General features: G+C 29.2%; 3 protein-coding genes across 3 annotated transcripts in view; 2 read left to right on the plus strand and 1 right to left on the minus strand.

Annotated features, from left to right (window-relative positions):
* The first annotated feature begins 4,608 nt into the window (after positions 1-4,608).
* On the plus strand, positions 4,609-21,409 carry LOC113556367 (peroxisome biogenesis factor 1). Its single transcript, XM_026961258.1, has 19 exons — positions 4,609-4,860; positions 4,924-5,154; positions 5,925-6,039; positions 6,107-6,711; positions 6,772-7,103; positions 7,559-7,668; positions 7,728-7,835; positions 7,903-8,059; positions 8,632-8,797; positions 8,884-9,043; positions 9,111-9,286; positions 9,352-9,486; positions 9,992-10,056; positions 10,127-10,186; positions 10,277-10,463; positions 10,744-10,906; positions 14,800-14,825; positions 21,051-21,157; positions 21,235-21,409. The coding sequence occupies exons 1-19, from the start codon at positions 4,750-4,752 to the stop codon at positions 21,326-21,328; spliced, it is 3,108 nt and encodes a 1,035-aa protein (XP_026817059.1). The 5' UTR covers positions 4,609-4,749; the 3' UTR covers positions 21,329-21,409.
* Positions 21,410-26,020: 4,611 nt separating this feature from the next.
* Positions 26,021-28,783, plus strand: LOC113558111 (tryptase-like). Its single transcript, XM_026963623.1, has 4 exons — positions 26,021-26,311; positions 26,413-26,520; positions 27,256-27,694; positions 28,674-28,783. The coding sequence occupies exons 1-4, from the start codon at positions 26,021-26,023 to the stop codon at positions 28,781-28,783; spliced, it is 948 nt and encodes a 315-aa protein (XP_026819424.1).
* A 31,957-nt stretch (positions 28,784-60,740) lies between these two features.
* LOC113559446 (transcription factor SOX-5-like) overlaps positions 60,741-72,089 on the minus strand; it is a 13,453-nt gene continuing 2,104 nt past the window's right edge. Inside the window, exon 2 of the mRNA XM_026965279.1 lies at positions 60,741-61,509. Within this exon, the coding sequence (XP_026821080.1) occupies positions 60,741-61,509 (769 nt within the window). The remainder of the gene's footprint in view (positions 61,510-72,089) is intronic.

The raw sequence follows: 72,089 nt of genomic DNA on the forward strand, positions 1-72,089 counted from the left end.
CTTACCGTGAGTCAATTCTGTTAGAGAACTAAGGATTTTATTTCAAAGTAATATGTCTTTCTCATTAAATATAAATTCGTTTACAAATAAATCTTTTAAGATTTTAGATTTTATCTATATGAGTACTAAAAATTTCAAAAATATTGACACTGAAACTATATTGTACTTCACACTTGTTTGGCTCAACAGTTTGATCCCCAAATTATACTGTTTACATAAATCAGGCTTAAATGTTAAGTTAAAGTTTCGGAAATTAATTTGTATCAAGATTAATAAAATTAGTATATTGATAGAAAATTGTATAATCTGCAAGTTAGCAATTTAGGAATGACTTTTTATGCGAATCAAGAAGAAAGTTGCTGATTTAATGATCTTATACGATTTATTAAATGGATTCAACCGAACTGCTTACAATGGTTGGATTTAGTTTCTATGATTACTTACGAAGTCAAAAGTTTGTTTAATATTCCATTTAATTATAGTAATAATATATTTCCACAACATTTTTTTCCCAAAGTTTTTGTTCAGTTAACATAATTGTTTATTGTGATGATTTCTATTTCATATCAAGGGACATTTTCAAACACAATGTCATCTATATAATATAGTTAATGATTACCTACTTTTTATAACTTTTATAAAAATTGATCGTTCAATATTCAATTCTTAAATAAGTATTCTACCCTAGATTAAGCAATTAAGAATATAAGTTGCCAATTATTTAAATTAATGATTATAATAATTTGATACTTTGATTTCATCAAATAGCATATGCAAATAAAACAAAAGAACAATAACAAAAAAAATGCTAGAAGTATGTTGACATTTTAAAAATAGAAAATTTTAGAATTCACTGTCAGCCTGTAAATGACTTTGTGACTTTAAACATAGGTAGTCCTAGTCTTAAAATAATCAAACTTATTAAAATAACTGGAAAAATAGCCTGATAAAATAATCTTTTTTTTTTAATTAATTAAATAAAAAGGTTGTTGTATTTTCTTTGTTCATATTTGTCTTTAGAATTTCCATTTGTTATTATTAAGATCAATTATTTATTATTAACAAGTTGAAGATAATTATATGCGAATTCGGTGTAGTATTTCACTAAGGCTGATGATTTTTTGTTAGGACAAAAAGTATACATATTTTATATATATACAATTATACAATCACGTTAGTTAATTTTACTTTAAATTTTATCTATCATTGCATTTAATAGAATTTAAGTTTAAATGTGTACCTTATTATAGGTTATTAGTTATTACTAAGGAACAGATTTATATGTAATAAAAATACAAAAACGTCAAAAATATGTACATAAATATGGAAATATAGTTTATAAAATATGTGCTAACAGTGTCCAAATATGTGGGAAAATCTTTTTTTGTTTCTGTAGTACAATGCATCTATGGAAAAAATACACCAAATAAAATTATAAAAATATCAAAATGATGTGTTGTATTGAATAGTTACAATTTCTTTTAATTTATTGAATATTTATGTATGTCGCCCATTAGGTCTCAAAATATTTTTAAGACAGCTAAACGATCATTCCACATCAGCCGATGTAATTGGAGCATATTTATTGATAGGTACCTATCGCTTATTATCGATTGTCAATCGTAAAATAGATATATACTATATTAAATACAAAATTAAGGCCGTAAAAACATAAGCAAGATAAATATAAATCACGATAATATAATACCGATAAATGGCTGTTTTCGTTCACTGTAACATCGCTTAAAAAGGTATGGATGATGAAATGATAAAATATGTTTGAAAATATTTGGTGTAATTTTAATAAGAATAATTTAAATCGTGAACATTATTTCTAAGTTCTATGACAATTGGTAATATTAGCTTTTTTATTGATATAAATTAATTTAAACTATAATAACTTAAACTAACCAACGATATTTAGATACGTAAATACGCTATAGATATTACTGTTTTGTGTATTTAATTTATTCTGGTATTAATTGCTTTTCATTACCTACTAATAGAATGATAAATATATTATACTGTAATATCTAATAATTAGAGCACATAAATTATAAATACAATTACTAGAGTCACTTCCAGTAAAGGCCGAGTGAAACTAGTTTGAGAACAACAGTAATTATTATCAATAAATTACTAGATTTTGCAGTAATATTTATCATAATCAAATTAAATTATTTTATTCGCATACAACACACCAGTAAATAAATAGTTATCGTTATTATTACTCAGTTACATAAAAATAAAAATGTACAGACCTTGTAATTTTAAGTTATGAAAACATACCTCAGAGGCTCAGACTCCCCTTAACCACTCTATCAAAATGTGGGTGGATAATAGTGACATCTCACTATAAGGCCATTCCCATTTCATTTTATATATATATATATATATATATATAGCTCAATTACCAGTGTAATACAAATTATGGTGTTAGTCATAGAATTTCTAACGAATGATGTAGTCAATGTTGAATGTTGCATAGGTACCAAAATCTACTGATTTTTTTTATATAAAGTGGGTCGTGTTAGGCTAGGTGTTATTTACATTTATTATTATTTTTTTAATTCAATTATATAGTTTTGTTTTTTTTTAGAATAGAATTAAGTTGTACATGTCCTGTGGGTTTGGTCCAAGTGCTTGACAGATTAGTTCAAATATGTGAAATCGATTGCGATCTGGTTGTATTTGTGGGATTCGGTGATGATGTGGTTGACCGTTAAGGACGCTACATGTCCTACCATTTTTTAGATTTCGTGAAGATAATTTAAAATAATTTAAGTTTAATTATTTTGCTGTAAGCCTAATTCAAAAATATTAATGATGAGTACTTGAAACGTTTTTGTATATTATTATATTTTACACAATAACATTTTTAAATACTAATGAAAATGCTAAGGAATTGTTATCGAATTATTTATACTGGTTTTCGGTAAGTGTATCTATTTACTTAAAATGTATGAATACAATTTGAAATAAATATATACTATTTAGTACTTCACTATAATATCAATGTTTTCGGCTAACATTAATTCTACCCACCGAATTACTAGTAGTAAAACACATTAATATTATAATACCAATTAATATTTATATATATAATAAAATATACTATTAGTAACACAGATCATCTCTGCTCAGAATCGTTTTTCGTATGCAATAATAGTTTATTAACAAATTTAAATTTAATCCATTTATTATAATATATATGACATTCTGAATGTCAAAGTATACTCGACAGTTGACACTATAGATGTACTATATGTACCTACAACAAATCTACTTGTCATTTTTTGTTTCTATACAATTAATATTTGAAAAATATTTTTGATTTTTAAAGTGTGTAAGAATTTAAAAAAAAAATGGAAGTCGTTTTCAAATAAACTATTTATAACAAATTGACAAATAAAAATTTGTTTACAGAATTCTTATCGAATTAATAGGATAGTTTGTTATATGTTTATACAATAAGCATAAAATATTTTGGTAGAAAACTCAAAACACAACCGATATCGAGTGTAATACCTAAACCTAAGTAATAATAATACGTGATCATTAGTGTTAGTGATTATGTAAAAGAAATAGATGAGTTCTCCAAATCGTGTACTTATAAGTCACCATCACAGCTTCGCGCGCTTGATCAGTAAGTAATGCAGTAATATATTAATTAAAGTTGGTATTAATTATTTGTGTAATAAGTATTATACATTTATACCTAGGTTGTATGTACTTTTGATCAATTCTATCGACGGACCTAATAATGCGAAAAAATTTCTGAAAAACAGACTTCAAATCGTTAATATGCCTATCTGCTTAGGATCGATCAGGACAAATTTTAAGATTTTTGATTTCAATGTAAAATAGTTACAGTGGCGGCACGAGGATTTTTTTTTTAAGTAGCACCAATGGGAGGCCAAAAATTATAAGGTAGGGTCACAAAAAATTAAAAATGAGTATATTTTAATGTCTAAGATTAGGCTAGTGGTAGGGCCACTGGTAGTGCCAGGCATTTTCAAGTTGGGCCATGGGCTCATGGCCCTACTTTGCCTGTCATTGGTGCCGCCACTGAATAGGTGAATGGTCAACATTTAAATTTTTAAACATTTTAAATAAAGATACCTACTTACCCATTTAAAATACTTATCTTTGAAATAACCAATAGGCATTAGTGCTTGTGTAAAACTGGCTGATCCGTCTCAATAATAAACTCATAACAACTTTTAAACTTGTAATCATATTATTAAGACAAAATATGTATGATTGACAAACCACCGATACCTACTTACCTTAATTTTGGTTGAAATCTTGAAAAAACACCGTTTGTAGTCCATAGATAGTGTTTTACGATTTTTTATCCCAAACATTAATTTTAAATTAAAATTATCGTTATTAAAATTATTACAACCGTCAGATTAGGAGGTACTCAGATTAAACTTAGAAATTAGAATAAAAACAATTCTTTTGGAGGCATAAGTATGGTACAAAAAATTATTACGTTGCTGTTGTTATTTACCTCCGTCGTAGATTAAATCTACCTCCACCCGTTATCAACTTACAATTATCAGTATTTTACGTTTTGTATGTTTGGAAATTCAAAATGTTTATTGTTTACTTTTTAACATACCTAATACATAACACAATATCTAAATCTTGTGATCAAAAATTAATAACAAACTTCATTTTAATGTAATTAAATGCAAATCATTTTATTACTCACACCCGCAATTTAACTTAGAAACTTGTAAAATGAAAGACCGGATGCTGCGAGTGAACATTATACCAGTAGAAGATAGTTTTGTGCATTTATCTTCAAAATTGATTCGGGAACTCAACGACTTGAGACACAACAAACAAACAGTACATCTTCTGTATATACATTTCCTGTAGAAACTAATCCAATAAATTTGTGTTTTAAAATAGGTTTGTCTTAAAGTAACAGCCATCGATGGTGTGCAACAAGAGTTTTATGCGTCCTATTGTCAAACTCCATGCAATTCAAATGGAGCTGATGCATTTAATATCAGTTATGAGCTATCTACAACAATAGGACTTAATGCATCACAGTATGTGTTGATTTCATTAATTGATCAAATTTATCCATTAGAACGAGTCTTTGTTACCCCAGTCACTAATGAAGATTGGGACTTATTAGTAAGTAACATAATAAGTAATAGCTTGTTGACTATCAAATTTGTAAAATTGAATTGATTATTATACAAATATTATCAAATGTATAACAATATTTCTGATGATAATCGTAAATAGTAAAGATACCTTTTTGTTTTGTTAGCTTAAATATTAGTGTGAAGTGACCTATTATCAAACTACAGAGATAAAATCATTATCTATATTCTCTCGTTTGCTTTCTGTAATATTTTAATATATAATTAAATTATATGTATGTAAAATAATGTTTGAAAGCTCTAATATTTCACTTAACAATTAAAATATTGATCATAATAAGATGAAAATAACACATGTAGTTACAACATCTCTTTATGTATAATCATTGATATCATATCAACATTTTCAACAGCTTCTCCCTTATCCAGTATTTTAGAGATCTAAGGGTTCCCTCTTTTAGCAAAAGTTCATCATCACTCAAAAACTATTTCAGTAATTATCATGGCTCGGGACGCTCGGTTGTAAACCACTAAATTTATCTGTAAATAGTGTAAATATATCTAATTCGAATACCCTTATAAAGCAAAACTATTTTACCTAACATTACAAAATATGTTTTAATTATTATAACATGATATAATACACATTTAGGTTATTTTTTCAAAATATAAAGTTATATATATATATGAAGATATTAATTTCCTTTGATGTTTTATAATAAATGGTATAACGTGTAAAATGTTAAATATATTAAAATAATGGAATGTCAAAATGAAATTTATCTATTTATTTTTAAGGTGCTAAATAATTATTCGCTTCAAGATAGAATATTACAACAACTACAAATAGTTCATAAAAATCAAATTTTTCCGATATGGGTTTCAAAGTTTGTACATTTAAACATTTGTATAGGTAATAATATTTTCAAAATTCATGAACATAATGCTTTTTATAATATTGTACATTTTATTTTTTTCAGATGATTTAGAAAATGGTTTACAAGTTGGATCATTAAAAGAATCAACTGAAATAGTTGTAAAACCTAATGTAAAGACTTCAGACAGAAACATTAATATCAATCAAAATGTATATAGTGTTCAAACAGATGCTGTTAATCAAAATTATTGTATTCCTATAACAAAATATCATAATCGTTTTATTTATCGCACTATTTTAGTTGAAAAAACATTATTAGAATCTGATTATATATATGATTATTGTGCTCTTATTTCTAAAGAACATATGTCAATAATATTTAAAAATAATGATGCCTATTCTACTGAGAATTGTTTTGTTAAAATATCACTCATTCATGAATTTGATAGAAACAAATCAGAAGACTCAGAAAACAAATCAAAAATTAATAACCCATCTATAATTATACGTTTATGTCCACTGGACCCATTTATGAATAATATTGAGAAAATGGAAGTTATTACTTGGCCAACTATTTATGTTACTAATATCTTAAGCAAAATGTTGGGTCTAAAAATGAATTCAAAGGTTATATTGGAACCGATAAGCCGAATTGAAAATGAAATTTGTGATGTTCGGAATATTCACATTTCCCCTTCAAATAACATAGTAAGTTAACATTTTAACTACAGTAAAACGTTTATCATTACTTATTATTTTTTATTTTAGAAAATAGTTGAGGAAGAAACACTTATTGAATGCACAATAAAAAGATTAAAAGATGAAATCATACTTCGAGAAATTTTGGTTTTAAATAATTCAACTTTACTACGAGTGGTATACAATAAAATATCAGCAATAGATGTATTAGTGACATTTTCTCCATCAAATATTCCTTTTGTTTTTCTCAATGAATTTAATTTTGGAATGCTCTCATTTACAAGTGAAACTGATAAAAACTATCACAATAATCATGGGAATTCCATAAAAAACGCTGATCTTAAGCAGATAATAGAAAGTATAATATCTAACATTTCAAAGCCAGAACATTATGAATTAAAGTATGTTTCACAAAATCAAGTATACATGCCAAAATTATATTATTTAATATTAGTAATTATATTTTTAAGTGCTAAATAATTTAAAGTGTTTATTTAATTAAGTACAAACTAAAAGTATTTTGATAGAAACATTTCAATACAACTACTTTAATCATGAAAAATTAATTAAAACTTCATTATTGGAATTTTAAATATAAGCTATTATTAGATTTATATTTAGAATATTATCTTGTGATTTCAGAATAAACTTTATTGAAATATTCAGAATTTCCATAGTTTTAATTTTAAAGACAATAAAACTTTTTTGTTGCTTAAAATCAAGAGGATTTAATTGATACATTTGAATAATTATGTGTATAATTTTATTTTATTTTAATTTTATTAATTTATTATTATTGAATTGAATGTTTCATATTTAATGCAAATGATTAATAAAATATAAAAAATTTTTTTAGATGTTTTAAAGAAATGTATAAAACTGGATCTCTGTGCTTAAAACCTGGTTTACAATGTTACACATCTTTACCACAAACATTTTTTGCATTTGATAATTTATTGATAACAGGTAAATACAAATTAAAATATTATTTATCTATAATACTTAATTTAAAAATTTTATTTAAGGAGCGATTGCATCTGGAAAAACATCAGCAGCTAAATTATTTTGCAATAAGCTTTCTAAGTGTCCATATTTTGTAAAAATTATTTGGATTAACGGGAGGTTTCTAGCAGGTTGGTTTTACATATAAATCAATATTGCTGTTTATAAATCACTAATAACGATTTAATATTTTTATAGGTAAATTATGGGAAACAGTCCAAAAACAAATAAATAGTGATTTTCAAGAATGTTTGTATTATCAGCCAGCTATTATTGTTATTGATGATTTTGATGATTTATGTCATTTAAATTCTGAACCTAATGAGCATGCTGATATGTCTAAAATTTATATGCGGTAATAAATTCTTTTTAACAAATTTTAATGAAAACATTAATTAAAATTAGTTAAGAAAACTCTTAATTATTCTTAGGTTTTTGTCACTGTCTAATAAATGTAAAACAGCAAAAACTATTTTGTGTGGAAAAGAACCAAGAAGTTTACAGTCATAAACTCATAACTAAAAAACAAAATTTTCACCACATGAAAAGTATTGTTGTAAAATATCATTTTTATTATTTTTACTACAAAAAAAGTTATTGAAGTTCAAAAATAATAGATTTTGAAACAATAAGAAATTTTTTGTATAAGTTCCTATATTAAGAAAACAAAATCAATATTTCACAGATAATTTTCTCAACTATAATTGTATGTTGATTTGGAGTTTTAACTATCACTACAACTTGAGTGGTTCTATCCCATACAAAACACTTGCTATGTTTTATATTTGTAAGACGAAGGCAACACATGCGGGTGCAGTGGCCTCTTAATATTATTTGAAAATTTGTATCATTTTTATATCACGTTTGTAAGAAAAAAGTAGTTTTATCAAATAATATTAATATTTAATATACAATTTATTATTTTAGACCTCTTCATTTGTTAATGCGATTGATTGAAAACTACACTAATAATCAGTATTGTATCAGAGTTGTTTGTACTGCTAAACCATTAAATCAAGAAAATGAAAATTTATTTTCAAAACAGTTTAAACATGTCTTTAAAACTGTGATACATGTACCATTAATTGACAAGGTATTAAATAAACCTGTTTATGATAATGGTATGATTATTTTACCTATTTTGTTAAACTATTAAACAATATTTACTGAAATTTACAGGAGAACAGGAAAATAATTATTTCAAAACGACTTAATAAAATTAAATTTAATAATGATGTAGATGATGATTTTTTAATGACTATTTGTGACAAAATGGATAACTATGTAATTCAGGATATTATTGATTATTGTGATAAAGTTTTATTTGAAATATTTAAGGGTAAATATAAAATCATTTTATTTGATAGTATCTAATATTATTGTAATATTATTGTTTATTTTAATAGGTGGGTGTGATAAAACATTGAATAAAACTATTTTAACTGACGTTTTTGAAAAAACTGTTCCACTTTCATTACATAATGTGAAATTATTCAAAGAAAAAAATGTCAATTTTTCATCAGTGGGTGGTCTAAAAGAAGCCAAACAATCAATTACTGAAACAATTATTTGGCCATCATTAGTAAGTTTAAATTGTAATCTTCTTTTATAATTGTGTAGAAATTTTATTTATTTACTATATTTTAGTACTCTGATGTATTTAGCAAGTGTCCGCTTAAACTACAGTCAGGAGTTTTATTATATGGTGCGCCGGGTACAGGCAAAACATTGTTGGCAAGAGCAATTGTTGGAGAGAGTAACTTAAACTTTATTTCAGTCAATGTAAGAAAAAATGTTTGATTAAGAGGAGGTCATATCTGCATATGTTGTCTCTAACTTATAAACGTACATCATAACTAATTTGTGTTCAGTAGAATACATTCTGTGATGTTAGCTTTAATTTTAAAGTAAATTTACTTATTTTCAAATTTAAAAGTAAGAATATTATCTAGAAAATGACATATGCTTTTATTGATATTATCATTTTAAAGTGAGACAAGTGAGTTATGTAAAATATTACAACTTTAAAATGTTCATAACTCACTTTAAAATGATATCAATAAAAGCATATGTAATTTTCTAGATAATGTTCTTACCTTTAAACTTGATAATAGATAAATTTATTCTGACATAAAAGCTAACATCACAATATTTGCTCTGTGAAGTGTTGAACACAAATGTGTTATGATGTACATTAGTAAGACAGACAACACATGCGAGTACGACGTCCTCTTAAGTATAGTTTGTTAATAATAATAATAAAAAAAATATAATGTTTATATTTTAGGGTCCTGAATTACTTTCTAAATATGTTGGTGAAAGTGAAGAAAGTGTTAGAAAAGTATTTCAAAGGTAAATTATCCAAACAATTTTTAAAATATGTGTTATTATATGGATTTTTATCTTATGATAATGTTGACAGAGCTCAGAACGCAAAGCCATGTATTATATTTTTTGACGAGTTTGAAAGTATTGCACCCAAGTCAGTTTATTAATTAAAATATTTTAATAATGTAAATTATTTTATATATTTATTATTTTGTTTGCAAATATTATGCAATGGACTTTGTAGTCGAGGTTCAGATCAAACGGGAGTAACAGACAGAGTGGTTAATCAATTCCTAACCCAGTTAGACGGTGTTGACACATTTGAAGGCGTATGGGTGATTGCAGCCACTTCTCGTCCAGATCTTGTTGATCAGGCATTGTTAAGACCTGGTCGAATTGGTGTTAAATTACATTGTCCAATTCCGACAATGGTAAGATTATTTTCTATTTCACTAGGTTTATATCCAAAACTGACTATTTCATGATATAAAGCATTTAAATTGTTGTTGAACTATAAATGTATAACTGCATTGACTGCATTATCCAAATTTAATAGATTTTTCCTGTATATAATTTTGGTTGCTCACTGTTATCCTTAAACGTATCTATGATAATGTAATGATTATTCTGTAAAAATTGTTTACTATTTTCGTAAAATTAAATTATTTATCAAGTCCATAATGGAACAAAATTATATATTTTTTTTCCTAGGATGATAGAGAAGATATATTACGAGTACTTTGTAATAAAGTTACTTTGTCTTCAGACATTAACTTACATATTGTTGCTACTGAAACAATCAACTATACAGGTGCAGATTTAAATGGACTATTATACTCAACACTTTCAATTGCAGAAAAAAGACTACTGAGAGGTATGTAAAGTATATTTATTACTATATAATATATTATATAAAAATAATACAACTAGTAATAAAAAAAATATCAAACAAGTAGTTATTTCGTTAGTCCAGATTTCACCACATCTATAACCTACTAGTATATATGTATAAATATTTTTTAAAGCAAACATTATTATTTATAAATATTTATAAAATCTTACTTTTTCATTTTTAATGTATTGCAATATGCTTTGTTTTTTATTTAATTTAGAATTATCATTTAAATATTAATTTTTTTTTGTTTTGCAATTAGTTCAAGTATAATATAAAGTATATATAATATAACCATGGCTTAATATACTAAGACACTAGTATTTTAAACATAGTACAGATTACGAAGCTAATAGCCGCAAAATATATTAAATTACAAAATCCGTTGTCTCCATCTTGCATATTATTATATGTAACATAGCAAATTTGTATTCAGTAGAACTCATTATGATTATCATTAATGACATTATAACAACACATTGTATTGTTGACTGTAATATTATTAGAGTGAATTTACCTCTTATTAAAGTTAAAGGTTAGAACATTAGCAGTGAAGTAGCTTTAATTTTTTTCGATTTTTAAATTTTTAAGCCAAAATAATATATAAACTATTACAAATTAAAATTGCTCATATCTAACATAAAAATTAAAATATTTGAAAAAAAACTAACACTACAACACTGATAATGTTAGAACCTTTAATTTTGATATGTAGTGGATATTTTAACTAATTGTTTTGCTTATTTAATACTAAAATGTTCTTTTTTTAGGCTTTTATATTTATATTGATTTTGATTATGGCGTGTTATAACGTGTAATTTTTTTTAGTGTTGCCTAATTCCTTAAAATATCAACAGCTCTTAAAAAGATTGCTTGCAAAAATTTTTAAAAGAGTTAAATTTTAACATTTTTCTAAGTGCATGCGTGCTACCGTGCTGGTCTTGTAAGTATGTGCATAGTAAGAGATCAATGATATAATTAGTGTGGCGTGACTATAGTATATAGCGCTCCCACACGCGCACTTACAAGTTACCTACACGGCATCTCGTGCATGGACATTATTAGGTATATATTATGTTAATTAATATGTACTTTTTATCAATCGTTCCGATGGACCTTATGATATGATAAGATTTCTGAAAACTGATTTGAATTCTTTAATATATGTCTATTTTAACTAATTTTAAGATTTTTGATTTAAATTTCGAATAATCAACATTAAAAAATTATGAAAATTTAAATATTTGAACCAAAACTATAGGAGTTTGATGAAATGACCTTGATCGATCTCTATTTAGACCACATAAACGATGTATACCTATCAGTTTTCAAAAGTATAATCACGTAGTTAGATCCATCAGTATGATTGACAAAAATATTGGTACATTTTAGTCAAAATAACTAACCTTGGCATTCCCCAAAGAGATACTTTTAAGTATCTACTATCTACAAGATAACTACAAATTGTATTGAGTACATTGATTATGTGTAATATGTAAAAAGTATTAAGTAGTGTACTATAACACTTGAAAAATGTTTTGCCATTTTAAAGTAATAATAAAAACAAAATAATAAAAACACGCTTCAACTAATAAAAAATAAACCAGCATAGTACGCGTACCATTGTCGGTATGTATTGCTTAAAGTCCAGCGTTTTTCAACCAGGGAGTCGCGATCGCCTTGACCTGTAGGGGGTCGCGTAGGTCCAAAATAATAAAACACTGATCTACAAAATGAACCTTTTCATTGAAAATTTTTTATTTTTCATTCAAAATCGTTTTATAACACAAAAATAATCAGTCGATTAAATGTGGATTGTGGATATCTCATCAATAAATACGGGCACTCCACTTCTAATGGTTTCCCAACGAAATAATACTTTTATTGTTCAAATTTATACATAATATAGATATGGAGGGAGGGTCGCAAAGTGATATTGAACATATTTTATACTTTTTTGGAAGGTCGCGTGATTAAAAAAGTTAAGAAACGATGGCTTATACAGTTATACTACAAATATAAAACTGGTATTTTCCCAGTTGACTATCAATAATCAATGAGGTATAATATGCAGTAAAACCTCTAATACAATTTCGGTGTCCGAGAGTGTCCATTATTTAAAAGTTTCAAAATATATATTATAATATGGATAATGAGAAACATCTTTTTTTTTAATTAAACCAACAAACTGCTGAAAATATAAAAAAAATATTTTATAGACGGTACCTATACGCATATATTATTACCGTGTCAGACGATTATTTTTTTATTATGGTGGAATTGCGTGTATATGCCAGAAATGATGGAAAGTAGTTGGTATCTCTTCATTTACTCTCCATCCTCTCGATATTTATTAATCATATTATTACAAAATATTAAAAGTTTTATATATAGAGCCACTAGTCACTATAATACAATCAAAAATTATTTTATAAAAAACTATTATAGTATATTGTATATTATTAAAATACTTACCATTTATAAGTAATGTATTTATTACATATAATTATAGAACCGACAAATATTACTTGTTTTTACTTAATATTTTATATTTTTTCACAAACTGCGAGCATGGAATATTTGTTAACTGATGGTCATTTTAGAAATTAAGCTCTAAATCAATATTATTGTAATCGTATTTTATCAGTACAATAGTAAATAATTTATAGCAATTTATTATTTTATACTTTTAAGTGGAAAAAAGACTATTATGATAAGATATTTCAAATCAACCCTCAGGATACACGATTAAGTAGGCAATTAATAATTATATAATAGTTCATTTAGTAAATATTTTTGCATTGTTAATTGTTAAATTTGATCTGTTTGATTCTCTAATATTGTAAGTCTCAACGATTACAAGTATATTATGTTAAAGTTTTAGGGGAAATTCAATTAAATGCATTATACATTTCTAATTCTATTTAAATAAACTGTGACTATCGTTATAACTTTATGTAGTGTTTTGACAGACGACAGTAAAATAAGTTTCATAGTACTATTTATCAGTTTCCATTCAATATATTATTTGTGAGATTATTATTTTGTATAAAAGAGGGTTCTAACAAATGTCATTTTACTTTTTTGACACCGGAATCTGATACGAGGCATTTTCTTTAGTATTTTAATGGTATCCTTCATATTCGACGAATAATAGGAAAATGTTTGACTTGTCAAAGGAAAAAAAACATTTACATAAAATACACATTCAGTGATATTTTTATCGAACTATCGGAGGACAGAGACCAATAGCGGTCTGTGTTACTTTTCATTCATACTCGATTTTAAATCTAAAGTGCTTAATATACAATATACTATTGTCATAGTATATACATTATCGTTGAGTATAAATTATAACGTTATTTATCAATTACAATGTTTTTGTATTATCCCTAACAAACTAAATTTAATTTAACTATATTTTTATTATCTAATTTAAAGTTGAGAACAACTTTATCTGCTGTATAATTAGATTTTCACGATAATTCTATTTTTAAGCAAGATAATATGAGTATGTATAAAATTACACTTTAAAAATTCTCATAATTTATTTGAAAATTAAAACACAGTATAAAACTTGTAAGAGAATACAAACAATGTCCTTTTGGAAAGGGCCTTTCCCTTAAGTTGCTAACAAATAAATTTACACTAATATTTAATTTTATTAGTTATATTCTTATATCTCACACAATTAGAATTGATGTACAAATTTGATATTTTGCACGTTCGTAAAACGGCGAAAACACACATGCAAAAGAAGTGACCTTTTAAAACTTTTTTTTTTTTTATTATTTTTATTTAAAATAATGTATACAAAACAAAAAATATACAAATATACATCCATTGATGATTAATTTAAATATAATTTTTTTCAGATCAAGACAGTGCGTCGTCTTTAAATGTGAGTATCTAAAATTTCTAAAATATATTAATAATATTATTAATATAATAACGCCACATCCATATTTGTTGTCCTTGTCTTACAAGTACGTATCATATCAAACGTATGTTTAGCAGTTCACGTTTAGTTATGTTACTTTATTATAAGTGCAAGTTAAATTTAACCTACATGGTTATATTCTAACTTAACTTAACGTTAAAATCTTTATGTGTGTTTGTTTGTCGGTTTTATTTGATATTTTCATTTTTTAAATATGAACTGTCGAATGTATATATTTATCGTGTTCCATATTTGTAAGAATGAGACAAAAAATCAGATGTGTTTTCCTCTCACAATATGTTTATGCTTATTTTATTATACACTTTTCTAATTAAATTGCGAAAATAACACTAAACATAAGGGTATGTTTTATTAGTAAATATAGTTATATAATATTATATATTTATATTAAGTATACTTGTCAAAGTTTATTATCACTGATCAATTGTATAATCTTATAAATATTAAGTTATTTTATATACACTATAATGTATAAACATGATGAGTTTTTTTTCGTTTTCAGTTATTGTTTTCTGACTTAAAATTGATATATTTTAAAAAAAATAGGGGGGGGGTATTTGAATAACCCTCTACTCTAATGACTTTGGAGAATGTCACGTTTGTTATAATATTTTTATACCTTTAATACGTAATAAATACAAAAGTATATAACATATAAATACAATACAATTATTATTTATCTTATTTGTTTCATTATATTGACATTGACGTCAGCACCAGTTGTCGGATTAATTGCTCTAAAGAATTGTTTTTCGATTTACTATTATAAGTTTCGTGCTTTTTTTTCAAAATTGTTTATGCTTGCCTAGTACTTTGCCTATATAGACCACAGTATTCTCATAGAAACAAGTCTAGAGAGCAGGAACCATTCCACCCGAAGGACGAAAGATAATAATATAATATTATTATATTATACACATAATCGTATTATAAGTCGACGATATCGGCGTAATGGTGTTGAACGCGGTTTGTTTATATATATAGTAGCATGTGCAATACATATCTGTATTATTAAACCGAGTAAACAAATGAGGCAATCAAGTGGGGTATTATCCGTGAACACAGCGTATAATATACAATAACAGTGTATAAAAGAAATGTGTCACCGCCCTGCAAGCGTTCCCCCAATTCGGATTCGGCAAGCAAATAAAAATAAGATAACCTCGACGTGTGTGCGTGTGTACGCGCGTGCTCTAGGGGGGGAATCTTCTTTATATATATTTTTTTATTATTTGAATTATTCATTTGCGGCGCGCATGTGTATGCCGTCGGTTAATAACAACTCTATTCTCTCACCCTAAAAAAATCCGTCCACTGACGTTGTATTATAATAATATTAAAAAAACAAATGTGTATATATATGTATATAATTTACAAAACTAATCATATTTTATTTTTGGAAAATTTTAAGGCTATTCACTTCGATGTACCAACACATTTTTATAAGTCATATTATTTATTTTTTAATAGAAACGATTATAAAACTAATGATGATATTGAATGCTTTATTTACTTATATGTAGGTAACTTGATAGCAAATCTATCTTAGAATTCTGCCATTTACACTATATGTACTCCTATACCCATGACTAAATAATAATAATAATAATAACCACCTTATTATAGTATTTTAATAAACATATTCTTATATATTTATATTATACCACTTATACACAAATATAATATATATATATATTTTTAGTTTATATTATAAACTCGTCACTTAAGTGTGCATTTAACATGACTTTATTACCGTTATGGTCGCCGAGAGATTTTTAATTACGAAAAATTATTTATATGTTACGGTAGATGACACAAATTGGTAAATTACGTCATTTGGAGTCAATAACCTCATTTGCAAAAATGATTCAATCATGCAGGTAAATGTTGTTAAGACCACGTTTTAAACTCAAATGTACATCTTTTATCATTGACGTAATTTACCAAGATTTGTAATCAATGACGATAAACCTTAAATAAAACAATTGATCGTCTTACACGTAACACTACTTAATCGAATACAAAGTTAGGTTAATTGAAAGTAATAAAATAGATGAACAATATAAATTATTTATTAGTACAATTAAGATTATTATGACATTTTGAACTGCATAACATTTCCGCTGCATTGCAAGCACATTTTTTAGTATTTCAACCAGTTCACAGATGCATCAATTGCAACTGAAGCCTTTGTGATTAGCTATTTCTTGTCCTGCAGCTTCGCGTAGAATTTATTATTTCCCTATCTATTGTTTTCGTATTTCATAGTTTCATCCAGTTCTATACATTTTCATTGTATAAAGAAATTCGTGCTTTTGTATATTTGTATTTCAACACGCCATACTCTAGCTGTACCTAATTCAAACATTTGAGTACTAATTATTATTTAAAATTAAATAAATATTATAAAATTAAAATCGAATTAGATAATTTATAAATATAAATATAATTTTAACACAAAAAAAAAATACTACAAGTAAATTACGCAGAGAACCTCTAGCCCTATCAACATTTGGTATTGGGACACAGACAGTTGTACTAACTTCGAGCTTTGAGAATTTTTGCTAGTCAATATTAACATTTTTGACGCTTATTTTTGAAGACAAATATCTGATTTTTGTCGTTGGTCTTTGATTTTTTTCAATCTCTTTATCTTTAAAAAAAACAACATTTACTTTTTTGTAAATTAAATATAATTCATATTTAATAATCACCTATATTTTAAGTATTTTTTAATTCATTTTTAGTCTCCGACTTTACTTTATTGTCATGATTTTCAACACTAACTAAATCATATATTGTCACAAATTTTTTTATTTTTATATTTTTTTTTCGATTGCTACTTTAAATTGTTCTTAGTGCTCCATACTTTAATACTAAACTTAGATAAAACCACAACGCTTTAATTTAATTAAAATTTTATTTAAACAGTTCACAAATAATACAACTTATAATTACAATTAATGATCATAACATACGGGCTCATCGCACACAAAACATGCCAGAATATAAGCAAAGATACTTACTATAACTAATAAACTAATAAATCATTTCATATGATTACTTGGGTTGTCGCTAGTTAGGTCATTTATCTACTTTCGTCTTGATATTTTTAATAAACAAAACAAAACTTTGTTGCGTATACATTTATCATTGGATGTTCTTGAATGTCGTCCACACCGATATAAATTAATTTAACATCATTGACTAATAATTGTCGTCAATAACCGGAAAATGTCTACATTCAAAACATTTACCAAATTTAAACAAATTACATAGTTTATACTTATATTTTTCGGTCCATGAGAGACGCTCTAGGGTAGCAACCATAATGCGTCCAAACTCACGAATCTCCCACCACATACCTATAACGTTAGCATCGGTCAATATCAGCTGCTGTCGTCAATCTAAAAAAAACGAGTGCATCCTCCCGTAGGCCGAAGTATATTATGCATTATACATATTTTCTAATAATCAACAATTTTTCTTAAAAATTACTGTTAATTAGGAAACTTCAAAACATTCATTTTGTTTCGCCTTCCAAAAATTGCCATCCGCTAAAATAACAGTGATAGGGTAGACGATTAGTCGTCGGTCACCAAAACAAAACCGCATTTAACCCTTTGGATATTTAAAGTAAAAATATAAAAAACGCACTTTTCAGATTTACTTTTAAACAGCTGTATTTATATTTGCGTGAATATCACAAGTCGTGCGGTCGTGGATCGGAAAAAAACTTCAATTTACTTTTATCGTGTATTCGGTATTATATACATAGTTTGCTTACCCGCTTTTGGCGCTGAACTGGAATTGTTGTTTATTTCGTTTTGAATACGACGCGTATTTATTAATCCTCTGCCACCGCCGTTTATTTCCGTTTATTTTTAAGTGTATCGTTGGAATCCTCATTATTTACATTAAAAGAAAAAAAAATAAATAATAATAACGATAATAAAGATAAAAAAAAAACTACAAATATATTTATATCATCACGACCGGCTGTGGTGTTACTGCTACGAAACCAATATCCCGTTTCCAGAATCGAAACCCAACGCAAACAATACTTGACGAAAGTAAAGAAGTCATTATCGCGAACCTGTCCCTGTGTGGTAAGCCGATCCTCAAAAGGATCGATGGTGCGGCGGGGACGCCAATTCAATGGCTTTCCAATGTCCCGCAGCAATTAAATAATCCCGTTCTATTCTTGTCTATCTGTGTATGTGTGTGCATGTGCGCGCGCGCAACGCTTTGTCGCCGACGTGCATTTAACGCGCATCACTTTGTTTATATTTGCTCGATAAACATTGATTAAAAATACCGAAATTCAATCACTTTTGAGTTTAAATAATCACAATGTTCATCAGTAAAAAATTTTTTAATAAAATCGCCTTGTATTGTAGGTTTTCCGAGTCTTTGAAGAGTTTTTTTTTATTTTTAATCACGTCGAGGATTTATGCATTCTGTTTGTAAAGTCGCTGTTTTCTTTTTATAAACGTTAATACAATATGCTCAGTATTTTACTATTATATCGTATTTGTAGTATAATATGTAACCAATGACATACTACAACACACAAACAGGGAACCCTAAATTGTTTTTTTTTTCAAATTATCGATTTTTGAGATGTACAAAACGATTATAATGTTGTGGTTTCTAACACAAATAATGATAATTGTATGCTGTCCAGCTATATAACACGTTAGTTCTGCGCATTCCCGAGCCACACCATCGAGAACTTTTACTATAGCAGGATGTACCATGGGGATGCGCAGAAGTACCGATTTATTTAGAGCATGACGTGTTCTTTTGCCGAACAGTGTATATACGTATTATTTTACCTGTTATCTATATACTAACCATTGTGTATCATATACATTTTGATATGCCATGAGTTACTTCCATAGACTTAAAACAGTTTTTAAATAAAACCAAATCATAGTTCTAAAAATAATAGTTAGTAAATGATTATTTAAATTAATAATTATTATTTAGAAAATATATTCCAAAGTTATGAAAAGATCTTAAAAGAGTTTATCGGCACTAAAAACAAATCAATAATTATAGTATAGAAAATGCTGATTTAAGTAACAGTGGAATGTTTCCAGGATCTACGATCAATACTTTTTAAGTTACAATAAAAAAAACTAAAAATTGTTAATTTAGATATGCGTGAATATAATTTCGTCAAAGATTAAACATCGAACGCTACAGGAAAATATATTTATAATTACAATCATATTTTTTTATATACCTATTAAATTTTAGTTAGTAAAATCAAAATCATATAAAATTGACCCAGATAGCTAACCTATATAGTTATGTTTTCAAGCCGTTTTACTCACCGAAAAATATTTTATCTTACAAAAATTGGAAAAAATACTTAAGGGGCCGCTACACTAACATTTGTTTTCTCTGTCTATCTCCCACATAATATAGGAACAAAGATATTCCGTATTACCACGATTACGATTCCGTGGTTCAGTTTAGAGCAAAATCATCTATTATATATTTTATAAAGAAGAGTATTTCCTGTGCATTGACCGGATAGATTTTTAATATTTACAATTACAAAACATACTTATATTTATAAAAAATGTAAATATTAAAAATCTATCCGGTCAATGCACAGGAAATACTCTTCTTTATAAAATATATAATGGCTAGGTGCTTTTGCCTTAAACTGAACCACAGAGCCGTAATCGTGATAATACAGAATATCTTTGTTCCTACATTATGTGAAAGATCGAGATAACAAATACTGGTATAGCAGCCCCTTAATTTAGTTGAACAATTATAATATCTTTTAATATCCCACAAAGAGCCAAAATATAATGAAAATTATTATTCGTTAATATAATATTTTATACAAATAATTAACTACTTGCTTGAAATTTTATTTTTATGAAATTCTCGGATAATTATGCTTTGAAGTATTACATTAAAAATTATAACGATAGAAAATGGTAAAATATATTTTTGTATTGAAAAATGTTGATTTGTAATGACTTGAAAATTATGCAAAAAAAATATTTTGTATAATATTAATATTTTTTGGGAAAATTAGTGTACCTACATAAATGAATATCTATGTGCAACTGCTCTAACGTGTCTGGTGAATAGACATTCGTGTATAAAATATTTAAATCAATTTATTATTTTTTACAGCCGGATGTCGACTCTCAGATAACGATCACTAACGACGATTTTAGGGAAGCTTTAAAAACAACTAAACCGTCTTTACACCAATCCGATATCGACCGTTACGCAGAGATGTAAGTAATCGTTTAATGTTTTCCCATTTGTCTTAGTTGAAGAACGCATCATAATAACTATTTTAAACTATTTTCAGACATAGAGTATTTTCTGGGAAAAGAATCGATAGTGGAGGTTTCACAGAAGGCTATTTAGAGAGTAAAAGAAAACAAAAAACGACATACGCATGATTATCTTATACTAAAATAATAATATGTGTTGTTTTATTTTTTTATGTGGAGGTGATTTTGTTTTTTTTTATAAAAATAAAAAACTGGTTTGTTTGCTAATTGGTTTTAATTGTTTTTCCGATTGTTAGACTCTCCAACGCCGAGTACAGTAAATCCTTGAATATTCTTGTTAATTCTGCATTATAACAAGCTAAACTTACATAGTAGCGGCCGAACATTTTTAATTACTTAAAAACAGCAGGTTTTATTTAACAGTTTTCCAATATTAGTTGCATCGTGGCCTACTGAATCTTATGGTTCTAAGTATTACAATTTTGTCATTAAAAAAACAAAATCATCTTAATGTACGACTCAGCTCGGCCACGAAACAATAACAAGAATGCGATTTTCAAACTTTTCTAGACATACAGGAAAATTTGTTCGTTTCACGCATAATCTAAAATCGTGCTAATTACAAAGATACCTACAAAAATAATCGCAATATAAAATTATATTATTTGTATGCGGATGGGTACAGGGGGTATAATAATTAAATATATTATCGATATGCCTATTAAAATTATTATTTTTAAAGTCATTTATGTATTTTTATAGTTTTATATGTTATATTATTTATCATTATCGCGTAACGAGCGTCGGCGGAGGTGTTGTTGCGCGCGCCAAACCCGGTGTCGTCGTCGTCACCGTTTCGCGTATAATAATACTTGCTCGTCGCCGCCGCGCCGCTGAGACCGCGCGAAGGGTAGACCGAAGAGAGACTAGAGAGAGCCGTTCAATCACCGGCGCATTTCACGTCCAATTAAGTCACCCGGTACCCCCGCCGCCGCCACCACCCGCCGCAACCACCCGGTTCGGGTCAACAGCGGCGGACCCGTCGACGACTCGCCGCGGGCGCACCGCCGTCGCCCGCCCGCGCGCAATAATTTTCCGCCACTTTGCGCTAATCGCCCCTCCGCGTCCATCCCCCGACTCCCCGCGCCGCCCGCTACGAGTACGTTCAAGTACGTCGCGCGCGCGACGGCGGTAGTATATTATCGCATCATAATGCCGAGGCACAAAACACACCGCTCGCGATATTCTATTTTGCCGTTTTTAAATTGCTATATATTATTATTATTATGACTTTATAACTCGCTCTCGCCGCCGCCGTCTTTAACGCAGTTTTATTTATTATTATTTTTTTTTCACGTCGAGCGTCGTCCTCTCGCCCATATTAATTATTGCGAAAATATATGATTTTGTCGCCGCCGCCGCCGCCGCCGCCTCCGATCACGGTCCGACGTGCACCGTGAAATTCGTTTCACACACAGTATTACCCGCGGCGGCGTCGCACCCGTAATAACGTTTCACACGTCGTTCCTGCAATGATAATAATAAACATAGTGTGTGTGTGTGTGTGTGTGTGTGTGAGCACGTACACTGTTTTCGCTTGTTACTCGAAACGACAATCACCGAGCGCTGTTCGGCGCATTATCAATCGGGATCCAGTGTCCCGTGAAAAATATACTATATATACTATTAAAAATGTATTTAAAGCTCTCGGCGCGAACAGCAAACTAGATTAGAAACCCCTCCCCCCTCTCTCATACACACACTGTCCCGATGGTTAAATAATATTATTATATTCGAATATTGCTATTCGGTGGCGTGGCTATATATTATAGTCTGTGCTGTATATACGGCAACGGCAGAATGGTGTAAATCATTTTTTAACCTATTTTTCTCCCGGAAAAACGTGCAGAACGCTCGACACCGACATCATCGCACTATACTGAGGGAATCGTATAGTGTGGCGACGAAGACTCTTATCCCCCCTTCCTCTACCACTATCGAAAGTCATTTATTTAGAACTAAATTATTTATACTTTTTTATTTTATAACAATTTTTTTGTCAGTTTTATCGGAGGTCAAAAACCTATAATAAAACGTAATCCACCTCTTTACTTTTAATAGGTTCATCCCTATTGGTGGCTCATTGTGAGAGCTGCTGAATTTTCAAGCGATGTAAGCATATTATTATCCTATATTTTCATTAACTATGTTAAAACATTGATATTCGCATGGCTAATATCTTTAAACGTCTATGAACAGTCTATTGAATAGGTATAACCTTTTAATAATTTTACAAAAGATATATAACTTTTTTTATGATTTGTTAAGTATATCATAAAATTAAAAATGAATCACAATAATACTTACTTAAACCTTATTTGAATAAATATTTAAAAATAATTTATTATTATAACATGCACAAAATAATCACTATACCTATTAATTTATTTTTATGTATAACTAACCTAATATATCTACTTACATACACGAAATTTGATGAATTTGTACGATATTATGTGATTTTTGTACACGATGTTTGGCTATGCTTTTTGTGCGGTAATGGAAAGTGCTGTTCGAGAGAATCAAACAGTATAACTAATGTTGATAAATTAATTTGGGTGGATTAAACTTTTTTATTGACTTTTTATACACTAATTTATAAGTTAGTTCTTAATTTTTAAGCAAACCTAACATGGTCACAAATGGATGTTATAATACAATAATTTATATCTATTTAAGAGGACGTAGAACTTGCATGAGTTATCTCCGCTTTACACACGTGTAATATCATAATATTATATTATATTATATTATGTAATATTATATTGAATATTAATAATAAAAATAGTGATAATATAGTTACCTAATTTTCATTTGATTACAAATATATCTACAAGTTAAACAATTTAAAAAAAAAATAATTTATTAATAAAATACTAATAAATTTAGTAATGATTTTACTGTTGATTACTTACATATTTTATCAAACTAACTTCAAATTTAATTGTTGTAGAACAGTAGAACAACCTAGGAATTTGTTATATAATAATAGAAGTACGCTAAACACAGCAGGCAAATGAGGCGTAACCCTTTTTCGGCTAGTGCCACTTTTCGGCCAACACTTACAGTTTACCACCTGAAATTAAATTAAATTAATTTTATATCAAGCAAATAATAACTCTAGTTTATCTTTATTTCCAAAAAACCAACTATAAACGAAATTAAACTAACATTGAAGACTATAAGAACAGTCAGATTTGTCAAACAAAAATTAGTTTTTAATTTTACGAAGGTATATAATAAAATATTTTATTATACGAGTTATTTTTTTTTTATTATTTTTTCACATTTGATTTTGTCTAACAAATATCATATGATTATAATAAATAAAACTCAATCTTAATTTTTGAAATTTGATAAAGATATATTATGTGTATATATATGTTATCATAATTATATTATTATTAGAACGCGGAGTTTTATGCACTAAAAAGTATCAATATATGCCATATATATGCTGTCAAAATCGTAAAAATATGCAACAAATATATAAATACGCGGAAAATATGCAAGACAATTTTAATTATTTACATGACAATTTTTTACAATATTAATAGAATTATATTGGTACTTATATTTAAATATTGTAAAAAAGGTATTAAAAATTAAAAAATTAATATATTTTTTTATATTTTATTTATTATTATAATGAATAAACATATCGGTTTCTAATTTTTCTTTCTGTGAAGCTATAATGTTTTTAAAACATCTTTAAATACAGATGAGAACGATCATTCGACATCAACCCAAGTGGTTGGAGCATATCTATTTGAACTTTATATCAAATTATATCTAGAACTTTTTGAATTTTTCTATTTGATACAATTTTATATCATACTTTTTTTTAAATTTTACTTTAATTCAATGCAATACATTTTAAATTTCATAAAAATATGCAATAATCATTAAATATGCAGAAATATGCAAAAAAAATTGTCTAGTAACTTAATACTATTATGATTCGTAAAGATTACTGATAAAAATCCAAAAATATTTAAAGGAAAAAAATATGCAATTGCATAGAAATCTGCGCTCTAATTATTATTATATAGGTATTATAATTTCTGTTCCACTAATATAATCGAAAATATTAATTTATATTTGTAAGGCAATTTTTTTTTTACACGGTTGTATGTAATAATTTTAATAATTAAAAATCAGTAAATCACATTTATGAATATAAATTTTAATGATATTCAATTAAATATAAAAGCTACCAAGTTCAGTTTTTATAATTGTACTGGCCAAAAAGGGAAATGTACCTTCGGCCACCCATAAAATGTTATCTAAATTTATTGCGTGCAACAGAATGAAATATGAAAGAAAAAATAAGGTTGTGTGCTACTATATAACTCTGTAAAATCTGTTTAAAGTAAAATTAGTGTTTAAAAAAAATAACGCACTTATTGTAGATACCTGGAATTGTCAATTTTTTTCTGTGTGGACGAAACCGTGAAGTGGTGAACTAATTTTTTTAATTTTTCATACATAACATAACGGTATCATGATTATCCCACGTCTTTTGCGTTAAGTTAAGAACATCATGTTAGTGTTACAGTAAACTATATAATACCAAACACCACACATTTCACGTGTAACTAAATGCAATGAATTGCCTAGGTTATGATTTTAACTGTTTAAAAAAAAACTCACAAAAATAATATGTACTAATTTTTATTCAAACAATACTTTTGACGAATAATCGTTAAAAACACCATGCGAAAGGTCTTTACTTTATTTCATATAATTAGCTATGTGGCGGCAAAAACAACACCACCAACAACAACAAAAAAAACAACAATGCCTAAAACAACAATTCCTAGAACAACAATGGATAGTACACCAGCAGATGGAACAACAATGGATGACAACACAGAAGACGCAGAACATGCTACTAGACCCACAGAACCTGATGAGCCTGATCTGCCGGAATTTCGGTTTTTTGAAGGCAACAGATATCCATTCTTGGTATTTATTCATGTGAAACTTCCCAGTGGTTTAAGTGGTAATTGTGTTGGTACTTTGATAGAACCAAGTATAGTGTTGACCTCTGCACATTGCACTTTCAAAATTTCTCCAAAACATATAATGGTAATGAACACTTTTTTGCATAAATACGATAAATTAAATACACATTTATCATACCTAATATAATTTATTATAGTTCTGTTATTCTGTAATGGTTGTTTTAGGTGTACAATCATTATTTTAACAAAAAGCACATGCGACATGTCTCCCACGTATATCAACACAAATCTTATAATGATCTTAAACAAGACCATGATATTAGCATATTGAAAGTAAGTACTTATCGTAACAGTTACCTCGTCAAACTTATAGTGAATGCATATTGTAGGTACATACATTTTGCTGATTTTTTTTACTGGGTGAACTGTTTTACAGTTAGGTATGTTTTATGGTTTAAATTTTAAAATATACCTATTTAATATTTATAAATATTATAAATATTATATGTATACTCAAATATTTTGTTTTATTCATTCCATTATTCAAATCTATGCTTATTTTGATCTTATAAATTATCAATGTTATCAGTAATTATGTAAAATCAACCATTTATTTATAACAAAATATGCCTACAAAAATTAATGTATGTAAGTATGTATCTAAATTAATTATATAGAATTAAATATGTAAGAAAAATTAAACAACCAAGTATTATATTAAATACGTTGACTAATATTTAAATAGGTATACTTAATAAAAGTATCATGGACATAATCCCGATTCATTTTCACGAGTCACTGAAATACAAATTGAAAAGTTTGTCCTAATCATTCCATATTTTCAATAAGTGTTAGGTATATTTATATCTACCCTACAAAAAGATTGTTGTTATTTTTATAATTAATACAAGTAATAAAAAATCAGTATAAATAACTATTAAATATACCAAGAAAAAATTTTCTGAAAATATAATGAAAAACGAAAATCTGTTTAACTATATGTTTTTTTTAATTATTTTAAAAATGCATAAGTACTTAATCTATATTAATATTATGTTTGACATTTAGTTGAAAAATACATTCGAAGACACTCGCCATATCATAGAATTGTCTGGCTCTCCTAATGAGTTTTTAAGTTTATTTGGAACATTGAATGATTGTGTAATTGTTGGATTTAGTTTAGAATCCATTTTGCCAGAAGAACATGTAATGAGATTAGGATATTTAGGATATAACGCTACCATAGAATCAAGGTACGGTCCTGATAAGTGTCCGACTAGAACGTCGGATGGTTTATGGGAAAAATGGCTGTGTTCAAACTCCGATAAGGAAATTAAATTTTTAAGAAATCGCGGAAGTCCATTAATATGTAACGGATATCAATATGGAGTATTTAGCCACAGCTTGAACGGATTAGCCGATAAAGGTGTTGAAATGCCTGATATAGAAAATTATTATGTATTCATACACTTTTATAGAGATTGGATTAAGAAAACTATTAAGAAAAGTACAGGCAATCTAATAATACCAAATGTTAAATTGTTTATTATTTCAGTAATGATTTTTATATACAATTTCTCCCAAAAAAATTAAAAATGTTCACATATAATATATATTAAATAAAGTTGTACATTGATAGCAAGTAAATAAGTTATCTGCCTTGTTAAAATTAAAATACTTAAAAACAATAAGAGTTGATACTTAGCCCATGTTTGCCTTTTGAAAATATATTAAATAACATGGAATAACCAAATAATTTGGTAAATGTTATTATTCGTTTTTCTTAATGACTCATTGGAAAACATCACTGTTGTAAGATAATTGAATAACAATTTCTTATATTCAGGAAGTGTCAAATTTATTTTGTTTAAAAATAATGTTTCTAGACACTTGTAAAAGGTTATCGAATCTGTCAATCCGCCGTGTTTTGAAGATTTTTAATAAAATATTTACAGAAATTATTTAGAGAAATACCATGCTTTTAGGAAGTTTGTATTAATGCAAGGACGCCAAGAACCATTTTATTGTACATGGTATATACTTAGAATATAGTTATTTTTCACTGAAAAAACGTAAAATAAATGAATAAAAAAAACAATATTACAAAAATTGAATTAAGCTATGTTGGGTTAAGATTCTACTCTACACTTATAAATTCTGATGAATGTTATCCTACTAGATACAAATATTAGAATTAAGCTATCATCTTCCTTCAGATAATTAGAGGGCTCTCGAGGTTGTGTATTTAAGAGCTCGAATCAAATACACCGTATAATAAATTACATGTAAAATATATGTATAATGTAATAAATAATAATATATCATACATTTTACCTGGTTCGCAGCTGCCTATAGATGATGTTGTAGTAGAATAAAGTGACACAAATTATGCACTAAAAATACGTGAATCGGAGTAAAAAAAAACGCAATTATTATAGCTCGTAATAAAAGTTCCAGCTATCATTAACAAGATTTGGTATTCAGAGGACGAGTTATTGGAAAATTGGCTAGTGTGCATGCACTTCCAAAAAAGATGACACGATCATACCAATCAAAGGGATCTGAATCTTTATTAAAGGTTACAGAACGTCTATAGAATTAGCTTTCTCTTCGGTCTCTTAGTTAAAACCAAAGACAACAACAATTAATGATGATATCCTCATTAAAAACCTGACCGTAGTATTTAACTTGGCATTTTTTAAACAGTTAACATGGATTTAATAATACTTATGTATTATGTTCATGGTTGATTTAAAATTAAAATTACAATAATTCAAACTAAAAGTCATTGATGGCGGTACTAATTTCAATTTGCTTTAATTCGATCTGTATTTTATATATTATATTAAAAACCATACCATTAATTTCGTAATGGTGCATGTATATTGTATACATATACTGTACTATTGCTCTAGAAGTTTGCCTGTAGACATGCCTATGTCAGTATATACGTAGAACTATAAGTGTCGTTTGAGCTTTATTTTACAATGATTGCGGCGCTACGTTAAGTTTGAAACCGGAAGTAACATATATTATTATCACGATTGAAATACTTGTGTTTATTAAATAAATACCGTTATAATAATTATTTAACACCTCAGTTACTCGATCATTAAATATTAATTGGTTTGTGGCTTATAATTTCCCGTTTGTAATCCATGCGTTGGTGTTAATAGTTTTACTGATAATTTTACACCTTTAGCTACAAAATATACAGTATATTAATTTCCCTCATTCACTCATAATATAGCAAATACAGCCCTAGATATATTAAAAGAGCACTTAGCACTTGTATTAAAGCTTTATTTAATGTACTAAAAATATTGTTAAAAAATGTACATTAAAGTCATACATGACTTTAGTAGGTAAAACAGATTTTGTGTTCTAAAGTTTGATTGTTTAATATTAGAGGAAATCAAACTTAAATTTAAGAATATTACCTGGTTTTTTTTGTTGGTTTTTTAAATGTTTTAATTTTTAAACAAGTTAGGAATGTATATTATTAAAATTTAAAAATTTTCATTACTCACTTAAAAATTAATATTAAAGTCAGTTTAAAAACACAAATAATGTTTTAAGTGTTCTAACTCTTAAGTTATCACATCGTTAAATTTAGATCTAATATTAAAACTATCAACGCGAAATAATTTTTGTTAAACTAAAATTTGCTAAGTTGTTCGTGTGTATATTTTATATATAGACGGAGTCGCTGGGACAAAATATGGGTGCCCGTTTATTGAACTATAAAATTGTATCCTTATTTTTACTTCCGTAATAAACATTAATAAATTGAAACAATTTAACCAAACAATTTAAAAACAAAAAGTTAATATTTATTCTAAAAAAAAAACACTTTTATAACCAAGTTACTACGTAAGAAGATATCACACCACTTAATTTAATAATAAGTATTATATAATATATTTATAATACAGATAACTGTTAAGAATGATTAAGTAATAATAAAATATTGTCTTAAGCTATGAATATTAATTACATATTATGACCAAAGGCGTAAACTAAATACTTGTACAACTAAGTTTATTATCATTCAAATTTATTTTCACGTGGCAAACTAGATACTATAGCATTTTACATTACTTATTAATTGTTATACATAACTATAACTACATGACAATTATCAAGTGATGAATCAGTAAAAAAATACAGCACCGTCTAAAAAAATTATATCCTTATGTAACAAGCGAATACAACTAGGAAACACAGGAGAGCGCACCACAAGAGCCAATCTGCAGACTATCTAATAAAGATTATAATATGTATTAGTGTAATAGTGCATTACGTACTATATTAATTACTTAGAAATATCCTTAAATTTACTAGTTACTATAATATTATTATTATTATTATTATTATTATTACTAATGGACTATGATAAACAAAAGTTTAGGAAATTTTTATAATTAAATTATTATTCTTAACACACAACAATAATTTTTAATAAATTATACATTTAAGACATTGTCAACTTAAAGCATTACTGACATTGCCTAGGAAATGTAGTTATTTCTTGAATTAATATCATTTCTGATAATATAGACTATAGAATATAGGTAAAAATACATAGATCTATAATTATATATTAGGTACATTATACAATTTCTTAATAATTCAATAACATATGTCTTATTCATTAATATAGTTTCTATTTTAAAACAAATAATCATACTTGCCTACCAGTTTTCAGAAACTATAATAGTAGAAATCGAGTATTTCAGTATACAAGCCACAAAGTGATTTTTTTAAGCATGATCACCCCATTATTATGCTTAAATTATGCATGTATTCAAAGTCTGATTTTTACATAGTTTCAAGTTGTTAAAAAACAATGTTTTTATTAAAAAAATATATTTTTAAATATTTTTTGTCCTTATATTTTTTTAAGTTTTTTATTTTTTTGAATGACAACATAAAATTTTAATTTCATATTCCAAAGCAGAATATTTTTCTGAGTATTTTGATACTTTGATACATAAAAAGAAAAATTTAGGGCGAGTAGTTTATGAGTTATAAGTATTTAAAGTTTTGATGCGCGGAGTGGAGTGATACGGGGTTACCCCACAAATGTTTGTCCACTACTCCGTTTGTCTAAACTTTAAATACGTATAACTCGTAAAGTACTTGCAACTTTTTATTTGTTGAGCATGAATCAATTCAAATAAGACTTCAAAAATATTCTAATCCATTTTCAGTATTACCGAATGCGGAATGGATTGTTTTTATAATCTTTTAAATGTAAGTCAAAAGTATTATAATATTACACTTTTATAGTTTTATCTATAAATCTATTTCGTTTTAAAAACCAACCGCGTGAACAAGAATAGCTATACTTGCAAGTCTGTAACGCGACTACATGTGCTCTGCATGTAAAATATCTCCAGACGTGTAAAAATTACAAATAAATATGTAGACCAGGCGGCATATAAAATTCCTAAAAATTTAGTTAGGTACCTACCTACTTTATGAAGTATTCAAGTATATTTCAAAAAACTCTGTATGGGTATTTTATTATTTGACATGTTGAATATATTATTATTATGTCCTCATAAAAATGTGACTTATGAATTATAATATGGGTATAAGAACACTTACACTTACACCCCTCGTCATCAGTCATCATTAAGTACATCGTAAAAGCAGTAATCTTGTAAGAGATAAATTTAAATTATTACTACCTATATAATACAACAAATAAAACAGCATTTAAAATTGAAAAAAAAAAAAAACATTATTGCATGTAGTACTGTAGTGTAGTTTTTATGACAAATATCAAAAATTAATTATTATTTAAAATTTAATTAAACAATTTAACAAAATATTTTACATATTGGGTAATTAGTTAACAATAAAACAATATTAATATTCATTAAGCATATAAAATAAATAAATTGTCGAGTATTGACGTATTGCACGATTTATTTGATAAATTAACAACTATTTGTTCTTATTTAATTAAAATTCTATAACAAATTATGTAATCCCTAAAATATTAATTTATATGCAAAATAAAATATTTTCAATACATTCTCTGCTTCATAAACCTATTACATAATTGTTCATTCTAATCAAACTGTATACACGCAATAAAAATATGTATAAACTTGTACTTATCCGGACATCATATAAGGCCATACAAATTGGTCAAAGCAAAAATATCCTACTGTTTAATTTTATCATTATTTTAATAATTATTATTCAGTTGTTTAAATAAATATTTTTCATACTTAAATTAATAATTAACGGATAGGTACTAAGTACAAATAAAATTTTATAGTGTTAAATTATTAAAATCGATTATAAAATATGCTTAGAAATAGAAATTGACACACCATGTATGCCCAGAATTTTTTGTCATATAAATTAATTATATTACACTTTGATATAAATTCTAACAATTAATAATCAGTTACTGTAAATATATCTTATAAAGTTAAACTATAATAGTAACTAATAATTATAAGATGTGCTTGCAGAGAACTTACATTTTACCCGAAAAATGTAACGTACACTTAAATAATTATTTCTGAGTTCTGACAATGACTAAGTTAATTTGTTCTATAACACATATTATTTTGTGCAATAAATAATACGTGTACTCAACTATTTCAATAAAGTCATTTAATTCTAGAATGTTCAAAGCAGTAAAACACTCTACTCGTACAATATCCTGATTCGTCGTGGTCTCATTTTTTATTATAAAAATTATTTCACAGATAGTATGTATATTATAAAATAACGATCGTATAAAAAATCTGTTTATAAAAATTACGGTAATTAGTAAGTTAAGTACCGGAAAATACAATATTATTATCATTATTATCTACATATTTTTATTAAAAATTAACCTGTTTGTGGACATGTATCACATGGCTACTATTCTTTATGTTTCAATGTTTTATCTGAAAAATTGGTACACGACGGCTAAATAATTTTGCTTTATAAATGTTAATTTAGGTACAACATACGTTTTGTGATAGTTAGTATAATCGCTATTCATTATACAACGTCATTGGAAATGAACCACATTATTCATAACATACAAATACCATGTGTCCATATCAAGAAAACTAATAAAAATCATAATACACAAAAGACAAATTAATTATCGTAAGAAAGATGTTCATATCCGTGTTCTTATCACTTGCTTTGTTATCACATTTTAACGAACTGATTTATGTGCAAATTTTAACAATGTAAACTTTTATATACAATTGTATAGGCTTCGTAGAATTATGCCTTCTAACGGAAATTTCAGTGCTTATTTTGACAGTTATTATTATACCTACTTCCTTAGTTCTTATGATGTTTACTTAAAAAATATTAGTATAATGTTTCTCAGTTCCCTTAAGGCAATTTACGTAAAAGTTGATTAAACAATTTACAACTTTCTATTGGAATCTGAGTAAAGTTTATATTCTAAATGTATTATAAAAATACAGAAGGCCGATTTCAAATAGCTATTACACAAAAGTGATATTTTCAAACTACAAAGGTTTTGCATAGTATTATGTAAGCTTCAATAAATTTAAAATATTAATTTTAGATATAAACTGTTTTTTAAATTATCACCAATCATGGGAAAATAATCACTGTTTTAATCATTACCTTTTTTAAGTTAAAAATGAGAATCGTTAAATTTTTATTAAACATTTTGATTTTATTATGATTGATTAATGTTATTATCGTATAATATATATCGATACTGCTATAATATACTAAAACTTAATAGATACTTCAATTTGGTACTTACCATAAACATAAGTATTACTGTGGATAAAACATTAATATTTTACTAATTATTTTTTTTTATAACTTATACTGTATTACTCAATCCCAATGTATAATTATAGTATTATAATGTATTACTAATAATATTTCGTATATAATAAATATTAAAAAATAAATAAGGCATTAAAAAAAAACTGATACAATGCACAAGCGAATTACAAGAATATGGATTTGAAAATGTTCATGGGAATATTCATTTACTTATTGTTGTACAAATAATATACAATATATATATATACATCACACAACGAGCACATCTAACCGTTGCCGGTGTAGCCATTCCCCATCTAAATAGTTGTTTTGAGAAGTTAATATTTCTCGTATAGCTCGTAAAGTAGGGAAGTCTCGTTTTTCTGTCATGCCGATTTGATAAAAATCAGATAAAAACTTCAAGAACTGCACGGCGATCCAAAAAGGTCAGATACGTATGTCATTTCACACATAATACTACAGTAATCATGGCCGTCATCGTGTTTTTTTTTTATTTAATTTGGATAGTTAAATTTTATGTATAAAAGTGTTTTTCGCGTACCTACCTCTAGTCGGGGATTCTTTTAATGCAAACTGTGCAACAACAATATTTATTTTAATACAACGATAGTCGACAACTGCAGGTACACACCCCGACCAAACTCAATTATGCAGCGAAACATCTCTATAATAATATAATAATACTATACGCAGACCGTACCTTCATACATTTATATGATATATATGATGGTATTATCACGGGCGTATATAAGAATATTACATAGGTATAGGTTTACGTATATACGGGACGAGGGCGACGACGCGGCGCGGACGTTCTCGAACAGCCTACCCGCGACCAGTCTTCTCGGCCCCGCGGGGTACACGGTCTCGCCCGACGAAAACTAGTTAACAAATTACATTTCGTTTGCGCCGGCGTTTTTTTTTTTTTTTTTTTCATTTACACTTTTTTTCCGCGTACGAGCCGGAGCGGCGGGTACGGTCGACAATAGCCCTTCTAATTGCGAACGGCAAACGCTATATACCGCCACCGCGCCGTTTCCCATTCGCGAAAACATTTCTCAAACAATTGCGCGTCGCGCGGCGGTATAAGTTCTTTACGCGCGCGTGGGTCAATTTGCATTTTTCGTCTTCTATTTTTTTTTTTTTTTTTTTTTTTTTTTAGTATTTTTTCTCTCCCTCCCCGTGTTTCTTCTCCGGCACTCGTTTTTCATCGTCGGTTTTCCACTTGTCCTCCGCACTCCTCGCTCCCCGTGTCCACACAGTGTGCCTTTTAAGACGCGCCCCACCCCCGTCCCGCCCACCGCAGCTCGCGGCGTTGAATGAGTCGGATAATTTTCTGTACGTGCACGCGTAATTTCTCCACCACCGCCGTCCGTGTACACGCGCGGTTATATGTATATATATATATATATATATATTTATTTATTTACATATATTATATACTTGGCCGCGTACTTGTATACGTCATGCAGAAGTCGCCCCGTCATAGTGCATAACATTATTATCATAATAACAATAATACATTACGGGCGTATACAATGGAAATAAACGATAAGAAAAACATATTAGCACAATAAATTATGTAAATAACGAGAATAAGAGCGACCAATTATTGGAGTAGGTAACTATATATATGCGCGTGATGGCAGCATCAGTAGGTAGTATACAACACTGTTACAGTTTCATCAGCTATACTATACGCGGCTCTTATTACTATGCATATTGCACACACACACATACACACACACACATATATACGTAATATTATACTATACAGCGCACATTGCATGTAAATGTATCTACAGCTCGAGAATTTTCGTAATTCGATTCGAGTAAACGCGAGCACGCGCAATTATATCAAATATATATTATATTTTTTTTATTATCATCATATTTTTCGCGTCTGATGTGAAAAACTTTCATTATATCTCCGCGGCAAATAACGCACAGTTAGTAGTTGTATTGGCTTCGTCTCCACGAAACCCGACGCATTCCACCGAGTACCAATTCGTATCGTGTGAGCGATTCGTCAATTGTCACACCGTAAAAATAAAACTTTCAACTTAACTCGTTTAAGTCGGCAGTAAATTCCACATATTATACTACCAATAGGGCACACACGATTCAAATATTTTCACTCTATCGCCAAGCAACTGCAATATGCGTCACACGCGGCAATTTAACGACTATAGAAAACATAATTGCCGAGTGCTTCTAAGTCCCTTTCCCACCGTATCTACCACATTAATATAATTCCATCGATCTTGCGATTCCATCAATCGCAAAGGTCGTTAACGACGAATACGTTTTCAATACGTTAATATTTTTAAAGGACGCGATTAAAAATAAACCTGCTTATCTATATATAAGATAACCAGTAATTATAAAATGTACCTAATTAAAAATACTAAAAAGATACGTAGATTTAATACCTATTTATCTCTGTTTTATTCACCATGCCTTCAATCAACTCCTCTGACAATCCCATAAACAAGCCTCTCTTCGTTTAGGACGCAGATCTTCCACCAACACTTCTTTGCATCAAAAGTATTTTTAATTATCCACCAGCCCTAACACTTTCAAGTCAGCGCCTTATTCTTAATTCATTGTCCATTTGTACACCTTCAAGTCATATCAACTTCAATAAAAAATTTTATAATCGTAATAAAAGTGATGGCAATTTCCATTATTTTTTTATTTTTGCTGATCGATGCATAGAATTTAGTGAAAACCACGACACAAACTCGTGCACCAAAGACCGTAATAACAGCCCGACCAAATGTGCCTTTTGTTCAAAGAGCTACACTACCAATTTCAGTGAGTATTATCCTAATACATGAAGTTGAATAAGTCAAACTCTACTCTTTACAATTTTAATTTAAAAACGTCAACATTTTCAAAAAAGATAACTGCTAAATTAAGTTATTTAAAGGAAAAATAATGGTATTCATTTTAAAAACAGAAGTTTGTATCACCTACAGACACTCCTTAAATTGATTAAAATATCTAAAATATTCTAAAAAGTTTTAGTATTAGTTTTAGTAAGTTGGTACCTTTATAATTGTTAAGTTTTTAGTTTTTTGAATGAAAGCATACATTTTTAATTTTATATTCTGAAACAAGGTATTTTTCAAAGTATTTCAATATTTACATATAAAATTCTAACGACTATTTTATAAGTTATAACTTGTAAGTAGGTATAATTTAAGTTTAGTTTAGCGGAGTAAAGTAGTAGGTATACGAGGATACCACACAAAATGTTGATTTATTTCTTATTTATATTAAAATTATTATTTTTTCGTATTTATGTTTTATTTGCCGCATTAATAAAATTCATATATTATATACTTTAAATATTTCTAAATGATATTGAAGTCATAATTTCAGAAACAAAAAATTTTAGCTAGCAATTCATAGACACGAATAGCAAAAATGCATTGAATGTTTTAAATTGGACTCGTCGTGGAATATTACGTACTACTACGTACCTGTGAAGAGTGTAAAGCATAAAAAAATTATTATGATACAGTAGGTACTTAAACAAGTCGTCACTCGAATCGCTCTTTAAGATTATATCAAACAGTATATTTTATAGGTAAGAACACAAACCCTATAAGTTTCACGACCTCCGTAGGTACGCGAGATTACACGGCTAATATAACCTACGTATACTGCATGATATCCGCCGCCATATATAGGTACTAGATTACTAGAATCGTGGTCTGATATTAATATATTATAATGCGTTATTATTATACGCGTGATATTCACCGATACCGCACGACGGATAATCATAGTGTACATTATTATATTATATTCGCGTCCGGAGCTGACTGCTACCGCAGTAATATAACTGTTGCCGAACACACGACATGGTATAATATAACATTATTAATTAAAACTTTTGATGTTAAAATGCGATATTGTTATTATAATAATATAGCGTGCGGTGTGTGCCGTGCGGAACACGTGCAGCCGTTAAGATAACGGCGATGGTTTGACTTAGAAACTGTCGCGGCGGATATTCGACGTGGGTGGGGGGAAGTGCTGCCGCGGAACCGACTTTGGCGGCGATGATCGCAATAATACATCTTCTCGCGCAGATAAACTAGCGTCTAATAAACGCGCGTTATTATAATATGATATTATTATGTATACGTATTATTATCAATTATCACTGCGACTGTTATTACTGTTGTTATTATTATTATTGCGACGCGGCAGAGGAAACGGGCGCGCGCGATAGCTGTTTGCTGCAGTGCTCGCTCGGCGGAAACGTTCAATCTTCGGATGCTGCGCGTGCCAGTTAAGAGTTTGAAAACTCGACACATTAACGCCACGGCGGGCGGGACGGAAAAAGAAACATGGACCGAAAACAAAAGTTCGGCAATTACGAGACGACGATGTTCGCGCACTGTTCCGTTCTGATATTAATATAGCAACGCGACGTGAGCGCCAACTAATTACCGGAGGCCTTTGGAGATGCCAGAGTTTTGGCGCGTTCGGTTTTCCGACGGAATCGGCGGTGGGCGCGTATGATAGCGCGTTACGAGCGCATACAGTGGGTATAGTAGAGATGAACAGCAGCTAGTGTATTGGTGCAAGGGTACGTGGGTCGGCATAAGAAAAATCTGATCAAGGGGAGGAGGGTGTCGTGCCAAAATTGCCGACTCCAAATACTATAATTACCGGTTCGGAAAAAAATATAATAACCAGAGCAATAACGACAAATGAAATTTGAAAATAACTTTTGCTAAAAAACAAATAGGTACACATATTATGTTCGCTTAGACTTAAAACTAATTTATTATATATTTGTATCATCATATATTTATCAATTAGGTGAATAAGATTTGTTGAAATAATAGTAAAAAACAAAACTAATAATTTCAATGTAATTCTACGTAGTTCTTAAATTCTATAAATGTATAAAATATATTTAAAAGCTTAATATATGAATTGATGCACATTTATTTATAATAATTAATAAAATATTACTTTAGTAAGTAAGTACTTACAGTTGGTGGATATTCTTAAAGTAAAGATTTTGGCGTTTCGAATACATTTTACGGTGCTCCAAAATGCTTTACTAAAACTCCTTTTCCACTACTTTGTACCGTGGTACACGCCACACGGTATGATTCAATGGCGTTGCAAAATCAAATACATTGAATGAAATAATGCTCAAATCTGAATTTGACAAATGTGATGCTTTTTTATACTACACAGAACATAGCTTAATGAAAGCACACAATCTAAATATAAATATTATTCGATAAGATTAAGTTATATGTATATAAAGGCTCAGCTAACAACTTTATTATAGCGGTGTCTTGCAGCGAGTGGAAATATAATACTATATTGTAAATGTCTACGTATATTATGAATTATGATATATTATTATACAGCCGTTATAATTTATAGGTCATAACTCATAGGCAAACAGGTCCATACATTTACTCTATGTTCAGAGGCTTTCTTTTACCGGTTTTTACAAAAATTTCAATAAGAAAATTGTTTGTAATTTATGGATAACTGTATAGATTGCGCGTGCTCACAAATTTTCACAGAACAAAAACAAATTGGAATTAAATATCACTGCATCAAATCACCTGATCAAAAGTCAGTCGATATAAAGAGACTGGAAAAATCTCAATTATTATTCTACGATCCTCATCAATTATCGGCTGGCATTGTGTATTGAACTTTATTGAGTACACGCTTTACTGTGTGGCCACGTTTAAAGGAATGGAAAACAAAAAATAAAACCATACACAGCGTAAAATAATTGAATGGTTATATTCTATTATTGATTATTATAAGAGCGCGCAGCCGCGCGATCAACGTATGTCGACGATCGCAGACGATGCAGTGCATATTACATAGAGACAGACTAATAATACAAATTAAAAAGAACATATATTATATGAATAATAAATATAAATATAATAAAAAATGTATTTTGTAATCGATGATAGTACAAAATTAATGTAATTTATATTAATACTTTGTCGTTGTCATGACAAAATAAATTATTATTTAATTTGATCATGGTCGTTGTATTACGTTGCGTTTTTTTGTAATAAAATTCTGGATTCATCATTTCGGTCATCGATCTTGACATCATTCTAGTTAACGGTAAGATTACGATTAGATTCGTTTAAGTATACATACTATAATACTATAATAATTAAGATTCTGAGTGAAACTAGTCATGTATTGATGCTCAGTGGCGTAAATACCTACCGGGTAGGCAAGGCGGGTAACCGCCACTGGTCCACAACTGACGAGGGGCCTTACTGCCTTAGTCTAAACAATGATACTCTATATTTTATATTAAATTCCGATGTTTCTGGCTTGCCATTTTCTCCAGGGGCGGTTCTCCTGACAGCTGCGACTGCAGGAGAAAATTACTGTCCGGTTGCCTTATTGATCGCTGGATATCCACCGTCCGGTCTCCCCAGCCCCGGCGGTTAGGTGGCCGCCCGTACTAAGTCCTGTAGCAATTGGTCTGTGGACATCCGGTCCACCTCAGCTTCCGACTGCGTTTTCTCCTGATCGCAACACACCTGTCCCAGCTTGGATATGAGGAATAACACACCAGTGCTCCGTTTCTCATCTCCGCCGCTCTTTGTGTCTGGAAAGGAAAATTATTACAATGTAATTTTATTTATTAAAATAAAATGATGTTACGGGAAAAATTGTCGTAGCTACTGTTCGTTGTGTTGAACTACAAATCTACGCGCAAGTTCAATTTTGTCCGTGTGTAGGAACTACCGATCGACACACTTTCATATAAAGTTAACAGCCTATACAAATTATAATATAGTTACGTTTTTTTTCCATCCAGGTATCCGATCAGATATAGCTTGACAAAATAGAATATTGCGAGCATTTTAATTGTGATGTAATAATATAATGATGCCTGATAGTGACGATCAACATTGGTCTTGCGGTTTCGCAATACTCTTGCTACAAGACCAAAACCAAAACAAGACCTGCAACAATGCAAAACTCTTGCAAATTTATCAGTAGATCTGATAGTTTCATTTTTACGTTACGTTTACAATAATAGTCTATATTTTATATTAAATTTCAAATTTCACAATAGAATAAAAATATAAAAATAATATTATTTTGATGTACATTTTTTTTTTGTGTATATACTGTACACTCTACAACTATGGTGCATTTTTAAATATCAGATTTCTATATAAACATTTTTTTCAATAAAAAGGTTCTTTTATTTAATTAAATATGTTTATTATTACTAATTTTAATAGTTAGCAAATAGTTTTGTAAAAATCAGAATAACTTTTAATTAGTTTAATTATTGTAACATAAGTAGGTAAATATTTTTAACATTATTATGTGTTTAAAAGTCAATTAATAAGTAGTATTATTGTAATTTGAATTCACATTATTAAAAAACAATTGTAGATTAGGATATTTCAGTCTTGGTCCTGGGCGTAATTTTAATATTTTCCGCGAACGTAAAAAATCTAAGATCCGCCTCTGCCCATATATTAAATATCTACATGCACAATTATATATATGGGGGTGCGCATTTGGACAGTTTGAATTGTGGTGGGTGGGCGATTGTGAACGACGCGTACGAGAATATAGATAAAGCTAATGTGTAAATGATACACAGTGTAAGTATACGATACGTAAGTACATCTAGCGACTAAGCTATTAAGCTATATATATAATACATTATATACATGCTATACCGTGTATAATATACTGATATATTGGCAGGAGGGTTAAGGTATTATAATATATTATGTGGTCACTCTTATATTCACGCTGTTGATAATAACATGATATAGCCGTGTGTAAAATGTATCGCCCGACGGTGGTTATATAGGTGGTAAATATTGGAAGAAAAGAGGAAAGAGAAAACGTATCGAGTGGATATACGGCGCGGTCGGCGTTGGTCAAAAAAAGGAAATTACGATTTCTATCAGCCATCGCCCGGAGGTGAACAGAATGAAGAAAAAAAAATATAACATAATATAGTGTATATAAGTGTATATGTACTATAACATAAACGCAATAGCGGGGTGATGTTATGCGCACTATAGTAATAATATTATCACATCATATAATATTATCGATAGTAATAAATAGCGATAGCGGGGCGGCGGTGAGGCGCGTAAAAAGTTTTATATTTTCCCCTTATTCCCGTCAAAGAGGATAATATATAACACAGAAAAAAAAATCTCAGATAAGTCACATCGCGTATATATATATCCATACACAGACATTCGCGGTCGCGTTGTAAATATTCGTCTTTAGTGACCGCGGTATTATAAAACGACATTATTATAATATATATATATATATATGAATATATATATATAGATTATATTATGGGTACGGGGTATCTGCAAGTGAATTATCGTCCTAGGATATGGCCGCTTCTCGGGATGGACTGCAGAGGCTGCGGAACGTTTATGATCCAAGGTCCTCGTTTAATCTTCGGCCCGGGCAAATGTCGTGGTCAGTCACGTACAATAAATTCACCGATCAGCCCCTAGCGCGTGTTCGGTTTATTATATAGGTAAGTATTATTATTATATTATAGCTGTTCGCTTACGAATATATAATATTTTTTATACACATTATTTAGTTTCTAGTATAAGTAACATGCACCGCGTTGTGTATATTATTATCGCGTTACCGTGATAATACATACCCTGTAGTCATCGTGCGGCATATTATAGAACCTCCTCGTAGTGCGCAGTCGACAGTCTTACAATAATTAAATGGCCGGAAATATCCATAGTATCCGGAATAGCACAAGTCTATACAAGACGTTTAAAAGAAGAGAGGTGCCTTAAGAGCTAGCCATCGTCCATCAGCAATATAAGATTTGCATTTTTTCTATTCTACTGTAATTTATTTATTTATTTATTCTTGTACGTGGTGGTTCAAGTACTGTAGTACATAATATGTATTATTAATTTTTACAATATTATTAAATATTTAACACAGACAATAACAACAATAATATTAATACAATAATAGAAATTGGTTAGCCGCACCAATTAATTAACACTAATTAAAAATTTAGTTATACAAGTTTGAAAAACATTCACTCCACGTTACCGTGTATAAAACTACTTATATTTAACAATAAATATTCATTGTTTATACCTGCCTACTGGAAAATGCCAAGTTCTTTACGGCAACACCGATGATTTATCTTGAATAAAAGTTTTTTAATGTACTTGCCACTTATTGACCTAATATTTGGTAGGGTTGCTGTATTAAATAGGTAAAGTTTAGTAAGTAATTTCAATTTCTAAAATCGTCTTATATCTATATAAATACTTACGTGGTTTTATAAAAATTAGAAGAAATCTGTTATGAATTGTTTTTCAAATACCAGACTTAGGTACTCTAATGAACATAGTCTATAATGATTTAAGATAATAATAATTCGAGTATAGGCCCGCCGAGAGATATTATTTTACAATTCATGCATATCATTATAATACTGATACTAATTTTCTAAACTTTTCCGTTTGTGATCAAATTTATATATTATGCCATAATTTAAAGTTCAGACGAATATAATGAAATAATTATTTTATAATTTTTCTATACTTAAAACAATACTATAAAATTACATTTTTTTTTTTTTATTAAACTATTCAAATGTACATACAGAGCCATATACACAAATTTTTAGATTTATTTCTTCTGCACTCAAAAAATGGTAAGCTCGTACAATTTAAATTACATTTTATTATGAATATATTTACACGGCGTTTTGTTTAGGCTATTTAAGTACATCACTACGGTACATTCATTCATCCGAAATCCCACAATTTACCTATTTTCATAATATGTATCAATTAGATAACTACTAAGATAACTACTACTACCGTTGATCAAGACCTGATTTACCAATTCGTGGGCCCTGTACAATTTACAATTTTGGGCCCCGAATTGTCCATTTTTATTTTCTTCAATACTAAAATAAAAATGTACGCATAATATATTTTTAAACTAATGCTGTAGGTAAATAATATAGTATATGAGTAGTTGGATCATAGAATAAAATTATATTGTTAAAAATATGATTATTATTTTTAATATTTATTCAAGTAAAACAAGTAATATAATTATAATAAAAAAATAATTCACAAACGACTAATAAATATACAAAAAAATACGATTGACGTAAATCGCAGGACTGAATGCACCACGCAAATACGCAAGACAACGTCAATAGTATTATATTACGATTATTATATTATTATTATATAATATTACGACGATAATAACGTCAATGAGATTTTGTTATCGTCAATGCTGACTAAAGCCGTCGTTTTCGAGAAATCCCCATTATACTTTTTACATACTGTATAACCCACCAAAATATCCAAGTAAAATTGTGTTTTCTCAAAATATTTTGATAAAACGGAATATAATTAATTTTATATGACTGAAGTCGGAGGGGCCCCTCTTACAAGTGGGCCCAGTGCAAATGTCCCATTTGTCCTTGCATAAATATGGCCCTGCCGTTGATATTATATCTTTTATCTAATGTTATCTATTTTATTGATTTTTAATGTTACACATGCACTGTGTATTGTGGAAGTATTTTCAGAAGCATCTACACCTATGAGTTCTTACAACGGGGACGCTTATCAACGATATTGCTGTACCATACGATTTTTAATTGTTATAACTTTATAAGATAAATTAGCGTAAAGCCTATGTATTTTTAGAGTAGTGTTGTATGGAAGGGGTATGGATGTACGATATTTCCCTCGATTCTTCTCGTACAATCTGTAAGTTATCCACATCACTTCCAAAAGACTGACAGATCATGCGGAAATTGCTGTTTTGGTCTCCTGATTATGATGTATATAGTGACGCTGTCTAAGTATTGTTATTACCAAGAAAACATTTTTACAGTGTCCCTATGGTTTTTAATTCTTATGAACATTTTCACTTGATTTATACAACCCTTCGCTTTGAATTAAACTGTATAACCTTCAGTGATTTACCGACCCCTCAATACTCTTGTTACGTGTCTGCACGTGCGTTTAAACCACCGTGACCTAACCGGCGAACCGTGACGAATTAAATACACACAAAAACAGTTGCGGTAATCGCAAAAACGATTTTCTACTTCTGTTCCAAATCCAATTTACACACTTACAATATATACATGTATATAATATAACTGATGCGTACAAATATTCAATTACAAAGCATCGCCGTAATATTATGTACGAGATTGTGTTATTATTGTCCATGATGGGAAATATAACACGGGATAGCAAGTTTATAATATATTATGAGAAGAGCACCATCTCCACGGATGCGGGATGACTGTAAATTATAAGTAAATAAAATAAACATACATGATTTAATAATTCCATATGCATATTGTACGAGACAAAATATACATGATTTATTTTTTAAATATATGTATGCAATATGCAGTGATATAAATACTAATTATTTACATATATATATATTTTAGAAATTTAACTATTTTTAGTAGAAACTATAAATAGTTTACAGATATAATTTAAATATATTTAATTCATTATTTTTTTTTATTATTATTATTATTTAATATTTGTAATGGATGATACGCCATATCAATCATTTGAACTGAATGTGTGATTTGAATGATTTTATATTATTTTTAAAACTATATCTATATGAAATAACTTAATAAATTAATATTCTTGTAAAAACATGAAAATATTGTATAATTAAAACGTGTTAAATTTCATATTGTACTGTATTATTAGATACTTAGTAAATTTACTTTAGAATTTTACACTCCACATACCTAAAACTAAAACTAAACAATATTCTACATAACGAGCATCCAAAAAATCGCAGTTAGATAGCTATATTTAAAATAATATGTTAACTCAGACGATTCATCATATTTTGTTCAAGATTAATTGCAAATCGCAACATATTTTCGTTATAAATTCGACGTATTAATAACAAGTACAGCCATTTTAAAGGAGCGGTATAAATAATTAAAGCGTTTCGTACAAAAATTGTATAATAAATTAATAAATAATGTGCGGAATGTATATGTATATACAGAATTATTCTTTTATCGAATAACACCTATTATTTCAACTATTTTGACTTTTTAAAAAATATTTTTTACATAATATATGGTTATTGTAGAAACAATATTATTAAAAAAAAAAAATGATATTCTTACAATTATTTATCGTTATTATATTTTAAGTTTTTAAAAATTAGAATGACAAAAATGTATTTTTAATTTTATATTCCTAAGTAAAATATATTTTTCAGAGTATTAAAAATTTTTATTCGAAGAATAAAAATTCGAATTTTAAACGATTACCTATTTTATAAATGTATTACTTAAAAATACTTATTATTTATTTGGCCAAAATTATGTAAACCATTATTAAAAGCCGTCAATGGTTTTTAAAATACGTACAATGAGAGTTCTTAGATGAAAAAAATAATAATAACCTGGAGTATAATATAATATATTGTTATACGTCGTTTGTTATATCATAATACAAACGAGAAAAAGAAACAATAAATAATAATAAATTAATAACTAAATACGACGACAAAACACTAGATTGGCCTAAGTCGGTCGTTCAGCCGTGGACGTGGTGGCGCGGGCGAGCGGGCGGTGTCGCGTGCGCCGGCGATAAAAACAATCGCTAAACGAGAAGAAAACACCATCCCCCGGAAAACGGGGTGTATTCGGCGGCGGGGTCGTCGACGGGTGACGACAAGGGGAGGAGAACATGAAAAAGTCTAGTGGAGTATTAGCCGCCGCCGCCGTCGGGGCGCATTTGTTTCGCGTGGCGCGCGAACAATAATACGGCGGGCGAGATAAAGAAGACGATTCACGATTTGTACTCGTCGTCGTGCGAGCCATATAAATCAGATGAATAGATATAATACACACATAGTGTCGACGGGCGGAGAGGAAGAGGCGGAGGAGGGCCGATCGAGTGGTATTATTATATTATGTGTGTGTGTGTGTGTGTGTGTGTATGAATAATATTCTCTGCGCGCACGCGTCTGCAGCCGGTGGCTTTAAAAATATAAAATAGCTTACGACGATTCGTAAGCAAAAGAAGAAGGCGCGATGGGGAGGGGAGGTGCGGTTAGGTTAAGTGGCGTACATTACGCGCGCGCGAGAAACTATATAATAAGATATAATGTATATATATACATACATACATACACATACACACAGTACACACACAAAAGCCACCGCGCGGTACTTGGAGGAAGTGTGCGAAGGGTCGTCTCGTCGTCGTCGCGGTCGCATTCGTGAGTGGACCAGGGAGGGGCAGGGGGGAGACGGTTTTTAAAAGGGTGTGGAAACGCACAGATAAGAAACACAAGAAGCAGTACGTAATATAATAGCGAGTGTATATATATATAAATAGAAAGATGCGGTGTGGTATAAGGTTTTATACCGCCAGCGTGCTATTACGCGCAGCATCGGCGGAGGGTGTTATAATAATAATAATAATAATAATAATAATAATAATAAGCCAACCCACCACCATACCGCGACACTATCTTTTTTCTTTTCTTTTTTTTTCATTTCCGCCATTTTGCACCCTTCCACTCGCCTTTTCGCCACCCATCGCGGGGTTATATTATATTATTATTTCGCCGTTGCTTCTTATGTTTCTGTCGTCTTTCTACCGCTTTCCACGACCCATACTGTAGCCCCGCAAACTGCGTTCCTACCACGGCCATCCCAGCCCGAACCGTGTGCTTTTTATCCGCCAACGCTGAAAATTCCTGTTATTTGTACTCACCTGTATGTACATATAATAATATTATATAGGTGGTGGCGATCGACGATCGTCGTGTATATCGAATGCACCGCGACTACCGTTGACCGTGCTGCAAGTGGTAGTGCACTAACCGTGATCAGCGGGGTAACCGTTTCGAAATCATTTCATTATACATACCCGCGTATGTATAAAAATTTAACGTATTTATTGAATTCTGTGACCTGACGCGCAAAAAACATAGCCACACGACGAAGTCGTATCGAGAATAGAGGAATTCAATAGTTGCAGACGACGCACGCACACTGATATTATAGCGACATGGTGATAGTCCTATAATACATTATTATTTTATCATCGTTATTTTAATTGTTGTGTTTGGTGTAGAACTCCACAGTCGGCTCCAAACATTTTAAAAATATAATAGATCAATAATAACAAAAATGCAAGTTTTTCAAAGACTTCCGGAGAAGTGTAATGATATTTATATTACGCCAATAAGCTTCATGTTTTAATATTTTATATCATCAATAATAATATTAAAATTATATTAATAATACTATGATATACCTGTACCCTGTTCCATTTACATTAACATATTTTGGACCTATTACTTACAAAATAAACAACAACACTTTACTATCGCACACAAGTACGAAGGGCCAATGATATAAATAAGACCAAAAGTCTCATCACGGCGCTACTCCAGTAGTAGTCGTACCAGTAGCAGTCTCAGAGCTACGCACCAAGTACGAGTGTTCGCTAAAAGCATTCTTTCTCGTCATTGACCATTCTACTAACGTTTGCGTGAATAGTTGTAATTTTACAATTTAAATTAATAAGTGTTTTAATTATTTCACTTAAAAAGTAACTATTTTGCTTTGTCTCCATTGGCTCTGTCGACTTTCATCCTTTGGATTCAACACAGAGAAGGATCACCTCTATTCAAAGTACAGAATATTATTATAGAAGTATGACAATACGAAGCGATGTGATTAGAGATAAAAAAAAAAAATATGTAGTAGAGTTGCAGCCCGATATCGGATATGCTATTTACCTACTATATGTCATTGACCTGTGAATCTCTGTTCGGTAAGCTTTTGCCAGTTATATGTGGGTTACGGCTCTAGTCACATTGATTATCGATGAATGGTTATACGTTTGACATTTTAAGAAAAAGAAGCGTTTATTACGGAACAGATGACAAAGTTTGAACAAAAAGAAATAGAGTAGTTTTATTTCATTAAATCATTAAGATTAAAGTGTTTCCAAACCAATAATCTGAAAAAAGAACACACAAATTCATTAAAAAAAAACATTATTTTATAAGCTATAGTGCAAGAAAAACGAAATAAAAAAGCACAATTTTATGAGACGACTAAGCAAATCTTCTAGTGATGTATCCTAGATTACGCCAATGAGATATGCTGTATGCCTGCATCGCTGCTAATATGATGTGTTCACTTATTATTATGTGGTTGTACGTCCCTCTGATAAACCCGAGCCACAACTCTTACTCGATTTAAGAATTAGGCCGCGATTCAGTTAAATAAAAATCTAAATGTATGTTACAATTCAATAAAGAAAAATTAAAATAAATAATATAACTTTAAAAAAAAAGAAAAATTTAAAACTACTTTTCGAGATTCGTGTTTCAAAAAATCACTCAATATAATATTATTAGCTGTGAGTTTGTGTGTATGTGTGTGTGTGTGTGTGTGCATTCAAAAAATAATAATAAGAAAAAATAAAAAATATTAATATTGCTTGACGATAACCATTCACTATTATTTGTATTATTATTATTAAACATTATATGAGGCGAGGAAATCCAAGACGCAATATTGCCAAAATACTGATTTTCCAAGAAAAGCAATTTTTTGTATCTCCTCTTCCATAATAAATGTAAGTTTATTGAAGCCCAATAAATGTAATTTATTTTATAATACATTAACTATTGAGTGTATAATGAGTTATGACGATTTTTAAAAAATATACATTAATATAATATAAACCTTTATTTTTTCGGCATTTAAAAATACAATTTAAAATAATCCATTATTTCAAAATAATGAATAATATTCCATTATTAACCACTATTTCCATTTATTTAGTATATTTTTGATTCACCATTTTATCCTCCTATACCTAAAATACGGGCAATAATATGTTTTGACATAATATAAAAAAAATTAATTTTGGAATCATTTACGGAAATAGTTCGTTTTAGTATAATGCTTCCTATATTCTTTTGACACGGTATGTTTTGGCGTAACTCTAAATATCAAATGAAAAAGGTTCGTTTTGGATTAACCGGTCATTTTTAAAAGTGGATTTTATAACGAAATACAACTTTTGATCTATTCTGATGTCGCTTATCGATTTTCCATAAAAACCAATATACAAAATGATTTTATAAATTTTGGCAAAAGTACGTTTTGGATTTCCACCTTTCATATAATTCTTTTGATTATTAGTTATATTTTAAATTCACATGTTCCTTACCAAACATAGTTGGACATAATAATATAATATGGATACATCCATCATACATAAGTAGATATCATATTCGACATTTTGCGTCAATGCTTCAACTTCAACTTATATTTAACTCAGCTCACGCCTTTAGTTCCGCTGTGCACATTGTATTTGTATTTTGTACCATTTCGTATAAAGATTAAATCTTTTTATGTGTACCCACCTATTCAAAATAATGCTGTATTGTCGTGCGGGCTCGGAGAATATGACTGCAATATACCTTTTCTCCGACGTCTCAAATAAATCTTATTTATATTCTGTTGTTTATTTTTTCTTTATTATTGTTACAAGAATCTCTTTTCAAGAAACAAAACTCTGAGCGTGAAAGTGAAAAGGGGAAACTCGATTTTTTTTGTAAATTTAACTTGAATGGGGCTATGGGAGCAAACTTTTGTTTGTAAGTTTTGTCAAATGTCAATTTAAAATGAGAAGTTTTGTATATATGAAAGATTTGTGATGCGTTTAACACATTGTACTTATACAAATATTTAATTCGGCTTGAAAACAATATTTTTAACTAAATTTTTGTGCTCTGAAAAATCAATTTCAACAAAAAACATCTATTAATAATATAAATACAACTATTTTAACTATAAATTCATTATTTACTGTGGGCTTTTTTAAAATTCACTGATGACAAAATTGGAATACTGGGAATCTGCATTAAACATTTTTTCATTTTGAATTTTGTCCTCTTAATCTTCACCTCATTGGTTTATTAATTTATTAAATAATTTAGATTTTTTTTATTCTTTTGAACTAATTAATTGTTATACTAAGTTTGAGTTTTAAAAATTACATCGCAATAATTACCATGTAATATACCATTAGTTATTCTTTCCACAAAACGACTTACACAATTTTATTTATTTAATATTGATTTAAGTCTAATTAAGTTTATTAAATTAATACGATGTTAGGATTTTTTCTGATAATATTTTATTGTTTAAACAATACGTCATAATTGTTTAATAATTTATCGTTCATTATTATAGTAATGAAAAAATAGCTATTATAATAACACAGTTAAAGTAATATACATACATGCATAATAATTGATTTAAATTAATTGGTTGATTAATAAAGAACCCAAAATAAAAAAAGGCACACAAATATTGTAAATCCCTTGACATTTACGTCTGCGCACGCTTATGTTCGTTCATAACTACATAGTTGCTATAAATGTTTATCATTTTTCAACGTTCTATTCCTATTTCCTGTCACCTAATTCAGGGTTTACAATAATTGTAAAAATTATTGTGTATAACACATCATTACGAATTTACGACACAATTCATATAGGTAGTACAAATAATTTAATACAGTACGCATTTTTCCAATATTAAAAAAAAAAAAACATTACCAATGTTTTTAATATTTTTTTTTGTAGTCCACTATCATCTAATTCAGGGATTCTCAAACTTTTATAAGCACTGTACGCCTTTTTACCAATAAATTTTTTTGGGTACTCCTTCTTAGTTACTAAACTAAAATATATATATAAAAAAATTTAAAGACTTACATACATGTTGGCTAGACTTGTACTCCTTAAAAAATTTCAAGTACACTCAAGGTGTACGCGAACCACAGTTTGAGAAACACTGATCTAATTAATCTAAATATAATAATAATATATAATCATTGAATATTTTCATTACACAATATAATAGTTTAATGTTATACTTATAGTTTTGAAATAATCTATATATATATTGCACTTGAGTATCATTTATGTATTTATGGCTTGTGATGGTAAAATAAACCACTAGGCCTACTGAAATGAATGTCTATATACTACACTATTATAACTTCCTTAGTAAAGTTGTTTATTTTTACCATAGTAAATATTAATTATGTATGTACAAAATGAGTAAAATTAAAAATAAAAACACAAGTCATTTTACTATAGGTAGGTTTGCTATGTATTAAATAAGTATATTAAAGCCTTTTGAATTATTTTTGGGTACTACTATAGTAAGTACCATAGTTGTTATAACGAATAACAATGGCTATAATTTATCGTCATTAGTCAATCTTAGACCTTAGTGCACATTTACATATAGACAAACAATATCGTTTCGACGGTGTCTGAAACAGACGACCTATGATCGTACATTCCGACATTCATTTTATAATTTAAATAGTACGATACTGGTCGTGCGTTTGAATTTATTTATTGACAAAGAGTGCATCCATCATCATTGCATGTTTATTAACATTTTTAACGTCCTAGGAATTTTTTATTTTTATCAGTTATCATTGATGATACATATATTTATAAAACTAAATATTTTTTTATAAACAAGTGACCCAACAATACAATATTTTGTTTTACTATTTTTACATTGTTTGTTGATGATACAGCGCCCGAGCGCCGCAACAATCATATTTAACCATATGCACTTCATTTTTAATATTATAGTAATTTTATCATATTTTAATGTACAAAAGAAATACAAGAGTCGTTTTCACGGATAAAAAACAATTAGCTCATAAAAAACGTGTAATACATTTTATTTATAAGCAACGTGAATTTAAAAACTCACAAGTCACATATAAAGCGCTTGACATGTTATTGTGAATTCAGTGTTTGATATGCTAAACATTTTTTTATCTCTTTAAATTATATTAACAGCCAAGATAATATCATCAAATTTTAATAAATGTAATAACTAATATCAAGCTTTATACTTTATTATAAATTAATCATCAATGTAAAGTTTAATAGAAAATACCATAGTACAACCGTATCAAAACTCAAAATACAAAAAAAAAACAATCACACACATATTATAGATTAAAAATTTTTCTAGTGTATAAAAATCAAAAATTTATATACCTAATGTATGTGCATAAAAGTAAGTACAAAGTAAATTTTTATTTATTATGAACATTTACTTTCTATAGTAAATAGTGATAAAGTCTTAAAGATATTATAATTATAATTTATAATAATAAAATTGAATTCCATAGTAAAATTAAACAAATTATATTTTATGTATATTGCAAAGTGATAAACTATTTTGATCAAATTGTAGTTTGTAATTATGTTTTTTTTTTTATATACCACTTTTTTATAATTAAAACAATTGCTAATTGTTGTTTTTTTGGATCTTCGGGTTAAAAACTCGATTCCGGACAAAAATGAGCCAAAAACGATTAACTTTACAAGCTTATAGATTATAATAATTGATAAAATAATTTGCTAAGTCCGGTGAAATAGCCTTTTAGCTAAACTTTATTACGCAACACATTTTCTGATTATTTTCTAAGAATTTACTCGGATTTTGCAAATAAATATATACACACTGTATTGAGTCAACACAAAATATTCTGAAGAATATAGTCTTAGTCTTAAAGGCATAATATTATGACTGGTAAAAATGACAGAAATGGCTATCGTTTTTAGGTGAAGAAATTTAAAGGTTAAACAAGTATACTTAATATGTGTTACAGTACCTATAAGTATTGAGCATTGTCCAAAAAATATCTAATTTAACTGTGATTAAGTGAACATTTTAATAATTAAACGATTTTGAATTCAGTCTTTTGTACTAAACATCAGACAACTATTTATTTTTACAATAAACCTGTTAAATATAATCAACATATAGTATATACATATTATTAGCCCCTTTATTTGACATGAAATATAATAACGATAACGCAAATAAGTTTGATTTGCGTGAAAATTCCCGTCTTTCATAACTATAAATAAAGTACTGCGCAGGTGATGACAGTTAGAAAAAAAATAAACACACTTCATAGTGAAATTAATACATTTAAATAAGAATTTGAAAATTTCTGTTGAATTTTAGTAAAAAATCTAATAACTTTAAAAATATCAACGGAAAAAATATACTGTTTAAAAATGTTTTTTATGATATTCTAACTATAAGGATTCAAGATAGACTTCATAATAAATTCAATACATTATCAAATTATTTTCGGAGTAAAATTCAATTTAATGTATTGGAATGTATGTAGGTTTATTTTTCTTCATAAAATGGCAGTAACGACAAATTCAATTATTCTTTTCAAAAATTTCACATAGAAATTGGTAAACTATTAAAAATTGCCTATATTATATTCTTCAAGGGGATTACAAAAAAAAAACAATTTTTAAGGAGTTCGATATAGGCATTTTTTAAGTTTTAAAAAGTATAATCGCGTGATTCATCGTCCATCGATAAGATTAACAAAAGATCGATTCATTTTGATCGAGATAACTGACCATTATTTGCAATGCCTTTAAAGACGGTCAGTATTAAATCCACTAATAACCTTTTGGAACCTTATGTATAATAATATTATGATACAGAGGAGTGGACATAAATCGTATAAAAAGAACGCCGCCGCGCATAACAGTTTGAGAACAGCGCGCGCGGATATCGAAATAAATCACGGATCACACGATACTATACGTAAACGTATATAAACGACGAACCTATTATACGGAAGATCGGACTGCACCGCCAATCGCGAGTACATTACAGTGCACTGCACGGGACGCCGCCGACTGGACCTTCCGGCTTCACCGCCCGCCAAACGATTTCCACTTCCGGTTGAACGCCTCGTGAAATGCGGAAACGATCGTCACACCCGCCAACGCAGCCGCTGGCGCTATTATACGATATAACAACTCACAAGGTCCGCAAACGGCGGCACATATCACACACGTACACCTGTACCTATATATATACGTAGCGTGTGTATATTTTATAAAGATATATATATATATGACCCGTAGTTTCCTGTACATTAAAGGCCCACAGGACGTTTGTATATTATAATATATTATTATATTTTAAACATTTTTTCCTCGTCTTACCCCCCTCCCCCGAAGATCCGTGCGTCCTATTCAAAGCTCGTCCGCGATATTATTCACGTCGCGCGGCTATACACCGCTACACAGCTATTTATTATTTTACACGACATTTTTTTTCCTTCTTTCTCCTGCTCTATCCTTATTTTTTCTCTCTTCGTGTGTGTAGTATTTGCCGTTACCACCCTAACTCGGCGCCGCCGTATGTACACGTGTGAGTGTGTGTATGTGTGTGTATAGCCACCGAAAATATTCTCGATTCCGATCACGCGTGTGCTGGGTACGGCGGCAGTTCTTCGGCTGTACACATCGCACACGACCCTATAGCGATTTGACGAGGGCGCGGGTACACTGCCACGCGCGACGACGACCCGCGGACCCAAGCCTCTTCGGCGACAAAACGCAGACGTCGTCGGCCGCCGCACCGAAATTCCATTTTTCTCGCTCCTTCTCTGCATTTCTATAATATTATTATATACATATAAATATATATATTATATACACCATTGCTCTTTCACCGGATCGCGTCCCCGCAAAAGCGGACCTCGTCCCGCCCACGATCCGTATAATACAGTGTCTGCAGACTGCATGCAGTCGTCCTTTTGTCGGCGATGACAAAGGATACAATTTGAAGCGTTAAAAATCGTAAAAAAATATATCTACTTTTCTTCCCTCTCCCCACCCACCCCCCAATCATCCACTTCACCGCAAGACCAGCTCAGCTAGGACGTGACGTCTCCGCAACGGTTCATCTCAATATATTACGATGCGCGTGTTATTCGTCTATTTTGCAGCTATTATTATTATTATACATTCGTTCGCGCACGCGCATATATATTATAAGCCGTGGGTCCACGTCGTTCCCTTTCACACTTTTACGAAAATCATGGAATCCGTCATATTCCAAATAATAGTATACACCGGACGGCCGCCTCAACCTCGGTCTTGCGCTTTACGATTTAAATACAAACGTCTTTTGTTGATTTGGTATATTATTATGTTCGAAACTGATCACTGCGGATGTCTGACATGTTTAGTGTTGATAAACGGGTCGATAAGACGAATTTACCAATCTGCAGAAAATATCTATCGTTTCACGCAACAGTTACGCGGACAAGGCAAAGCGCCTTTGTATATATAACGCGCAGGGGCCGCATATTATATTCAAGTTCGAAAGCCTGCAATTGCATTATCAGCTGTAATTGCAGTAGTAAGGTTAACGCACATAGAAATATAAGCACATGGAACCTAATGTGGAATGGTCTTGGGAGAGTATAAGTCGAGCGCGGCCGTGCAGATATACGTAATCCAATTATTCCGTACATCAAAACGTTTAACAGAAATAAGTCCCCAGAGGAAATACTCGTCGGAACATGATAATATAACACTACCGTTCGGACGGAGTGGAATATCAAAAACATACAATATAAGATTATATATGAGTATTCATTTATCGAGCCGACATCTCTAAAATAATAGCCCCACGTCATGCCAACAACTATGTACATAATCATATTTTTAAAAAATATTAAGATTAATTTTAATAAATTTATAATTAATTATACTATGAACCTATTCACACTGTTTTTACTAAAAAGGTAATAACAGTAATATTCTAAATAAATAATATTATTTTATTTTATTATGTATGAAATATATAATGCTATGAGAAATGTGATATTTTTAGCAAAAATGCATTTAACTTACCGTGTTACTGCTAATTAAATAAGTTACTAATTACCATACAAAATACACATACTTTACAGTGGCTTATCACTCAAATGATGAGGTACTCGTACTCGACACCTAATTTTTTATATTAGTACCGATACTATCCCATCAATATACAAGTTTATTATGAGTTTGATTAACCTTAAAACAAAGTGCGGATGGTTTGATTAACTTAGAAATAACGAGAAAAAATAAGTCTTCGTAATTATTTGTTTCTGTAAATAAATTACAAATGTTTTTTTTTTATTATGAAAAAATACATTAAATGTATTTGAAAAAAAAAACTTGATGTTAATAACAAAATGTATATTATTTCAACTAAGTTGTTTTATATATGTTGATGTATATAACTAATATAATTACAAGAAAAATAATGATAATAATAAATAATAAATACCAATAAATATAATATATATTATGAGAACAACCAATATCTGACGTAAGGTAAGGTTTTTATTTCATTTGCTGTGAAAAATAAATAAATAATAAACAATAATACAAATAATTAACTAGTTAAAAGTTAATTCTCGATATTTATATCGATTTATTCAATAATAATTATTTCAACTCGAGGGGTATAAAATAAGAGATATCATTATTCAATATAAATCATGATAATTAAAATAAACATATTTTGTAAACATGGTAAATAAATTACAAAATTATATTGCACAAAATCATCGTTTAGATAAAATAAATTATATAAAACTGATCGACCATAAGTCACATCTTACCCGTATAGCAATTCACCTCGTCCAATTATATTTACACACAAATACACATCATAATAATTGTAATATAATAGCCTTCACTCGATTAATTAAAGAATGCCGATTTCAAATTGCAAACGCATGTAAAGGGTAAGGTAAGGTTAAATTGCACTCGGTTCAGAATAATATAATGTTCGAATTGTTTAATCGGGTTTAAAAAAGGTAATATTCAAATTGCACTCAATTCCATTATAAAAAAAATCTGTTTACTAGCGAATACATAACCTCAGTCAACGGTTGTGAGTATAGTTTATTTATTTAATATTTAAAGTTCATTGTTTTTATTATGATGATATTACATATACGAGTGACTAAAATTTGTGTCATAATAATGTCGTTTTAATACTAAATCGATCGACACCACATCACATACAATTTTCAAATAAAATTAATAGTTGCAAGTTGGAATGATCCGATCGAATGCAATTTAAATGTTTAACATTATCTGATTTTTAACCCGAGTACAATTTCAACATTTTGGTGTAGGTAAAAAATGCAGTTAGATAATCCCCATTTGACGTGGACAAGAGTCATCGCCCTGCAGATAAAATATATTTGGCTCGTTCTGTTTGACGTGTATTGGTAAAATTTATTACCCCACCGATTTTATTGTGACCGTTTCAAATAGATAATATTAAATTACACTTTCAAAAAATCTATTGCACCAAGCTTAATACCATATTAGGTACGAAATGGGATTATTATAGTCGTTCGTTACACAAGCCACAAACACGCGGTTATCAGACAAATGCTAATAAACAGTTGAAGTCTGTTTTTCGATTAGTGCAGCATTCATATCATTATACAATAGTTTAACAGATTTTAGTTCAATAAAATATATACCTTATTTATATTTGAGTATTATTACGGTATTTTAAATTAGTGAAATACGCTTACTAATTAACTGATGCAAATCGTAGAGTACACACTATACATGTAATCGAATTTGCATATTATGAAACGTATTCTTCGTCTTATTCGCACCGCTTTTGTTCCGTTCTCCGGACTTTTATATATTTCATTTCTACCGCTACAAAATGTGTTTAATTTGTTTTCGTTTAATATACAGCGCAGATATAGGTGTGTATAGCATTGTGAAACGAACAATGAGACATTTTTTTCACTTAAATAAACTCGGAAATAATGAAAATTGAATTGACTTTTTATCTTACGTTTTGCCACTGAAATAATATTTTGGCCTATATAATATTATATACTCGTATAAAATAAACAGAACACAATAGTAATTTTAAAAAAATACATTTACCGTTCGCCGAGATCAGAAACTTACTTACGGAGTACAATAATACCGTTCCTAACCGGAATACAACAATAATTGTAAATGTGTTGGTGCTGTTTCTTTTTCAAACTTATCGTCACCCGACAGATTAATGATGACTTCTGGGCGACTTTTGCTTATATATAACCGTTATCTGATCGAAAAATATTATAAATGGGTTTAATACTGTACAAAGTGTACAAAATAAAATTAAAGGATATATTATAATATACGACCGTTATCGATCGAACATTTTAATTGTAAATAATAAACTATACAAATTAAAAAATATTGATTTTGAAAATAAAATAATAATAACAAATAACCAAACATCATATAACCAAAAATTTTGATTTACATTAAAAATACTATTGAATATTTTCGATTCTACAAAAAAAAAACAGAACATAATATTATCAAAATTAAACTTTTAACTTTTATCTCTTATACATATACATATTATGTATGTTACACTTACGTAATGATTTAATATTTATTATACACAAATGAAGAAACATAATATATGTATCAAGTCAAATAATAATAATAATGTATGAAAATATCGAGGACTAATCAGTATCGTAAATGCATAATATTTGTAAATTATATGTGTACACAAACACGGGACATTAGTAATTTTTTTTTCATAAAATATGAATACACATCATATAATACCCAGTGTTAAAAATTAGTAAAGTAGCCGGAATCGAGAGGTATACATTTTTTACCATCACTGTTTTAACTGGTTCTAGTTTTATTTGAGTAATCTGATATTAGAGTAGAGTTCCCTCCTACCTAAAAAACTAAGTGTATTTACCAAACTTCATTCGATGTTGTTGAATTTTGTTGGACACAATCGCTATTTGAGTAGACAATTATATAATTTGACAGGCCAATTTAAGTAAATTCTTAATATGTAAGTCTTTATTTACGTTTGTCTTTTAAACATATATACATATTTTCGTAAAATCGATATTTATCGTTATTTTCCTATTCGAAATAAAATAATATTGTGGTCAAATAAATAATGAAAAGTATAAATAAATAATAATGAGTATTTTTTATTTTTCGTGAGATTTGTTTATTTTAATCTTAAGAATAAATTAATTTAATTTAATTTATTAAATTTGATATTTTTAATTATTTTAAATGCAAACATTAACAAATTGTGCTGTTTTACGGGGTCGTTCGTGACAAATATTCCGGCTACTGCACTGGACTGATAGGTAAGCATATTATCATATTTTATTATCGTATCAACTGCAAGTTTCCCAAATTTTTTTTAATTTTTAATTTTTTTTTTTTTTTTTTTTTTTGATACATTCTCTCTCGTCCTCCAACTGATCATTACCGTATTCAAAGATTATTATAAAACTATTATTATTTATACATAAAAAAAAAAAAAAAAACAATCCCTCGACGACCGTTTTCTCTTTTCCGTCCGTCATACATGATAATTTATGTGTAGTATAGGCCTTACCGCGATAGATGAGAATGATGCGAGCGGCGCACACCTAATCCGGTCGGTGGTCTTGTATGGCGGAAGCGGAAGTGGCGGGCGGCGGTCCAGGCGATCCGCGAGCGGTCGTCGTGTTCCTGTGGCTGCCGCTGCACATCATCAGCTGCTGCTGCAACTGTTGGAGCCACCACGGCGGCGTGGTAAGCGGCGACGTCGTCGTCGGTGGCGGCGGAGGCGGCGATGACGACGAGGACGACGAACACTGCGGCCAACCGCACTGGACGGCGGCCGACATGGCGGCAGCGGTGCAGGCTGTGCCGGCGGCCGGTTCCGGTAGAACCGGCAACGGTTTTCATATGACGTGTTGCGCGTGTAATCCGGCCGGCCCGACGCGGTCCGGCTTGACGAGCAAGGCGATAGGCCGCTTGATGACAGCCGCGGCGGCGGCGGCGGTGGACAGTAACGGCGGCGGCGGCAGTTGGGCGGGCGGCGACGGCGTGGACGACGACGTGGATGACTCGTGCGCCGGCCTGGGCGGCTGCGGCGGGTGCAGCGACGACTGTGCCGGACGTTCGGCGTGCTGACCGCACTCGGCGCAGTTGACCGGACACCCGCCGTTGGAACCGGCCGCAGTCACGCTGGCCGCGGCCATTATCGGCCACCCGGTGGCCAATGAGACGGCGCGAGAGTACAGCGAACTGCCGTAGAGCGCGTGCAGCGCTAGATCGTGGACGGCTTTTCCCGCGGCGGCCGCTTCGGTGCCAGCGCCACCGCCTCCGGCCACCGTCGACAGGTCCTTGGCCACCTGCTGATAGAACGACGACGGGTAGTGGTGGTGTTGGTACGGCGAGAAGTAGGCGCGCGGGAATTTGGCCACAGCAGAGGCGGACGACTGGTGGTCGCCGGCCGTCGACATCTGCGCCATCGATCCGGTGGCCGAGGCGGAGGTAGATCCGCCGACGCCCGCGGCCGACGCTTCGTGTTGCGGTAACAGGTCGCGCACCGAGTACGGCACCGGTTTACCGGACACCGCACCGGTGTCGGTTTTCTTCTGCACCATCGTCTTCGGCTTGCGACGAGGACGGTACTTGTAGTCTGGATGCTCCTTCATGTGTAGCGCCCTGTAAAAATTATACTTGAATTATAGACCATTTGATTTCGTAATAGTTATTGTATAATTGTCGTATAGGTTAGGCCATGTCGTGATTTCGGATGTATAAAATACAATTAACTATCAAGTCTCGATAGCTCGAATAATAACAAATTTGACTTAAAAATATTTCGAGTTGTATATACATCAGATAAAATATATAAACTTTGAGGGACGAGAAAAAAATTCAAGTTTGAAAGTTTTCGAGACATCGCTATAGACTGTTTGTGTATATTTAATAGAGTTCTATCCCGGCTGCGTTTTCTACTAAAATAAAAAGAAGTCTTTTAAAAAAAAATAACTGATATTATATAGTTATTTTGAAAAACTTTTAACTTATGCAATTCATGCATTTTACAAGTTTAATACTAGTACTATAGTACTGTTAAACTGTTTATCAAGTACTAGTAAATATTTTTATTTACAAAATTATACACAATTAAATTCGCACATTTTTTTAGTATGTTAAAATGTTATGATCACATACGAATCTGTAGGCTTATACTGCTTATAGTGTTCATCATGAACATAATTTATAATCTATACATTTTTCGTTATTCCTTTATTATATATTAATTTATTACATATTAAACAAAACTGTTAAAGATTTACTGGCTAATAAAAATGCTTAAGGCGATTCAATCCCAACGGTTTACTAACAAAAAAAAAAACCTATATATCTTATACAAATTTTACCGAGATTGAATTCGTTGTAAATTTAACTTGAAAACGACTTTTTTCTTACTTATTTTACATTTCCAAGCACTTCAAAAATCAATTTATAAATTTTGAATATTAAGAATTTTAAAATGTTAATATAAGAATTGATTAAAAATTAATTTCTAAGTGTATTTCACAACGAATTCAAATATTTTCCAAACACTTTATCGAATGAATAGGTCAAATAATATATAATATAATTGACGAAATATTGAAACGTTTAAACGAAATAATTAATAATTGTGTAGCGCATTATCGAGATGTACGTACACGTGCAAGCGAAACAACATTCGAGTACGCTGCGCGGTAACCCGTGTGATTTGTTGCGATCAAAACGATAATAAACTTCATCGATGGCGTATTTACTTGGGGAGATGGTATCCGGGTGGTATATCACCCCGTAGAGCCTTTTTATACATCTAAGCGGAACGATGAATGTATTGGCTTTATTATGATCTGTTTTTTTATTATTATTTTGTGTAGGTATCTCATCAACTTTTGAAAATAAAATTATTGAGATTCTTTGGTTTCTAGTAGCGAATTGTACCTGATAAATATTTACTTGAGATGTCAAATTTTCTTAACAATAATCTTAAAAATAATTTTATCAACATATAACATTGTTTTCCCTTGACAACTTATACAATACGGTTCTTCTAAACTTCTAAAGTCAATTGAGATAAAATTTAATTCAAAAAACTATCTTTATTAAAATTGTTTATTATTTATTTATTATTATTAGTAGTAGTAGTAGTAGCTATACAGTACATCTAAAATTATTTTAGTAATAGGCAAAATATTGTCTACAACTCTACGTGTTTCAATAGTTAACGAAATTGTATATCATAAAAAAATAGGTGTAAAAAACGTCACATCATTGTTTTATCGCAACAGACAACTATTAATCTACAAAACTAAGTTTGATAAAACTTAAGACTGTTGAAAAAGGGTCGTTTTTTCGTAATTTTTTCGTGCGTTTAGACCAATAAGCGAAAGAAAACTTTAACCAGTACCAAAAATCCGATTTTAATTTTAAAAACATATTTGAATTCCTTATTCTCTTCTATAGGTTATGTAGGAAATGAATTTTTAATTTTTTTAGTAACACTAAAGTAAGGTGAATTTTGAAAAAAAGTTATATATAATTCATTTGTTACTATATAGTAATTAAACAATACAATAAATCGAAAATCCATTTCCTAGATAACCTAGAAAAGAAAATAAGGAATTCAAATATGTTTTTAAAATTAAAATCGGACTTTTGGTACTGGGTGAATTTTTCTTCCTCTTTTTGGGAATTTTTGTGTAAAAATTTTTTTTATCTCAAAATTTAGTGTCGTGTGACTGCGCATGTGTACGATACTAATTTCCAAGAATCTTAGCCGTAGTTTATCTTAAATTACATAAAGCGTTCGAGAACTTACGCACACTAATGATCAGTTACAACACACACAGTTACACATAACTCACGATGGATATCGAATATTGCCTAAATACAACCCCTCAAAAATGGTTCGCTCTCAACAGCCTTAATAGAAACAAAAACCAACTTACGGCCAACTGTTGTAAAAATTCAATAGCAATACTTATAACTTATAACCATCCAATAAACATCAACCTAACACTATCTAATAAAATTCAAAGACTGTAGATACAGATTCATTAAAAATACAATAAAGTTTATTAAAAATATACAAAATACCTCAAATATCTACGATGTATGAATATATATTAAGTATAGCTTTCATCACAGTTTTGGATTTTGAGCGAAACTAAGAATGTTGATTTTACATTAATGTGTTTTTTACATGTATATAATTATACTTATTGTGTATATAAGAATTATCTAAACATAAAAATAATTGTTTTCAAAATATTTCTTTAAACGATTTTAGCTTTTTATTACATTTTAAAATTCCAGAAACTTATAATCGTTGGACCTTGAAACTTCGTACTACCAACATAAATTATTATTTTCTATACCAATATCAAAATATTAAACAAATATTAGTTTAACTTGGCAAATAATTAATAATAATAATAATATTATAATGTAACATAAACATAACTATCTTTAGAAATATAATACATTTTAAATATTGATACATACGTCGATCGTTATTTTGTTTTATACAGTAATTATGTAGGTATCAATTACTCAAATTTTGAAAAAATATTCAATTACTCAATGATTATTCTTAAAAACAACTAATGGACAAATCAATATTAATGAGAAATTTTAAAATTGTATTTATATTTTTGTTTAAAAATCTATTAAAATAACAATATTAATCCATGATAGTCCTATCGTTATTAGAGCGTGATATTAAGTCGTCTAAACAATACCTTTTTCACCTAAAAAATAATTATTATTCTATAGAGTGAGATTTAATATTTTCTGTTGCTTTATAAAAATAATAGTAAACATTAAGCAATATGATATTTTGTATTTATTTTAGACAACAATAAATTACTTATCTAACATTATTGCTATTGTTTCATTAATCCATATTTTATAATATTATATATGGTGATATTCAGTATTTGAGAGATACATAAATAAATAGTTTGAATATTATGTTTTCCAGTTCTTCGGGTTGTACGCGTAATCATGATTATATCGACAATAGTTCATATTATGATCTTATAATATAAATAAATTGTTGAATAATATCATCTTCAATATTTTAAAACCGCATATTAAAATAAAATAATTAAAAATAAACAAATGTACTTCGACTCTATAGTTTCTCAATCCGGTCAGGGTTCATAAGTTCACGTAGATTGTTTTCAAATTTGGTTGAAAAGAATCTTGTTAAATACAAAATTGACACGATACTTTAAATATTATAGTACTAATAATATATCACAGACAGTTTTTTTTTTTAATATTTAATGCATCGACTTCTACTCGATATAAGATTATTTGAATATATACAATTACTCATATTATGTTATAATCACGGATATAATCCACCACGTCCTAATTTTGGCTCTCAAATTGTATCTATCGACACAATGAAAATAATAAACAATAATAAACGAATATTAGCCTAAAAACATAGGAAATAATATCTTATTTTATAAATTGTAGAATTTATGATAATTACATTTTTATGTAAAATTTAACTGTGTATAGAACCATAATGTCTAAAAAAGATAAAAGATCTGTTAGAGGGGTGTGGAGCAGAATCCCCACTTCATGTTTATCCAATAAATTAGATATCCCTTCCAGAATAAAATCATAACTACGCCACTGAGCGCAGGCAACAGTTCTAATGAGTTTATTAGATCTTAAAACAATGATATAATAATATAATCATTGTCTGGTACCAACCATTATTCGAAGTTGGCTACTACATTTTTTCATAGGGCCTAGTATAATGCTGCAGACTAAATTTGCCAACGCAAAAACACAGGTGAACTGCAGTGACCATTGATCACGAACCATATAAATAGGTACCATACACAATTACAATAAGTAACCACTCCCGTCTGAAATTTAGATGTTGCTTACAAAAAAAGTATTTTTTATTTGTTTTTCTTACTCCTACTTCATAACAACATGTACAATCACATTTAACAGTTGTCACCACTAAACTGAATTTCCACGTGCGAGAAACCAAATCTAACCTAATATGTACATAAATGAGAAGCTTTTTAATTGATTTACTCAGTATTCGAATTTCCACGCTAATTCAAATAATATCAATTTAAAGTTAAATTAATAATTATTTTAAAAAACAACCGTTTAGATAATCTACAAATAGTAATATAAAAATAAATTGATAGAAGAAACATAGTTTTTGATTAAAACAAAAAAAAAAAATAATAATCGTTTTTCAGTAACATTTGTCTATATAAAGTATAAATCAGTAAATTTCAATGGCATGCTAATTAAATTATCATTTCTTCATATATGCTTGTTTTATTATTTGTTTTGCATTATATGATTATTAGAAATTATTTTAATATTTTATTCGCTGTACAATTTTATTTAATACGATTATAATTGTAATCATATTTATAAATCAAATCGGAAATAATCAATATTTAATTAATAATCTCTCAGTAATATCCATTTTACATAATATACATATATTATAGATATATTGATGCGTTTGAAACCCATTTATTACTTATTTGTTTGATTTATTAAATTGATTTAGTTTTTCAGTTTATCAAAGTAAACAAATTTATTTAATCGATAAATACAATGACCTTATAAGTATATAATTATTCAAGGAAGTAGGCCTTCATAATTCTTTGTCAATTCTTTTTTCCAACTTCAAAAGATTGTATAAAATATATTCAATCGTGGCATTTATTTACTGATTTTGTCATAACTTGTGGTAATAAATAAGCAAAACATCAAACAATAAACGGTATCATAACGTGTTAAAAATGTTTGTTGGGAGTATACATAATATTGCCGCGATAAGAATGAAAATAAAGTCTCTATAATTATACGTCATGAATTACTTACACTAATACTCTTAAACGTCTCTCAAACTAAAACGCGAAAAAATAGATACAATGTATGAAATACTAGAATGTATAATATAAAACATAATTTGTCATATTTATATATAGGTGTATTATACTATTGATGAAACTTTAAATTTTGCGCACTATTATTATTGAAGCACTTCGTCGATTGTCAAGTTAGTTATAACTTATAACTGTAATACATATCGATTTTTTTTTAATTTTGCGTCGAAAGTGACGAATTGTCACTTTTTAAGTTCATATGTGCACGCATAATTTAAAACATAAAATGCATATAAATCCGATCTTAACGATCACTGATATTACCTTAATTTGTACCGTTAAAATTACCAATTAGTACCATAATTAGTTAGTTTATAATGATTTTAACTTTATTAAATTTATATAGAAAATGTATCACAAATATCTAAAATATATTTATGTAAAGTTGTCGTATCTCTGTGATACACCGTGTATTATTTTCATGATTTTGTTAGATTTTAGTCGAAATTAAATCTAGTACTGAGTAAATTTTTCTTTCGCTTATTGGTTTAAACGCACGAAAAAATGACGAAAAAATTACCCGCTTTCAACAGCCTTAAATGAAGTGGCGTCAAAATTGCAAAAGTCGAAATGTCACATACACCCAATTGCCGTTTTTCCGAACAACCACTTTAATTTAACGCGTGCAGTCAAAATTACGTATAATTTTCATATTTTATATAATTACATGTATACCTAAAACTGTAAATTTAATATTTAAAACACAAGACGAAAACCGCCTATGAAATCGACCATTCTGACACTTTCACGCGTAAAAAATAATAATACAGTAAAATCCCGTTACAACGAACTCCAGGGGACCGATTTTTTTCCGTTGTAGTGGAAATTGTTGTAACGAGAATTCACTGTATATATCACTGAAAATCTCTAATTTAATTTCTACTTATCGTGATGTATAATTGAGCAATATCCATCCTATACATATGGCTCTGATCAACTATAAAATATTAAAGTTCCAATTCGTGTACATTTACAGATTTACGTTAATTATAAAAATCGATGTTTCCAAGGGAGGGTTTCGCACAGCTCAAATTATTATAATAAACCATTTGTGAATTAACATGTTAGGTATAATGTAAGCGAGTGGTATAATGCTACGCTATAGGCGAATAGGACGTTATATAGATAAATAATAAAAAATTGTATTTTATTCTACACTGCAAATTATTAGAAATTATCGGTTATTTAATGTTGTATACATATATATCTCAGATATATAACGAAGCGTCAAAAGAAATTGATTTATCTACAAACTAAAAACGTATACTTAGTCTGCGAAGAAATAAAATACAAAAATCATACGAAATAATAGCTGCTTATCGTTCGTCTTGACTATACCAATAAATTCCCAAAATGCCGTAATTCACGAAGTTACATTATTAAGGTAATAATGTACCTATGTATATATTCCCTGCGTCCGCTACACCAACAGACAGTGCAACTGGGACGTCCAGACTGGTATAGTATTGCAGTTTGTTAATGAGGAAAAAACGTAGAATAAACTTATTATAATTTTACATTAGTATACATTATACTCTGATTTTTTTTCCTCATCACAACTCATAAATATGAATTGATGAAAGTTTTAACTTTAAAACCACGAAAATTGTATTTTTATTTTTATTTAGATAAATAGTTTATAGTATGTTTACATTTATATAAATATAAAAATTTGTAACACCGGACGGCCGTTAGTCCACAATTCTATAATAATATATTCAATGAAAAATATTTTTCCACGCGTAATACATCGTGACCTCCGTATGACTCACTCTCCATCTCTTTTTCTCTATAGCTCACACACTCATCTAATCTCGACATGTTTGCGCGCACAAATATTACAATACGTATACACGCATGAGCGTTTATTAACGTATAAAAAATAAAACAATAATTATACCCATATACTATACGTAACAATTATTATGGGACACCCATATATTATATCCTTCCCGAAAATCTCCGAAGTAGCCTAAACCCACATAACCGGATAAAACTGCCCATCGGGTACTTAAATCGAGTCTCCTATACTGAAATAATTGTTTGATCATGAGTAAAAGTTCGCCATCAGTGCCGAAGTTTTTTATCTTAATGTTGAACGTGTACAATATTATAACTTGGCATAAAAATGTAAAAAATAAATCACATAAAAAATCCTATTGCTATTGGATATTTATAACTCCTGTGTTCATTTATAAATTACAAACCCTCATAAAACTCGTATGATTTTTGTAAATACGTAGATTTACCAATTAAACTATATTTCTAATTCAATTTTAAAAATAAATGAATAAATAAATATGGAAATTATTGTGCGACAACGCGATCGCAAAAGGAATCGAAAGGTCTTTTATTTTATATTTTTACATGATAGACGAATTTTAACAACACTTTTACGACACCGTTAATTTTTGTACGGTACGACAATATACACGTCTTATATGCCATATAAATAATGTGATATATACCGCGTCGTACACATAATTGTACCTTCGCAGCACAGAATGTATCGTCTGATGGATGAAAACAAAACAAAACAAAATAATAATAATGAGTTTAAAAAAACCCTTCTCGCGACAATCGTGTGCACACAATAAAAAATAATAACATAATGACGTGTACTCACAACTCATGTGTATATATGTGAATGTGTGTGTGTGTGTGAATATATACAACAACGGTACCTTCTATGGCTAACGGACTCGGTCGAAACGATAGAACCGATCGCGGTCGCGGTACAATAGTTCGGTAATTGTGATAAATCGCTTTTATTCATTTATTTAATTTTTCTTCTTCTTCTGCCTCCGTCTACCTCTATCTACTATCTCTCAGCACACAAACACGTTCGTGCGATGTACACATCCATATTACGTGTATGTGTATATATATATGCATGTATGTATTTATATATACGTATTACGTAGGTACATCGTTGCCGCCGCCGATTATTCTTAATGATTTCAAATAGTCCGTAACCGAAAATCAATCACAAACACACACACGACGTTTCGTAAACTTTGATGTCAGCGCACAACAATAATAACAGTCATCTGGGACGAAATATGTACATTATTCTACACGCTATACACATATTCATATATATCACACGTATTATAAGTATACTATATATGTATATATATATGACACACCGACGTATGTAACACTTTATAATTTATATACGCGTACCTGAGTTGCGCGGTGTACAAGCAAATAAAATAACTCTCATACTCCTATCGTCGCGTTTTCTTATATATAGGTATACGAATAATATATTATTATTATAAACTTGGTTTATGATAAAATGATTATTAACAGCTGTTCATTTTGATTTTTTTATTTAGACGATCGGGAGATATATATGGGATATGCAACATTTAAAATTCAAAAATAGGAATATACATAAACTGGTTATTAGTATTGATCCGAATAATCAACTCCTTATAATACCGTAAATGGTATACTATCATACATTAAACAGGGTTATACAAAATTATTCATCTGTTGCTTGCAGGGGCCTTTCATCCAAATCAACCATAACTCGTATCAAAAAAAAAAAAAATAACCCAAATGATTTTTTTTTCAAAACACCTAAATTAACTAAAATCTGAAACCCAAAACTATTAACATTCTTTAAGTCAAAGCATCAAATAGTTCATATTTGCTGCAGTCTTGCCAGTGAAGTATAGGGCTAGGGTTATATATATGATGTCTATTGTCTACAATATTCTACTACAAAATTTAACATTTAAATGATTGACTACCATAAATATATAAAATGACTAAGCCAACTGCATCTTGTTTTAATAATTAAAGTCGACAGCCTACAGGGCAATAATCACCGGATATTACAACTGATAAGATATGTTCATAGTTTAATAGATTGGAAAATTGAAAAGAAAATTAAACTCTTTGAAATAAGATTAAATCATTATTTAAATCTGTTATCAGTTGTAATAAAATATTATGCCGTATATATGAATAAATGGCCAATTAACTTCAATGATATCGTGTAGTAGGGGCGGCTATCTAATTGTTTTATATGTCTATTGTTCATAACTTACATAGTATTTTTTTCATTTATTGTAACTTTTGGGTTTCAAAAAAAAAACTGATATGCTCTTATATTTAATAGGTACATGAGTCATAATTTAATCTTGTATAACATTTCTATAAAATTAATAATAAAATAATTATATTTTTTTAAATAGAAAAATAAGTATTTTTTGTTACCCGTGTCATTTTTTCTTAGATTTGTAGATAATTTATTATCAATAATATTTAATCTTAAATTTATATCATATTTCACTTCTACGACAATGATGGATATCCCATATATACAGTCAAACATAAACACCGTCGTCGTTGTAAAAAAAAAAACAAACAAACAGCGATATATTGCATGATATATAATTACAATCCTTTAGTGACTCTTTCAAAACAAAAATGACCCATCCGATGACGTTTTAACTATAATATACAGACGTGAATGATATTAAAATTATTATATCTCTCGCGGGAGATTTTATAAAGGGTTTTAATAATAAAGTTTAACAAGATTGCAGATTTATCAAAAACGACTGCCAATTTAATACTGCACTGGTTTGATTATTCAAACGCACGAAAAAGTATAGAAAATAATAATGATAAGTCGCCGTGGGCTTTTTGGAATTTCTCGTTTGAAATCCGGAACACGAGTGTAAGATACGAGCGGCACGTGACGTCAAATTCGCCGAAAAATACTGTATAATTAACACGAAATCGTATATAATATAATATTTTACGATTTACAAAATACATAATATATACTACGCAGTATCTACGCGTGTACTCCCTCTTTCTGTATCGTCGTATAGTTTTAATTGCCGTACACTAACTAGTTGGATTGAAATATTGCGATGTACAAATTACAAATATTATTATTTATATATATATATATGTATACGTATTATGATCTCGCAATTCAAAGAGAATAAAACGAGCTCGGGTTATAATGTCATTTATACATACACGTACACACACGTACGCACGCACAACATAATACGCTTCACACTATTATATTATGCACATATAATTATGGTCCGATGATGACGAACCGATCGTAACATTTTGTTCAACAACCATGACGACAACGCGACACACGGATTAACTTTTTTATGCGCGTTCGTAGTGGTAGTAAAAGTATCATGTTTACACACACGCACACATAAACTACCTAAGTATAATATATAAACAGTATTAATTGAAGAAACTTTATTGCCGACTCGACTGTGTGCCGTGTCT

This window comes from Rhopalosiphum maidis, chromosome 3 (genome assembly GCF_003676215.2).
Source record: "Rhopalosiphum maidis isolate BTI-1 chromosome 3, ASM367621v3, whole genome shotgun sequence".
Taxonomy (NCBI): Eukaryota; Metazoa; Arthropoda; class Insecta; order Hemiptera; family Aphididae; genus Rhopalosiphum; species Rhopalosiphum maidis.

Excerpts from the sequence above, each read along its gene's own strand:
- LOC113558111 (XM_026963623.1), top strand. The coding sequence starts at position 26,021 with ATGCCTAAAACAACAATTCCTAGAACAACAATGGATAGTACACCAGCA. Across the intron at positions 26,521-27,255 it reads ATGATATTAGCATATTGAAA|TTGAAAAATACATTCGAAGA; the intron begins GTAAGTACTTAT and ends TTTGACATTTAG. Across the intron at positions 27,695-28,673 it reads TAAGAAAACTATTAAGAAAA|GACGAGTTATTGGAAAATTG; the intron begins GTACAGGCAATC and ends TGGTATTCAGAG.
- LOC113556367 (XM_026961258.1), top strand. The coding sequence starts at position 4,750 with ATGAAAGACCGGATGCTGCGAGTGAACATTATACCAGTAGAAGATAGT. Across the intron at positions 5,155-5,924 it reads ATGAAGATTGGGACTTATTA|GTGCTAAATAATTATTCGCT; the intron begins GTAAGTAACATA and ends TTTATTTTTAAG. Across the intron at positions 10,187-10,276 it reads TTTGAAAGTATTGCACCCAA|TCGAGGTTCAGATCAAACGG; the intron begins GTCAGTTTATTA and ends TGGACTTTGTAG.